The sequence below is a fragment of the Pinus tabuliformis genome, chromosome 2_1, assembly GCF_031772625.1.
Source record: "Pinus tabuliformis cultivar Carrire ecotype Pingquan chromosome 2_1, CPIR1, whole genome shotgun sequence".
NCBI lineage: Eukaryota > Viridiplantae > Streptophyta > Pinopsida > Pinales > Pinaceae > Pinus > Pinus tabuliformis.
Genome location: NC_142299.1, coordinates 15,717,314 through 15,789,402, shown reverse-complemented (window position 1 = coordinate 15,789,402; position 72,089 = coordinate 15,717,314). Strand labels below are relative to the sequence as shown.

At 36.0% G+C, this 72,089-nt stretch overlaps 2 protein-coding genes and 1 pseudogene across 4 annotated transcripts; all 3 read left to right on the top strand.

The window, feature by feature from the left end:
- The first annotated feature begins 23,923 nt into the window (after positions 1–23,923).
- Positions 23,924–27,750, top strand: LOC149198450 (putative polygalacturonase At1g80170). Its single transcript, XM_089402060.1, has 9 exons — positions 23,924–24,533; positions 24,910–25,038; positions 25,134–25,304; positions 25,482–25,502; positions 25,724–25,931; positions 26,198–26,279; positions 26,369–26,477; positions 26,877–26,993; positions 27,208–27,750. Exons 1-9 carry the CDS (start codon positions 24,216–24,218, stop codon positions 27,532–27,534), a joined length of 1,482 nt encoding a protein of 493 aa, XP_089258186.1. The 5' UTR covers positions 23,924–24,215; the 3' UTR covers positions 27,535–27,750.
- Positions 27,751–35,665: 7,915 nt separating this feature from the next.
- LOC149198449 (dolichyl-diphosphooligosaccharide--protein glycosyltransferase subunit STT3B pseudogene) lies at positions 35,666–37,109 on the top strand (annotated as a pseudogene).
- A 1,578-nt stretch (positions 37,110–38,687) lies between these two features.
- LOC149198448 (putative polygalacturonase At1g80170) lies at positions 38,688–71,494 on the top strand. Of its 3 annotated transcripts, XM_089402059.1 has the most exons (11): positions 38,688–38,944; positions 39,050–39,153; positions 39,690–40,006; positions 44,337–44,465; positions 44,560–44,730; positions 45,021–45,041; positions 48,930–49,137; positions 49,233–49,314; positions 49,412–49,520; positions 69,770–69,886; positions 70,814–71,494. In XM_089402059.1, exons 3-11 carry the CDS (start codon positions 39,725–39,727, stop codon positions 71,111–71,113), a joined length of 1,419 nt encoding a protein of 472 aa, XP_089258185.1. In that variant the 5' UTR covers positions 38,688–38,944; positions 39,050–39,153; positions 39,690–39,724; the 3' UTR covers positions 71,114–71,494. The 3 variants fall into 3 exon arrangements, with proteins under 3 accessions (XP_089258185.1, XP_089258184.1, XP_089258183.1); XM_089402058.1 differs by having other exon boundaries at positions 38,688–39,153; XM_089402057.1 differs by lacking the exons at positions 38,688–38,944; positions 39,050–39,153 and adding an exon at positions 39,356–39,508.
- The last annotated feature ends 595 nt before the right edge of the window (positions 71,495–72,089 follow it).

Here is a 72,089-nt window from a genome sequence, read left to right as displayed (position 1 = left end):
CTATCCACTTGCAATTTTTTATTTGCGATGTGTAGGTGCCAATGGCAGCCTGCCACTTGGCGCCTCTCAATTCGCTGAAGGACCTTGCCACATCATCCAATCCTGCCATGTGAGCAAGTCAAACCTAAATTTTGAATTGCTCTAACTTCTGCATACGAGCTCGGATTTGAGTGCCATTCGCACCGTTGGATTTAAAATGATGAGATATTCAATCTGAAGCTAAGCTTATCAATATTCTAACACTTTGATTTTTGAGCATAATTTGGAGCACCTGATCAAGTGGAGAGTTGAAGTCCTTCCTTCACTTGCTAGCTAATTTAACTCATTCAGATAAGTATAATTGTTTATACATGTTGTATTTCAGACTATTACATTCCTTTTTATGCTTATGATTAATGATTAATCATGTATATTCATGAGGGAATTCTTGAAACTCATTGTTATGCTAACAATGAATCAACTGTATTATGTGTTTATGAATATAAATTGTATGCTTGAACTAAGTAGTTCATTATCATATGCATGAAATAGGGCAACTTAAAGGTTTATAATTTATTTTCTATATATCACTGTTAAAACTTGGGATTGACAAGTTACCTTACAGGCCTATAATTGTGTTGAATGCTTGAATTATGAAGATTTCTTCCATACTGGTGAATACCAAATGCCTTGTCTATTTATTTTGGAAATAAAGCCATGGGATGCGATGGTTAATGATATGTTCATGATGGAAGTAGTAACCTATGTGTTCATGCTCTCTTTTTCTTTACTTGAAAATCTTGATTCATAAATAATATCTTAGCCCATTCAAGAGTGATATCAATGCACCCCACTTTCTTCGTGCATGGTGGCCCAAATCCCCACTATTTTCCTACGTTTAATATATCTTCTTGTTTCCTGGTGGGGGAATCCCACAATTCCTATATTAAATCAAGACCACGGATTGATGTTCAATTTTATACAGTGCCATTAGTGCTTCCCAAATATCTAATGCAACCATAATAAAAAATTCAAAATCTCCAACTTCATTTAACCCTTAGCAATAGGGACTTAACCCAACATCAAACCATATGATCCAGATCTAAAAACTCAACTTAATACAGCAGGCACTGAGGACTATTCGACCCTGCAATCGTTGATGATTATTTTTTTTTCCTGCAACCATCGATGTTATCTAGCCCTACAAATGTCAATTGTTGTGAAAGATCATGTATATTGGTCCATTAGTTGACAGGACCACTTCGCCACTTGTCGACACTTTACCACCCTTTTTACTTTCACAATACAACAGTGACAATAGATGGAACTATAGTTGTCATGAAAGTGTAGAATTTTACTCGTAGATTCAACAACTTATGTGATATGCTAAAACATAAGACAAGAATCTACTCTACTCTTTAGAGGAAACCAAAATTGATAGATGAAAACGATAAGCAGAAAAGGAAGAATATCAATCTTACTTAACACAATATTTCTCTGGGAAAGCAACTGCTAAAAACCCTGACTATCTATATTGTATTAAACAGACGATCTAAGAAGAAAAGACAATGCTTGTTCAACTCGAACAATTCTTGCACTAGTACAATCTATCTCTCTGCTTCACAAGCCAACTCAAGCCAGCGCTTCGCCAATTCTGCTACCTGCCAAGCCCCTACTTCCTTACACTCACAAGCTCCACGCACAAACTTGTGCTTCCTATTCTTGGTCTCAAAAACTCGTGCTCACCAAAATAATGGTTAAACTTGTGCTTTCATTCCTCCTTTTAAAGGAAATTCAAATGGTTAAAATTAGTGAGTTCTCTAATTAAGGAATGATTTATTTTATGCCTTCTTCCCACTGCATGCACCACCTCTACAATTCATAAAATTATACAACTAATAGTACATTGTCCTTGAACTCTACTCTCAATTAAGTCTTCCTTTGAACTGACATGCATGAGTTATTTATGAGTGAATCTTCAGTTAACTCGTGTGGCACTGAGGATGCATTGGTGCACTACCCCACTACGAGACTCATATTAGTTGTTCCGACAATTGGAACTAGCTTAACTAAATATAACTCAAAAGAACTCAACCCGGGCCCCTAAAATTTAGGGATCACTCTACATGACTCTAGATAGGCATCCAACTCGAATTTCCTAAGCCAACTAAGTCAAATTAACTTAGTTAACTATTACAAGTTGCTATGAGAATAGAATTTTGATTTAATTCCTAATTTAATTCAGGGACAAGTTAAATTAGAATTTATAGATGATATTTTTAACATTTCTTGTTGCTATTTTCAACAGAAAGAGTTATCTTTGTCGAGTCCATTAGCTGACAAGGCCACCCACTGCCGGGCTTGGTGACATGTTGTTAAAACTTGTGGGGGCGTTAAAAATAGATCAACTAGTCCGGTCATGGTTTCACTATGGAACCTTACCACCATTTACCGCTCAATGCCTACCAATAGGTTTTGTAACATGTTAAATTGCAGTGGGTGGGCACGTCAAGGAGTGGCCACTTTGGCGAGCCCCCCCCAACAATGACATAGTCATGCTACTAAGGCCAGGTGGAGACCACTGACACCCTTGTGGTTACATGTAATTGGGTGACATGGCTTGGGGGTGGACCCTACTGGGAATTCAATGGTTTCACCCCACACTTGAAGTAGGTTAGAGCTCTTCTTTGTAGGGGCGAAATTTCTCTTATTGGCCCACAAATATGGAGAGTAGTATCACGTTTTCCCCTTGGGGTGGATTTTAAATCCCGTGTAAGTTATTTGGGAAAAATACCTGCCCAACTAATATTGGTGGTCAAGATCAATTGAAGCAACCCCCTTATAGTTAATGTATAATGAGTGGGGTGGGGGGGTGATTAAGAATAATTCCTGATCATCGACGCCCATCACCGATATATAACTAAGATCAATTGCGCGAACCCCCTTCCCCCCCCCCCCCCCTTCTGACTGTTTGATTGGGGTGGTTTCATACCCCAATGCAAGACGCAATAGGATGATGATCTAGCGGATGGGTAAGTGGAAAAAATAGTACCACATGAGCTAGGGAAATGCCATGTGGGTCCATGTTGACATTTGTAGATCGACATGGATCCTTCTTATCAAAAAATTTCTAATAAACATAACTTATGATCCAAGAATCAAATCAAAATAAAATTTATAATGTTGGAAAGCTCTTGACGAGTTGAACTTGATGGCGGTATCGTAATTTAATTAGGTAGAATTTGAGAAAAGGAGTTCTTATGACCCCACCTTCATAACAAACCTTGAAGTTTGTGTTAAAACAAACAGGTATCATCTCCCACGGCCAAGACAAGCCAAGGGTGTGAGAGGGTGTTATAGAGTGGTATCAGAGCTAATTGTTAAGCTTGTGAAGAAGAAGAAAATTTAATATTGTGTATCCTTAGCCTAATACATCAACCATGTTACAGAGTGGTATCACAATTGATTATTAAGCTCATGAAGAATAAGAAATTTTGATACTCTATATCCTTAATCAAGCATTAAGACATCAAGGGTGTTACATTGGGAGGATTTTTTGACAACATTACACACACACATATTATCCCTTACCAATTGCACAATATCAATATCTAGTATACATGTGATGGTATGAATACCTAATTTACAATTCATAATTGTTCACATGAGCTTGCTCTTAGAAAATTTAAATCTCCTTTTGCTTAGAGGATAGATGGTTCAATCTTTCGTTGTAGGCTTTATGAGTAAATATTGATTTTATTGTTTTAGTTATCTTTTGACAAAAAATAATGGTTATTTGCCTGCTTATCAATTTTGACTATTCATTATGTATTTTCTAACTTACACGACAATGATTATGTTGATTTTGATCACTTGTTTGCTTTTTTGAATATAAAAAGTACCTAATCATAAATATTGATATTTTATTATAATTTTTTCCTATCACATTGGGGAACTTGTTTTTTAATATTTGTACTCTTAATGTGTGTGTGTGAGAGAGAGAAATTATTAGACTTCCTTTCTGTGGAAAGAAAAAACAAATGACAAAACAAACAAATTAAGGCTAAAAACATTTAAAGTTATTCAAATATTTAAATAAGAATAAGAATATTTAAAAATATAAAAATATTATAAATTACGTAAACTAGTATGATTTTAGATAAATACCTTTTAAAATATATAATAATATTTTTTTGGTAAGTTGAATTTTTCATTGATGTGTTGTTTCTGGCTTGCCATGAGGGAAACCAGACTAGAGATAAAATAACAAATTGTTAGAAGTTATCCAAAATTTGGCTTTTCGTACAAAGGTAAACCAATCAATAGTCTAACAAAATCAAGACTTAAAGTTATCACCATCCTACACGAGTTTGACATAAAAGGATTATAAAGAAAAGGGGTTGTTCCATAGGTAAGAAAACCAACCATACAAGCATGTACCATAATAGTTAGAGAATGCATTAGAGTGAGTTGACAAACAAAAGATAAAAACATGTCAATCATGAGGAAAGTGGGGTATCCTAATATATAGGTGGGCCTCCATCCTTGTAATGCGACACGGTTCTCGAGCTAGGAGGTGAGTCTATTTCCACTCGAACCAAGTGTCCTCCTACGACCATTGGCATCTCCTTCAACGCTCCAACTTATGTAGAAGACTATCTTTTTCATCTCATCTATCAACAAACATTTTACCAAACAACAATTTGACATGTTAATATAAATTTACATTATGCAAGTAGTGGTTTTGGTGCATGCGTCTATTCTTGGTATTAGGAACCCAAACAACTGCACCATCAAAGACCTCAACATCTAGAGTGCACTGATGCTCATGGTGGACTTCATCCTCTGTTGCCTGAATTTTGGACTAAATCTAAGGAGGGGCGTGGTTCAAGTATTGGTGCACACACGATTCTACTCAAACCAAGCTCACTAGCCTCTAAAGTTCTGAGAGTAATTATCACCATGTCGACATCGAGTGTGTTTGCAAGTTATCATTATGATCGAGAGGAAAACAAGAGTTGTATTAAGGTATTTTAGAGCAAACACGAGGAGGAAATGAAGCTTGAAGACAAGCTTGAGGTAACGTAGGAGCATACCTACAAAGTGAGGTACAACCACAACATGTTCCTCATCCATGGAAGAATTTGATGAAGGCAAGAGGAATACTAGTGGTGGTTGTCAGGTGGAGAGCCATAAAATGCTAACTACACAAAATTTATAGATGAGAATGCTCAAGTGATAAAGGAAAGCATGATCAGAGCGCAAGAGAAGGCACCCTCATCAAAATATCTATAGAAGGTACCGACATAGGGTGTGTTAATGCTCATCATCGAATGGAGTGATCTACTAATAAGTTAAGGAGGGGAATAAACCTCCAAAATAAATGTATATCAAGCTGAATGGATATATAACACAAAGATAGATTTATGATTTATGTCCCTTTCATACTCTCCATCCATTACCTCCATTCTAATTTTTTTATTTTTTTTGTAGGCTTGGTAAGACTACATCTTCATCATGTACTAAGCAAAAACCAGTGCTTTGATACCTACTTGATCTGAAATGGAGAATATTAGTAATGCTGTGTTAATTCCCCATTCAGAATAAAACCCAAGATTCTTATCATTTTCTTATCAAGTGCTTGAGGATTCACCCTTTTTGCTTAATTAACTGATTCCCATGAGAGTTTCTTATGTAAATGTTATAAAAAATTTAACATAAAACATATGCTAAACAATAGTAAAATAACAACAAATAACATCAAAATACAACACACAACAAAGAGTTTTGATGAGGAGTTCACCCCTCCTGGGCTACATCTCCTTGGTTCAACTTCCAATGCTTGGGCCTCACTATTATGCTCAGAATTACAACAAAAGGGTGTTTACAATGCTCAAATGCCTTTGAAACTCGTCTCAATGAGTTCATAATACTAAAAAATGGCCATCTAGCCTCTTTTTGCATCCAATTTGGTGAAAAAATGAAGAAGTTATGACTTCTACTAGTTTTCCCAATATTCGCTCCACAAATTGCCCCATTTCCGACACGATCCTAAAAAAATTGAACTCAACAACATTATAAAATTTGAACTGATAAATATATCGCATCCGGGACTTATCGCAAATCGCAATCGGTGGTAATAAATTGTGGGACTCTGCCTTCTGTGGGTTGCGATTGCGATCGTTGATCCATCGCATTGCTACCTAGTCGATCCATCACATCGCAACCCTCCCTGTTTGGGGATCGATTTCTAGCACGATCTTCGCCAATCTGCAATTGTGATCCATCGCAATCGCAACTCCGGCTGTTCTGGGGCTGATTTTTTTAACACGATCCGCTTGCAATTTTTGTTTGCGATCTGCAGGGGCCAATGGCAACCTGCCACTTGGTGCCTCTCGATTTGCTGAAGGACCTTGCCACATCATCCAATCCTGCCAAGAGAGCAAGTCAAACATGAATTTTGACTTGCTCTAACTTCTACTTACGAGCTCGGATTTGAGTGTCATTCGCACCGTTGGATTCAAAATGATGAGCTATTCGATTTGAATCTAAGATTATCAAGATTCCAAGACTTTGATTTTTGAGCATAATTTTGAGAACCTGATCAGGTGGAGAGTTTAAGTCCCTCCTTCACTTGCTAACTAATTTAACTCATTCAGATAAGTATAATTGTTTATACATGTTGGATTTCAGACTATGACATTCCTTTTTATGCTTATGATTAATGTTTAATCACGTATATTCATGAGGGAATGCTTGAAACTCATTGTTATGCTAACAATTAATTAACTGTATTATGTGTTTATGAATATAGATTGTATGCTTGAACTAAGTAATTCATTATCATATGCATGCTTTTAGGACACCTTAAAAGGTTTATAATTTATTTTCTATATATCACTGTTAAAACTTGGGATTGACAAGTTACCTTGCGAGAGTATAGTTGTGTTTAATGCTTGAATTATGAAGGTTTCTTCCATACTGGTGAATACCAAATGCCTTGTCTATTTATTTTGGAAATAAAGCCATGGGATGCAATGGTTAATGATATGTTCATGAGGGAAGTAGTAAGCTATGTGTTCATGCTCTCTTTTTCTTTACTTGACAATCTTGATTCATAAATAATATCTTAGCCTGTTCAAGGGTGATATCAATGCACCCCACTTTCTTCATGCATGGTGGCCCAAATCCCAACTATTTTCCAATATTCAATATATCTTCTTGTTTCCTGGTGGGGGAATCCCACAATTCCTATATTAAATCAAGACTATGGACTGATGTTCTGATCTGAAAATCACTCGTGAGTGACCTCAATTAGTTAATTAATGAATGAAGGTATTACAGACTCACGTCCTGGTGTGTGTCTATGTTATTTTAGGCAACGGATCGATCAGATTGCAAAATACACAGACACTGGAAGAATGGAAAACAGTAAGAGAAACACAATAAGCAAATGCAAGAGCATAACAGATTTAATAAGGAGTTCACCCTATTCTCCAGGGCTACGTCTCCGGTCCAGCTTTCAGGGGTGGCCTTCTTTTATTATGTCTTTAAAGCAAATATTTACAATGAGGAGCTCAACTTGAGTCTCCTGAAACAGAGGATGCTTAGTAGGGTGGTTCTTGGATTCCCCAAACCACTAGAGTGCACAGACTCTTTCCTTACCAAGTCTCGACCTTTCTGGTCTTTAATGGGATGAGACCAATGGTGCTTAATTCCTGACAGATATCCCCATAGGGATGGCTTGAACCTCTCAAGCCTGGTTTTGTCTGCTCGATGCTGCCTTAGGTCAGCTCGACTCTCTGTTTTCTGCTTCTTGCTTCACTTTCTTTTCTTCACTCTCGCTCTCTCTGTCTTCATTCTCTTCTTCTCTCTTCATGTTCTGTTCTCTGTCTGTTCATGGCTTAAAGCCAATTTGTCCTTGACTGTTCAATTCCTCTTCCGCTCCTTTGGTTCGCCTGCTGCTGTTCGTTTGGAGTTCACTGCCTCTGCGTCATCATCATCATCCACAGGGAAGTGGCCACTTGTCCTCTCACAAACAACGTGAGCTCTTCCTCGACGATTTAGTAATTCAGTTACACTGTGGAATGACTCATCCACCAACTCAGTGGTCAAATCAAACTTCATAATTTTACATGCCGCGGCTTAATTCCCCTGTCAAATCCGATTTCTCCATCGGGCACAATCTCCGTCGTAATATCTGGAGCCCCCAGATCCTACGGTGTTCGCTCATTTCGCGCGGTTGACTTGCTCGACTGTTAGCGTGCGATGAGAGGCAGTTTTCTCTCTCATCTGCCGGACACGCGTCGTGCGCTGAATGGAATCGCTCGTTTTCAGCCAAATCTGCTTACCGCCCAAGGATGCCCCCGATATACCGCCAGTTTTGGAGCGCGGGACCCGCCTTTCACCTTAGTGCTTTCCCCACGGTTTCCCAGCTTCCCATGCGACCGAGCACTCAGGGCCTTTCCTTCTCGAGGGGTTTTGCCCAGCGATGCGCATCAGAAATGGCCTCCGTTTCCCGATCCGAGCTTCCCAACTGCTAGTTTTGCCTCCTGCGCGGTCTCCATGGGCCTTGGTCAGCACGCTTTGACCGAGGTCCTCGTCGTTCCTTGCTGGCTGCAAACTACCACTGTCTAAAGGTCTTCCTAATCGCTCTTTGTTCATAAATTTCTGAGGTCTGTCTTGATTTGATATAGTCATGGTACTTTGATAATTTTTCATGGATCCAATTTGGATCATGACCTTCCCACTGAAAAGCTTTTGGACCACCAAAAGTTGGTTTTCAAGCATCGACTAAGTGAGGGTACAATTGTCTCACTTGTCCAATCTCTATCCACTTTGCACTGCTCGGATTTGAACCCTTCAACCCAATTCTGAGGTACTCAACATCTCCTCTGTGCGTCGTCCTCACCTTCCTGTCCAGAACTATGTCTTCCTGCAATTCATTGAGATATTCAAGTAGCAGGTCATCAATAGAAGGCAATTGACTCTTCTCTTCGGGATCCTCAATTAATGAAGGTTCAAACAATCTCAAGCAATCTGCATTTACGACTAAGTAGATGTGCATGTAAGCTAGTAGATCAAGGCGAAAAACATTCTCACCAATCTTCTCAAGTATCTTGAAGGGTCCATACTTGATAGGCTTTAGCTTTTTACCTTCACCTTGCATCCTGTCCTTGCTGATATACAGCTAGACTTGGTCACCAACTTGGAAACTATGCTCCATCTGATGCTTGTCATGCCTTGCCTTGTATTTGGCTTGGCTTTTCTCCAACTGTTCCTGTACTTCCTAGTGGATCTCTTGGATTTTTTCAATGAACCTAGTTGCCCTGTCCACATCACTATGTCCCTCAACTATGGTGTCTTTACCAAAGACAAAATCCAAAGTAGACCTTGATGTGAAACCAAAACAAGTCTAAAAAGGAGATCTATGTGTAGAAGAATGTTTTGCTCTGTTGTAAGCATGCTACATATAACATAAATGTTCATCCCAAAGCTTAGGATGCTTGCTGCAATATCCTCTGAGTAACTGGATCACTGTCCTATTAACTACTTCTGTCTGGCCATCAGTTTGTGGATGAAAAGTTGTGCTTTTCTTCAGTTTGGTGTCCATCAGTTCCCACAGACTTGACCAAAACTTCCCCACAAATCGGGTGTCTCGATTAGATACAATGGAAGTGGGTAATCCAAAATGAACTCATACATGTTCAAAGAACAATTTTGTAGTTTGTTCAGTTGTAATCTGTTTATTACTAGGTATCAAAATACACATTTTGTTGAACCTATCCACAACAACATATAGATAATCATGACCCTTTCTAGATTTAGGCAATCCTCCAACAAAATCCATGGAAACACTTTCCCAAGGGTGAAAAGGAACTAGTAATGGAGTGTACAAGCCTAGTTTTCTATTGCTGGGCTTGCTTTTAGCACACATAGTACACCCTCTTACATATCTAGAAACTGTCTCATTCATTTTTGGCCAGTAACAAAATCTTTGCAGCTGTGCAACTATTTTACTTACCCTAAAGTGACCTGATATTAGAGAAGTGTGCGCTTCTCGAATTATCTTTACTCTTTTAGTTTGTGGAATGCATAACTTCCCACAATGATATAAGATTCGGTCCTTTACATGATAATCCAATTCTTCTACTCGTTTTCCTTGACTTAAAGTTGCATATACATCTTTAAACTCTACATCTTGAGCATATTGTTCAATGTAACTCTCATGCAACACAGAATTATGCTTAAGTATAGTAGATGCATTTATAATGGGTCTAGATAACATGTTTGCAACTTTATTGTGTATACCCTTTTTATATCTGATGACTAAATGAAACTGTTGTAGAAAACCCATCCATCTATAGTGCCTTGATTGCTGCAACTTAGTTTGGGAGTGTAGATATTGGAGTGGTTGATGATCAGTATGTATTACTGTCTCTTTGCCCATTAAGTAATGTTTCCACTTTTTCACACTCTGAACTAATGCATACAATTCTTTATCATATGTAGGATAGTTAACTACTGCAAGATTAAGAGTCTCAGAATGATAACATATGGGTTTACCGTGCTGTATCAACACTGCTCCCATGGCATAGTCACTGGCATTCGTTTGGATCTCAAATGGTCTTTGAAGATCAGGCAGTGCTAGTACAGGTGCTGTACTAATCTTTTCTTTCAAGGTGTCGAAGGCTTTCTACTGTTTGCCTCCCCACTGAAACACCTTGTTCAACCCTGTTAAAGCATGTAAGGGAGCTGCAATTAAGGAAAAGTTATAAATGAACTTCCTCCAACATTGTGCTGCTCCTAAGAAGCTTCTAACTTCTGTAGCAGATTTGGGTTTAGGCTAGTTTACAATGATTGCCACCTTAGATGGATCTATCTTCAATTCACCACCCCCTACTATATGACCCAAATAATTCAGAGATGTTTTGCCAAATTCACATTTTGAGAGTTTAACATGAAGTTTTTCTCTCTTCAAAACATCTAGTGTCTGCTTAACATGCTTTAAGTGTTCTTCCCAAGTTTTTCTAAAAATCAGAATGTCATCCAGATACACAATAACAAAATCGTCAAGAGAAGGTCTGAGTACATCATTCATTAATCTCATGAAAGTAGCAGGAGCATTAGTTAAGCCAAAAGGCATAACCAACCACTCATACAATCCCTGCTTTGTTTTGAAAGCAGTCTTCCATGCATCTTGTTCTGCAACTCTGACTTGATGGTATCCACTGTGCAAGTCTAGCTTGGAGAAGTAAACAACTTCTTTTAATTGATCTAAAAGATCATCTATGCAAGGAAGGGGATAGCGATTTTTTATTGTTATCTTATTCAGTGCTCGGTAATCAATGCAAATTCTCCACGAGCCATCTTTCTTTCTCACCAAAACGATTCATGACCCATATGGTGATGTGTTAGGTCCGATGAACCCTTTCTTGAGCAACTCCTACACCTCCTTCTTGATTTCAGCATTCTCTAAAGCGGACAACCTGTACATTCCAATGTTAGGCAATGGAGCATCTTGCTACAAAATAATATCATGTACTATTTCCTTTTTGGGTGGCAGACCTTTAGGTTCTTGAAACAAGATATCATACTCTGAAACAACATTTTCTAAATCAGCTTGTTGTTTAGCATTACAACCTTCAAAAACATTGGTTTTATCAGGTTTCTTTTCCTTTACAACCATCAATAAGAATTGTTTGCATGAATTTATCATTCATTTCATCTGCCTTGAGCTTATGAGAGTATAATTATTCTTGAGCTTATGAGCTCTTACAAAGTATTCGATTCAATATTTAAGGGAAACCGGTCGATCTATATTAACAAGGATTCAAGAACATGCTGCGGATATTAACCATAACCGCTCCAAAACCTCAGCCTTAGCTGAGCACTCAAGCAAAACCAATCACCACATTTGCATCGAAAACTCCTGTGTCATGGCCAAAATTGAGCATTACCACCATAGGAAATTCAGAGAAGCTATTGAAATAAGAAAACACCCTGATAACCTAAATCGCGATGATGGTTGGAAGATAAGCGACAATTGGATTCCCACAATAATAAAGGATTCCGCCACTTCCTAGTCCCCCGTGTCCATTCCCCTTTCATCCCTGTATCTGATCAATTTCCCTTACCTTCATAATGCAATATACCCTTCACCCATCCAATTAATTTAATTTCCATAATAAAATTCTATATATATTAAATATTATTTATATCATAACAATATTAAATTAATATTAATATATATATATATATATATATATATATATATATATATATATATATCATAATATATTAACAATATTAAATTAATATATATATATATCATAATATATTAAATCAGCAATATTAAATATTATTTATATCATAACAATATTAAATTAATATATATATATATATCATAATATATTAAATCAACCAATATACATAAAAATAGTTATAAAAAGAAATATACTAAGCTTTCATATTCAAAACAATGTAGGTAATTATAACAAAATCATAATACACATTAAATCAATAAATATACATCACAATACAATAAAACAAAACATAATATATATTAAATCAAAATATACATATATATCATAACATAATAAATCAATATATACATATCTTAACACATTAATACCAATACCAATCAATATACATATATAGGTATAAAGAAATAAACATATTACACAATACATATTAAATCAATATATATACATATATATCACAAGATAACAAAACAAAGCATAATATATATGAAAATCAATATATATTAAATCAAAATATAGTAATATCTTAATACACTAAATCAATCAACATACATATCTTAATACATTAAATCAAGTACTTGTAATTAGTTTAATAAACAAAACAAATTAGGTCAAAGCATAATGAATATAAATAAACATTTATATACAAATGAACTAATAAGTCCATTCATAACGGAAAATCATGATTAAGTCAAAAAAGATTTAAAAACAATACAAATAAATAAAATGGATTAATGATAATAGTAATAAGATATTTATAAAAAAAAAAAAAAAAATCATCCTAAATCTAATTAATAAACCGCTCTTATTTAAATCTTGTCGGTCCTGCACTCTCCCTTATCCTAACCTATTTATTCACCATATCCCATCTCTGACTTCTTTAATAATTCTCATCCTGATGATGAACCACAGAGGCTGGTTCGAAACGTCGATGCACTAAAACAACAGATGCGATGAATCCGGAAGATACAACCACACAAAGTAAATACTTGTTCTCAGCTCTATGGAAAATAGCTTTTCTCTCATACAAGTAAGGACTTCCTAAAACAATTCCACATATATCCAAAGGAATTATGTCTAACTCAACCTCATCTACAAATGCTGACCCAAAAGAAAACTTGAGTTTGCATTAGCTAGTCACTTGTAGTTGTGCTTTATCATTCAACCATCCTAATGTGTATGGTTTCCTGTGAGGTGTAGTTACTAATCCCAACTTCTTTACAGTTGCTTCAGAAATCAAATTTACTTGTGAGCCACTATCAAACAAAGTATCAATCTTTTGATGTTTGGAAATAACTTGAATATGGAAAAGCTCATGTCTTTTTCTCTCATTTTCTTCATGAATAGTAGATTGTGCAGAATTACTAGTAGATGCTTCAGAATTCTTACCTCTTATACTTGTGGCTGCAATGGTTGTTTCATCTCCCGAGTCTGACCCCAAATCTTTATGAATAGCTGTAGCAGTCTTCTTCTTATTTCCCTCGAACTTCTTAGGTCTTAGCTTTGGATGCAGAATCCAACAATGCTCATCATCATACCCATCCTTTTTACAGTGAGTGCATGAAGTCTTGCTTTTCTGTGCAGTGTTAGCCTTCCTTGCTTTCCGTTTTTACTTTCTTTTCTCCTTATTCTTGCTTGCAGTGGGTTGGGATGATCCCCCAACTTCTGGATTTCCATTCTTTCCTCTAGCTTCTAGATACCTCATCTATACTAGTGGGATTAAACATGAGGATAGTGTGCCTCATGTAGCTGTGTAGACCACCAATGTACTTCAACAGAGTCTCAGGTGAGTCTAATGAGATTCCTAGAATCAATGCTCTCTTTCTAAATTCTTGAGTGTATCCTTGCACACTTTGCCCTTTCAACTGTCAAAGAGTTTGCCAACTCATCATGGCTTGCTACATGTAGGCCAATGGATAGAACTGCTTTTTGATTGCACAAACAAATTCACTCCAGAGAGAGATAGTCTTACCATGTCTTTTCATGTCAGCTTGGGTCCTACCTTCCCACCAAACCAAGGCAGTGCCTCTAAGGCGTAGGCTTGCCAGCTGAATCTTGCTCTTGTCTAAGTCGATATTCTGTATTCTATAATAAAAGTCAATTTTTCTAATCCAATTGTCCAACTTTTCTGCATTCAACTCTCCATCATATATAGGTAAATGGAATTTAACATCTAGTTTGATTAAAGATGTTTTCTTTTTAGGGCTATTAGGAGGTGTGAGAAAGTTTTCCTCTTTCCCTTTGCCTTTTGAGTGGTCATGGGAATGTGACTCATCTTCTCCTTTGCCTTGCTTAGAGCCTGATGAATCTTCATCCTTATGTTTTCTAAAGTCCCTATACATTTCTTCTACCATGGACTTTATGGCTGGGAAACTATCTATGAATTGAGGGTCTGGTCGCATAGAACCTTCCTCTGACATTGTCTTCCGAGGATAGACTTTCCCAATTTCAGGATTAGTTTCAACCAACTCTCCTTCTCCTAATTTGAGCTTTGATCTAGTTAGCATTCAACAACTAAATCAACACAAGCTTGTCTAACCTTAATAGCCTAAAGCTCTGATACCACTTGATCTAAAAATCACTCGTGAGTGACCTCAGTTAGTTAATTAATGGATGAAGGTATTAAAGACTCATGTGCTGATGTGTGTCTATGTTATTTTAGGCAACGGATAGATCAGATTGCAAAATACATAGACACTGGAAGAATAGAAAACAGTAAGAGAAACACAGTAAGCAAATGCAAGAACACAATAGATTTAATAAGGAGTTCACCCTATTCTCCAGGGCTACGTCTCCGATCCAGATTTTAGTGGTGGCCTTCTTTTATTGTGTCTTTAAAGCGGAGATTTACAATGAGGAGCTCAACTTGAGTCTCCTGAAACAGAGGATGCTTAGTAGGGTGGTTCTTGGATTCCCCAAGCCACTAGAGTGCACAGACTCTTTCCTTACCAAGTCTCAACCTCTCTAGTCTTTAATGGGATGAGACCAATGGTGCTCAATTCCCGACAGATATCCTCACAGGGATGGCTTGAACCTCTCAAGCTTGGTTTTGTCTGCTCGATGCTGCCTTAGGTCAGCTCGGCTCTCTGTTTTCTGCTTCTTGCTTCACTGTCTTTTCTTCGCTCTCGCTCTCTCTGTCTTCGTTCTCTTCTTCTGTCTTCGTGTTCTGTTCTCTGTCTGTTCATGGCTTAAAGCCAATATGTCCTTGATTGTTCGATTCCTCTTCCGCCCCTTCGGTTCGCTTGCTACTATTCGTTTGGAGTTCCCTGCCTCTGCATCATCGCCATCGTCCATAGGGAAGTGGCCACTTGTCCTCTCACGAACTGCGCCATCTCTTCCTCGACGGTTGGGTAATTCAGATACACTGTGGAATGACTCATCTTCTAACTTAGCGATCAAATCGGACTTAAGAATTTTACATGCCATGACTTAATTCCCCTGTCAAATCCAGTTTCTCCATCGGGCGCAATCTCCGCCGTCAGATCTAGAGCCCCCAGATCCTACAGTGTTTGCTCATTTCGCACGGTTGACTTGCTCGACTGTTAGCACATGATGAGAGGTGGTTTTCTCTCTCATCCGCTGGACGCGCATCATGCATGAATGGAATCACTCATTTTCAGCCCAATCCCCTTATCGCCCAAGGATGCCCCCGATAAACTGCCGGTTTTGGAGCACGGGACCCGCCTTTCACCTTAGCACTTTCCCCACGGTTTCTTGGATTCACTTTCCCCACGGTTTCTTGGATTCCCATGCGACTGAATGCTCGGGGTATTTCCTTCTCGAGGGGTTTTGCGTGCTAATTGCGCATCAGAAATGGCCTCCGTTTCCCGATCCGAGCTTCCCAACTGCCAATTTTGTCTCCTGTGCGGTCTCCACGGGCCTCAGTCAGCGTGCTTTGACCAAGGTCCTCATCGTTCCTTGCTAGATGCAAACTACCACTGTACAGAGGTCTTCCTGATCGCTCTTTGTTCATAAATTTCTAAGGTCTGTCCTGATTTGATACAATCATGGTACTTTGATAATTTTTCATGGATTCAATTCGGATCATGTTCAATTTTATACGGTGCCATTAGTGCTTCCCAAATATCTATTGCAACAACAATAAAAGATTCAAAATCTCCAAATTCATTTAACCCTTAGCAATAGGGGCTTAACCTAACATCAAACCAAATGATTCGGATCGAAAAACTCAACTTAATACAATAGGCGCTAATGCCTATTCGACCCTACAACCGTCGATGCTTTCTTTGTTTTTCCTGCAACCATCGATGCTATCCGGCCCTACAAATGTCATTTGTTGTGAAAGATCCAATATATTGGTCTGTTAGTTGACGGGACCACTTCACCACTTGTCGATGCTTTACCACCGTTATTACTTTCATAATACGTCAGTGGCAATAGATGGAACTATAATTGTCATGAAAGTGTAGAATTTTACTCGTAGATTCAACAACTTATGTGATATACTAAAACATAAGACAAGAATCTACTCTACTCTTATTGGAAACTAAAATTGATCGATGAAAAAAATAAGCAGAAAATGAAGAATAACAATCGCACTTAACACAATATTTATTTGGGGAAAGCAACTGCTAAAAACCCCGACTATCTATATTGCATTAACCAAAATATTTGAGAAGAAAATACAATGCTTGTTCAACCCAAACAATTCTTGCACTAGTACAATCTATCTCTCTGCTTCACAAGCCAGCTCAATCCAACACTTCGCCAATTCTGCTACTTGCCAAACCCCTATTTCCTTACACTCACAAGCTCCACGCACAAACTTGTGCTTCCTATGCTTGGTCTCACCAACTCGTGCTCACCAAAATAATGATTAAACTTGTGCCTTCATTCCTCCTTTTAAAGGAAATTCGAATGGTTAAAATTAGTGAGTTCTCTAATTAAGGAATGATTTATTTTAAGCATTCTTCCCACTGCATGCACCACATGTACAATTCATAAAATTATACAACTGATAGTACATTTTCATTGAACTCTACTCTCGACTGGGTCTTCCTCTGAATTGACACGCATGAGTTATTTATGAGTGAATCTTCAGTTAACTCATGTGGCACTGAGGATGCATTGGTGCACTACCCCACTACTAGATTCGTACTAGTTCCTCCAACAATTGGAACTAGTTTAACTATTATAACTTAGTTAGACTGAGCTATCTAATTACAACTCAAAAGAACTCAACCTAGGCCCCTAAAATTTAGGGATCACTCTACATGACTCTAGATAGACATCCAACTCGAATTTCCTAAGCCAACTAAGTTAGATTAACTTAGTTAACTATTACAAGTTGCTATGAGAATAAAATTTTGATTTAATTCCTAATTTAATTCAAGGACAAGTTAAATTAGAATTTATAGATGATAATTTTAACATTTCTTGTCGCTATTTTCAACAGAAAGAGATATCTTTGTTGAGTCTATTAGTTGACAAGGCCGTCCAAGACCGAGCTTGGTGACATGTTGTTAAAACTTATGGGGGCGTTAACAATAGATCAACTAGTCCGGTCGTGGTTTCACTATGGAACCTTACCACCATTTATCACTCAATGCATACCAAAAGGTTTTGTAACTTGTTAAATTGCAGTGGGTAGGCACGTCAAGGAGTGGCCACTTCGGTGAGGCCCCCACAACGATGACATAGTCATGCTGCTAAGGCCAGGTGGAGACCACTGACACCCTTGTGGTCACATGGAATTGGGTGACGTGGCTTGGGGGTGGACCCTACTGGGAATTTAGTGGTTTCATCCCACAGTTGAAGTAGGTTAGAGCCCTTCTTTGTAGGGGCAAAATTTCTCTTATTGGCCCACAAATATGGAGAGTAGTATCACGTTTTTTTCCCTTGGGGTGGATGTTAAACCCCATGTAAGTTATTTGGGCGAAATCCCTGCCTGATTGATATTGGCGGTCAAGATCAATTGAAGCACCCCCCTTATAGTTAATGTATAATGAGTGGGGGGTTGGACGATTAAGAATAATGCCTAATCATCGATCGCCCATCACTGATAAATAACTAAGATCAATTACACCCACCCCCCCCTTTTTCGATTGTTTGATAGGGATGGTTTCATACCCCAATGCAAGACATAATAGGATGATGATCTAGTGGATGGGTAAGTGGCAACAGTAGTGCCACATGAGCTATGGAAATGCCATGTGGGCCCACGTTGACATCCGTAGATCGACATGGATCCTTCTTATTGAAAAATTTCTAATGAATACAACTTACGATCCAAGAATCAATTCAAAATAAAATTTATAATGTTGGAAAGCTCTTGATGAGTTTAACTTGATGGTGGTATCGTAATTTAATTTGGTAGACTTTGAGAAAAGGAGTTCTTATGACCCCACCTTCATAACAAACCTTGAAGTTTGGGTTAAAACAAATAGGTAACACCTCCCATAGCCAAGGGTGAGAGGGTGTTATAGAGTGGTATCAGAGCTAATTGTTAAGCTTGTGAAGAAAAAGAAAATTTAATATTGTGTATCCTTAGTCTAATACATGACCATGTTACAGAGTGGTATCAGAGTTGATTATTAAGCTCATGAAGAATAAGAAATTTTGATACTCTATATCCTTAATCAAGCATTAAGACATCAAGGGTGTTACATTGTGAAGATTTTTTGACAACATTACACACACACATATTACCCCTTACCAATTGCATAATATCAATATCTAATATACATGTGATGGTATGAATACCTAATTTACAATTCATAATTGTTCACATGAGCTTGCTCTTAGAAAATTTAAATCTCCTTTTGTTTAGAGGATTGATGGTTCAATCTTTCTTTGTAGGCTTTATGAGTAAATATTGATTTTCTTGTTTTAGTCATCTTTTGACAAAAAATACTGGTTATTTGCCTACTTAATCATATCAATTTTGACTATTCATTATGTATTTTCTAACTTACACGACAGGGATTATGTTGATTTGCATCACTTATTTGCTTTTTTGAATATAAAAAGTACCTAATCATAAATATTGATATTTATTATAATTTTTTCCTATCACATTAGGGGAACTTGTTTCTTAATATTTGTACTCTTAATGAGTGTGTGTGTGAGAGAAATGATTAGACTTCCTTTATGTGGAAAGAAAAGACAAGTGAAAAAACAAACAAATTAAGGCTAAAAACATTTAACGTTATTCAAATATTTATATAAGAATAAGAATATTTAAAAATATAAAAATATTATAAATTACATAAAGTAGTACGCTTTTAGATAAATACCTTTTAAAATATATAATAATATTTTTTTGGTAAGTTGAATTTTTCATTGATGGGTTGTCTCTGGCCTGCCACAAGGGAAACCATACTAGAGATAAAAAAACAAATTGTTAGAAGTTATCCAAAATTTGGCTTTTCATACAAAGGTAAACCAATCAGTAGTCTAACAAAATCAAGACTTAGAGTTATCACCATCCTACACGAGTTTGACATAAAAGGATTATAAAGAAAAGGGGTTGTCCCATAGGTAAGAAAACCAACCATACACGCATATACCATAATAGTTAGAGAATGCATTAGAGTGAGTCGACCAACAAAAGATAAAAACATGTCAATCATGAGGAAAGGGGGTTATCCTAATATATAGGCGGGCCTCCATCCTTGTAATGCGACACAGTTCTCGAGCTAGGAGGTGAGTCTATTTCCACTCGAACCAAGTGTCCTCCTACGACCATTGGCATCTCCTTCAACGCTCCAACTTATGTAGAAGACTATCTTTGTCATCTCATCTATCAATAAACATTTTACCAAACAACAACTTGACATGTCAATATAAATTTACATTATGCAAGTAGTGATTTTGGTGCATGCATGTATTCTTGGTATTAGGAACCCACACAACTGTACCATCAAGGACCTCAACATCCAGAGTGCATTGATGCTCATGGTGGACTTCATCCTCTTTTGCCTGAATTTTGGATTGAATCTGAGGAGGGGTGTGGTTCAAGTATTAGCGCACAGACAATTCTGCTCAAACCAAGCTCACTAGCCTCTAAAGTTCCGAGAGTAACCACCACCATGTTGACATCGAGTGTGTTTGCAAGTTATCATTACGATCGAGAGGAAAACATGAGTTGTATTAAGGTATTTTAGAGCAAACAAGAGGAGGAAATGAAGCTTCAAGACAAGCTAGAGGTAACGTAGGAGCATACCAACAAAGTCAGGTACAACCACAATGTGTTCCTCATCCATGGAAGAATTTGATGAAGGCGAGAGAAATGCTAGTGGTGGTTGTCAAGTGGAGAGCCATAAAAACCTAACTATACAAAAGCTATAGATGAAAACAAAAACAACATAAGTGAAAATGCTCAAGTGATAAAGGAAAGCATGATGAGAGAGCAAGAAAAAGCACCCTCATCAAAATATCTAGAAAAAGCACCAACATAAGATACGTTAATTCTCATCCTCAAGTAGAAAAATCTACTAACAAATTAAAAAAAAAGCAATAAACCTTCAAAATAAATAAGTAGAAAAATCTACTAACAAATTAAAGAGGGCAATAAACCTTCAAAATAAATATATAGCAATATGTAACACAACGATATAATTTATGATTTCATTACCTCCCTTCTAAAATATTAAAAAAAAGAAATTCAATTTGGGTCATGTTATTAAACTTTAAAACAACTAACTTAAAAATACATTTATAAATAAATTGCAAAAAAGTATCTACACTTCCTTTAATTAAAGTAGACCGCATCCTTTCATTGCTAAATATTGCTTTATGACAATTTCAAAGTGTTTATTTAAAGAACACTATTGCTTTCATTTCAAGTATTGCTTTATGAAAGTTTTAAAGGGTTTGTTTCTAAATTTCTGAATGCGTTTATCTTTCTAACATTCTCTTGTAATGTGGACTTTTATTGATACTAAATTCTTAATTTTTTAATATTTTTATTAATAATAATTTTATATGCACTATTTTTAATTAGGTTTAAAATGAGTTAAAGTATTGTTATATTTAATTAAAATCAATAATATTATAGTTAAATTGAATGTTAATCCATTCTCTTTTTTTGGGATAAAATAGATTATTAGCTTTATAAAAATGACATATATTTTTTAAAAATTGTTTATTATTTATTTAAATTAAATATAAATTTTAAAATATTTGTCTTTCTATCAATTTATTTAACCTTTTAACGGAACAAAATTATGGTGTCTTTAGAACAATTATTTTAATGTTTTTTCGAGCATAGAAATAAACTTATAAAAAATCTAAATAATAAGTTACCTTCTTAAAATCTGATAAACCATTTTTCATCTCGAGTGAAAGCTTTTTTTGTAAGCAACATTTCTAATTATATTATATAAAAAAACAATACAACAATTTTTTGTGCTGACTAGTCTACGATTGGGGAACCCATACTAGTAGAACATATGCAAACCCTTAATTGTCATAAACTTATTTATACAATGTCACAAAACTAACTAGATAATGTAATTTGAAAATATTCGATAAATTATAAAGACACTGATGTCCTTTCTTCCCTGTGACAATAGTCAATGTACTGAACTAAACAAAACAAAATAGAATATAAATACCATTTACTTGGAGGGTGACTTGACTTGGGTGGTCTCAGGAGGGCCTATACAAGCTTATAGTGGAGTCAGTGAACGCCATTGATAGTTGTTTAGCAAGCACATTGACTTTTTCATCCAACTATTTCAAATGCAATAGGATTTCATTAATGTTCAATAGAGTTTCTTGTTGAGCCTCAAAACACTTAATCTATACCTTCCCCATGATGGTCTTTGACTGCAAGTATATATCAATTGTTTGCATATATCTAGTTTGCCTTGTCATTGTGTTTCTAATGTCTGGAATCCAACCTTAAACTCCTCATTTATCTCGGAATTAAATAGAAATCTTCTTTTAATATGAGCCTCTCTTTCAACATCGTGAATTTCCCTTCTGACCCTCGAAGGGTTGAACTAGACACAAATTGCAGTGGAATACTTTGCCCCCTGTTGGTCTCTAGAGGTTGAGGGGAGCCTAGAGCTTCTTCTCCCTCCTTTATCATTAGACCTCGAAGCACGAGGCATGACGTTGCAGGTGATCTAGTAAGGAACAAAAAGAGAGAGAGCAAATGGGAATGCCTAGCGCTGACCAACTCCTCTGACATAAGAGTATGACAAGGATAAGAAGGGAGGGATGTTGGAAGCCCTAGAGAAGAGGTTAGCCAAACAGAGGAAAGTTGGAAATGATAAAATATCATGAACCCATAGAACGCTTGGCCACAAGAAGCAAAGATAGTAGTGGCTGACTGCATTGCAAGGAAGAGTCAATCCAGTAAAGAGATCTACAAACACAAGAAATGAAAACCACCAAATTCGCCTATACTTAGGAACGCTCAAATGATAAAACCAAAATGTTAATAGAAGTAGAAAATCAAGACCAAAACTACAAAGACTTGAATACCATTTGCTTAAAATGAGAATAGGATAATAGAACAAAGACCAACCTTAACAAATTCAAACTTGTTGGTGAACACCCTTGTGAGTATACCCAATGGAGGATCCCAACTCTTATAGATTAGATAGAAGGTGGTATAACCTCTAAGAGTTTCACCCCATATCTTCTTGCTTTCACTAAAAGAGTTATCACCATCAAACTTAGAAAAATGAAAATCCTAGACCTTTAAAAATAACATGGTGCCAAAAGCCAGTCAAACCATGGCCAACAAGTGCAATAACGTTGAAACACTATGATCTTTTGCCATCCAACCTTGTTGGTGAACACCCTTGCGAGTATACCCAATGGAGGATCCCAACTCTTATAGATTAGATAAAAGGTGGCATAACCTCTAATAATTTCACCTCATATCTTCTTGCTTTCACCAACAGAGTTATCACCATCAAACTTAGAAAAATGAAAATCCTAGACCTTTAAAAATAACATGGTGCCGAAAAGCTAGTTAAACCATGGCCAACAAGTGCAATAACGTTGAAACACTGTGATCTTTGTGTGCTACTGACAAACCAAAAAGACATACTTATGCTCACTATCAATGCTTGGATTCCCCATCTTTGACATGTATCTTGATTAATTATAGTGGAATGGAGAAATAGTTCAATGATCTCGATCTTAAACACTCCCAAAACCATTAAACCAATACACTATTTGCATAATATCTCTTGTAAATTAGATGTTGAGTAAGTAGATCTCTCAATCCCCACAACTCTTTACTATCTAAAATAACCACTACCCTTTACTATCTAATTCCTTTATTATCCTAATTTTCATTGTGATTGCTCATCTATAATAGAATGGTCTCAACTGAGATTAATCATCATCATTAAATAATTATAATTTTTTTATATTATATTAAAGGATTATAAAACGAATTTCCATAAGACAATATTTGTGGAAACGCACTTCTGATAATTAAATGAAGTATCCCTAATTTATTTGCACGCAAGTGCCACGCAGACACAGTCACAAAAATCAAACGTGGGAATAGTCTCCGAGGAGGAAAAGATCTCCAGCTACCGGACATTTTAGTCGCGGCTATTCCATCAATTGCATTCATATTGCTTTCTGAAGTTGAAAAATATGGCGGGTAAGGGCAGCTAGAAATTGAATGCATGCTTTGTTCATGTCGTCTACTCGTCTTACTCATTGTTCCTATTCATAACTTTATGGCCGTCGAGATTTTACTCGTGCTACTCGTTGTTCCTTATCATAACTTTATGCCTGTCATTCTTCTTGATCGTAACTTTATGCCTGTCGAGATTTTGTAGGATCCGGTTCCATACATTCCATCCTTAAGAGTTATCGTGCCTTTACATGCCATTAAAAGACATAGAAGCCCTATAGCTCCACAGTTTCTTGCTCTCGATAATTATTTGATGCCATTAAAGGCATACAGAACCTGTAGCGCCACAGTTTCTCCTGCTTTTGATTCATCTGTCATGGTAATCTGTGTGTTATAAATGAATGGAAATGGAGAAGAGTAGTCAGTTAAGTACATTGCTGTTGTTGTTGACAATTGTATGTGGGCAATGCAAGAAAACCCACATTGAAGGCAACCCATTTTCAATATGTGAGCACAGTATTAATCAAGGACGACTGTGGCCAATATCAGGCGAAACAGAAAATTGTTCCCCATTAGCTTCAACCATTGATTTGGCACGCCAGTTCAGCATTGAAGACAGTTCTAATTCTGAAATGAGCGATTGGCTGCCCAGATCCAGTAATGTAGTGTGTGTAGATGAGTTTGGAGCTAAAGGAGATGGAGAGAATGATGACACCAAGGTGAATTTGCATTGCCCACTGATTCTAAAGCATTATTTGATGTTTGTTTGATGTGAGGGTTTACTAGTATCAGCTTTGACCGACTGGAATGTGCGGTAGGTATTTTGCTGTCTTTTGGTTAAGGATCCATGATTACATACATATGTATGTGTAACAGAGGATTTTGTTTTGGGTATGCGTATTGTACATTGTCACTCATATGTTTAGGAAACCCAAATAAGAGAAAGAAAGCCCACAAATTTTTCAGCATATATAGTTGATGGCCTCATAAACTTGATCTACTCTAAATTATTTGCCTTTGGGCATCATGGCTGGATTTGGTCTGGCGCACTTTGTTCCAGAATACTAGTGAATTATGATGAGTGATGTGTTTCAGGCATTTAAGAATGCATGGAGAAAGGCTTGTTCATCGGCTCGTGCAGTTTTCATTGTACCCCATGGAAAGAGGTATCTTGTGAAGCCCATCAAATTCTCTGGTCCCTGCAAATCTGCGTTGACTATGCAGGTACCGTCTTTTCTTGTATAGAGTACTTAGATGGAATTTCAATTTTGATATGGGTCCGATTCATATTGTTTTCCTATGCAATTTGTTTTTTCCAGGTGTCTGGAACAATCATTGCCCCTGCAGATCCCAGGGTTTGGGATGGATTAAACAGAAGGCAGTGGCTTCGTTTTAAGGAAGTAGATGACCTGACAGTAGAGGGGGGAGGGACATTTTATGGTAGTGGAGAGCAATGGTGGGCAGAATCTTGCAAAATCAAGAAAACAAATGTAAAGGAGGCAAACTCTCATCTTCATAAAATCTCTGCTGCATTAATCGCTAATTTTGGCCTTCCTTTTGCCCCTCTTATATCTAGGTTAATATGTGGCAGAAAGAGTAAGACAAAACTAAGCTGGTTTGCATTGAATATATAAGTTCATGACAAACTTTTTCCTTCTCTGTTGCAGCCATGTCGATCAGCTCCAACTGTACGTACCTCCTCGGCCCTTTTTTTTTCTTTCAAAGCTCAACCCATGAGAGAAAAATAAGTTTGATGCCTTTTAAATTTGCAATACAAGAAAACGAACTGCGATACGATGTGCTTCTGAACTTAGAACGTTAGATGCCGTTATGGCTTTGGAAAATTGGGTCATTGGGGTTGTTTGGCAGTCTGTATGGACTTAGACTATGGAAAATTTGATTCTTTCAGGCAATCACATTCGAATTATGCAACAATCTAAGAATGATGAACCTGACTGTAGAGAATAGTCAACAAATGCATATAAAACTCAGAAAATGTGTTGGGGTAGTAGCCGACCATCTCAAGGTTCTTGCACCTGGTCATAGTCCTAATACAGATGGCATTCATGTTAGCGCTTCCAAAGACGTGGTGATTAGGAATACCATTATTGGAACAGGTATCTCCACAAGACCATTTATTTCTCTTTCGTTAGCTCTGCATAAGCTTCAAAATGCATTCCCTGTGTTGATATTTAAATACTGGGGCCTTCCAACTCCATTAGAACAGGACCACTAACTCGACCTGTAGCTTTTGTTCTACAGTTGGACCTCGACAATTCAAGAGAACTTTGTCTCAGTGGTTGCATATAGGTCTCAATAGTTGCTTCCCATGACTCAATAATTTGTCTTTGGTGCTCTGAAGATTGTTTAAATTCTGATGCAGGGGATGATTGCATTTCCATTGTAAGCGATTCATTTAACATTTGTACTGAAAACATCACTTGCGGACCAGGTCACGGGATCAGGTAATCTGAACTAAGTGGATAAAATTATCAGAATCTAGAATTTCATTGAAAAATCTTGTAATTACATGGGCAATCCTTGATATCAGCAGTATTGGAAGCTTGGGTGAGGGAAGCGCAAAGGCCCAGGTCGCTGATGTGATGGTACATGGCGCCTTTCTCGAGAATACAACAAATGGTCTCAGAATCAAGACTTGGCAGGTATATTATGTCTGTTCATTCTTTCCTCTGGAGACCAGTAATTCATCACTCTGAACCCCCACAAAGTGCAGAGAGCCACAGGAGAGCTACAGGATAATCATAGTTTCTTAGAGAATAGAATCAATAGATGATGATAACCAGAGAACCTTACTGTGAAGTGTTTGAAAATAGCAAGTAGTCTTTTAAGGATTCATGACCATCTTTTAAGGATACATGACTAAGTGTTTAATGTCTCTCTGCATTTATTTGACCTCAAAAGTTTTTCACAATGACTTTAAATTTGGCATGCTGAAATCCAAGTAAGTTTAATTTGAATGACTCATATTTTTTTGATCACATAGATCTTGCATGCTTTTCCAGGACTGAGTGGACATTAACATTTCACTGATTTATTTGCAGGGCAGCTCTGGCTTTGCTAGGAGGATCACATTTCAAAATGTGCAAATGCAGAATGTCAAACATCCCATAATTATTGATCAGTACTACTGTGATTCTAAGAAACCATGCTTAAATAAGGTCTGTGAGTCTAATTAGCAAATTTTGATCATGTTGCTCTCATAACATGTGGAAACAGAGTGAAAGATATTTTGTTCCAACCAATGTATATGTATCGTGCTTGGGCTTATTGAATGATAGTAGAGTTGTTTTAAAATACAAGTGGGTAAAGAAGAGGATTGTACAAAAAGAGGGTTTGGAATTTCTAATATTACTTGTGTTGCATCAAGTGCAGACATCTGCTGTGAAAGTGAGTGACGTTGCATTCTTGAACATCAAAGGCACATCGGCAAGCAAAGAAGTAATGAGATTTGCTTGCAGTCAAACTGTTCCATGTGAGAACATTGTCTTAGCTGACATTGATCTTACTGCAACTTCGGGATGCACTCCAACGACATATTGTGAAAATGCCATGGGTTGCACCACGGGCTCAGTCAGCCCTCGTCCATGTATTCTGAATTACAACCAAACGGGTATCTACGAATTGAGCATGCTGGTATCAACTGACAGGAGGAAAGGGAAACAAGAAAAAAAGGACTATATTAGCCATTTTCAAAGATGATCTATTCTTTTATATTTATATATATATTATGATCTATTCTTTATATATATAGAGAGGGGAAGGTCTAGTTGACCAGACCTGATGGTTGACTAAGTTGAATATGTAAGTTGGTTGATTGCACACTTGGGTTGACCGACCAGAGTAGTTAGCCAATTGCAACTTACCTTGTAATTGATTCTTCAAGTATAAATATGTGATTTATAGCTGGTTTGCCCATTATTTTGTGTTTTTTGTTCTCTCCTCTGTGTGGGTTTGTCTAATATTTTGTGAATTGTTATATAGTGCTTTGTCCAAGGACATTATTGATAATTGTTTCCCGCAAGTCCCTAGATTACAACATTGGTTTTGTTGTCGGTAGTCCATGAACTCAAATCTGTATCATCGTGCACACATAAATTTTGAGTTTGGAAAAGATTTGTGAGTGGTGGGAGCTTAAGATTAATAACTATACCAAGAATTATGCAAGAACTCCACTGACTCTATCTGAAGCATGAACACAATTCTTCATGGAAACCCACAAATTATTTATAGAAACTATTCCTAAAGAATTATGCAAATATATTAATCGATCTATTTATGAATAAATATGTTCTAGATGATGAAATAATGATAAAAATCATTAATGGAGGTCATACAAACTTACATGAGTGGGTTGAGAAAATTGTTCAAAGACTACTATGAAGACTATTACCCACCATTTTGTGGGTGATATCCTTAGGGGTAATTTTGTTCTCCATGATGGTTCTCAATTGGCAACCACCAGTTCCTTGCAGCCACCAACTAGCTCGTTGTGCCATTTCTTTGCCACTTGAGCCAGCTATGTGGTCCCTCACCTATCTGTCATGATCGTATGTTTGAAAGTGGGCATTCCAAACCTAAAGGTATGCCTTGCCATTTCGTAATTGAGTATTTTAGTTTACTTATCATGGAAACTCTTGGGCATGGACTAATGGGGGGATTCAACGGAAAGAGTGGACTAGGTATGTGCTCTTGTCCCCTAGATCTCTTTTAGGATGTTAACCTTGAACCCTAGTACTGTGGGATCTCTTTTACTAGCCTTTGGGCTTCTGGGATTGTATTACATGGGAAACCCGGATTTTGGATGTGTGGTCTTGATCCCCGATTCACATATATCATTCCCCTTCCGCTCATTATAGCTCCTTTCATCACTTCTCCCACCTAGGTCCACATTCCTCCACTGGGTCCATATAGGGTCAACCACCCCCTCCCTTTTCCCACATCTTGAGTTGGGCCTGGAATGATGCCCCAGAGGTTGATGCAGCGAAAAAGAAAAGAAAAAGCATATTTGGCCACATTCAATAGGAAAGTGTACCACAAAATGCTAAAGATGGTTGGGACAAACACATTTAGCACGTGGGAAAAAGACATTACATGAGCTCTTCTCCTTCCATGGCCATCACCCTGGTTCCTAGAGGCCTTAGATGAGTCTCCTTCATCATTCAAGAACCCATGATTGTTCCAACCCCTGGTGGGCGATGAACTGTCTCACCTTAAAAGGGGGTATCCACTGCTATACTTTGCACATCATTCTCTCATTCCTTTGAGCCCCGAGTAGTTAACCAAAGAAAATCATAAAAGGTAAAAGACATTCGAAGAAGGGTGGAAAAACCAAGGTTGAGATAACTCACGTACCATTATTGTTCTCCTACACATTATTTACCCAAGTGTGGGTTTTTGTTTTATTAGCTACCCTTGTGCCATGGGATGTGACCCAGGTTGTTCCCATTTGTCCCCTACTCCATTCCATCATTGTATCACATGCCACCACCATTTGAAGGATGTACCATGAACATATCAGCCCCTTTAGAAGCAAAAACTACCTAATATGATGATTTGTTAATTTGTCTTGGAGATTGGAGACATTAGCACATGCCAAAGCTCACTATGGAAGGGCATGCCATTATGAAGTGCCCACTTGTTTTCCATGGTTTGTAAACTCTTTTACTTGATTGCTTTAATGACTTGATATGTTGGAAGGTATGGGGACGCATTGGATCTTTTGCAAGATTGTAGATGGTTTTGATTTTGGGTTTGGCCTTTCTATATGGGGTCTTAACCATCTAGAGGGCTACATTTGCACATGTAGGGTGTGTGTAGAGAGCCATGGGACTCCATAGCAGCAGGTACCATTCCATGGATCCCCAGAGTCATTCAGAGATCACTTATGGTTCACCTATTGGACGAGGAAGATGCACCTGGTTCACCATGCCTAGCCGGCCCCACAGTCACATTATGCACTTGGAAAATGACCCAAGACTTGTATGGTGATGTGACATCATTTATACCATCATCCGAGCCCTTGCAGATGGCCTACAAGCATCTTCGATTTGTTTGGAGACCCATAAGGGCACTTATATGCCCCCACACACACTTGGGAGCACCATAGGTTTATTACTTGGAGAACAAGGGGTCACCCCCTTGTCCACTGCTTTGGGAGCCTGATTTCATATTTTGGCACCTATGGACTTCATTAGGCCTCCTCTAAGGCCCATCGACATGTATTATTAAATATTCGACCTCTTGAAGGACATATTCTTTTATTTTGAGCTAGTTTGGTGGGCTTGTCACCAAAAGTTAGTTATCTTGTACATTATTTTATATTAGGGGTTCAATTAGGCTTTATTAGGCAAATCAAATTCATTTGGACATGTATAAATACAAGTGATGTCATTTCATTATAGGATCATCACTTGGATTGGATCATATCTTCTTGTGAGATTTTCGCTATCTTTTGAGGATGAGACTTTTTGGATGAATGGATGAATTTCGATGTTTGGTTATTATTCTTTGTCTTGGAGCTTCTACGATTGGAATATCGTGGTGATTGGATATATTCTTCTTACATGTAAGCACTATGTTAATACTATCTTGATTCTTTATTTTGCTGCATTCATGATATTGGCTTTTTCACTATTCTATGGTTAGTTTGCTGCTTTTCTTGGAATGAAATTGTGGAAATTAAATATCTAAATATGTTGTATCATGATTGGCCCATGTTTGAATGAATGAATGTTCCTAGAGACATCCTTGTCTTGACAAGTCACCAAATATTGTTGAACGAAGTATAAATGACCTTGAAGCTACTTCCATTAAGCCCTAATGCCCAACAAAGTTGTCTTTTAAGCCTCCTTGACAAGTGGTAATCAATCCAAACTCTAAATCTTCCATGACTCCATATCTCCCAAAGGATAAAGCATTGGTCCTCCTCTGGTGATCACTTTAAAGCTTATATCTTTCACCTTCCCTTCTTTTTCTACGCCTAACCTACATAGGTCACCTAGGGCATCAATTATCTCACAATCTAGCCATCCAAATGCTTCAATTTTTGGTCCATAACTGTGCTAGTGTGTCCTCAAGAAGCCCTCCAAATTTTATGAGATTCTGACAATGGGATCTTCAGATATCGCAACCCCTAGCTTGAAGACCAATTCTTGCCCTTGGTTTCCCTTAGGCTAGAAACCTCACTGAGATCCTTGCATTGCCTTTAATTGAAAATCCGTTCCTTAATCCCTTTTCCCTCCATAATCAGGTCAAGTATATAATTGGTTGCTAAATCCTATCTTCTTGACCAAACCTTGGGTCCACTTGGTCCGTGTGGTCCCATGCACTATCAACGTTAATTCTTCAAAGATCACATGAAACCCAAGTTTCCACAAGAATTCTAGGGCTTAGGGATCTCCTTTATAATACACATACTCAAAACCTAACCCTTGAAATTCTCCCCAAGCCCTCCCTAGAAAACCTTCCATCTTGTCTTTCAAGACAAGCAAGCCATAATCTTGAGCCTCTCTTGTGAATAGGCTTCTAGGATCACTCTTCATCCTATCTTTGATCTATTCATCTTTGCGATCCTTATCATATCGGGTCTCCCATCAATGAAAGTCAGTAAAGAGTAGGGAGTTTTAACTGATATGACAGTGGGCTATTGCTCCATTGTTGCCCTTGACCTAACAATTGTCCCTTTAGGATTCCCTCCTAGGACCCACGCTAGTTTGAGCAGTAACAAAGACCAAGTAGTCGAACACAGAACATCAGTTGACATAGTCAAAGAAAAGTTTTACAACGATCTTCAAGATAATTTCTTTGTACCATACACTCTCTACTACATAAATTTTTGTTAGATAAATGAGTTGGTCATATTGTTGAATACCATACTCCTCTACATCAACCAACAAATGCTAACGAGGAACAACAAAATGTTTGGGAAGAATCCCTAGAAGCCAATTGCAAGCATACATGTGAGGTGTGGGATTTCTTCTTAAGAAAATGAGCATGGCAAATTTGTCCAATGTTGTCGACTTAGAGAAAGTTTGGATCGATGATGGGGGTTGAAGCTTTGTGAGATGTCTTGGAGTAATTTCAAGCATGGCAAATTTGTCCAATGTCGTCGACTTAGAGAAAGTTTGGATCGATGATGGGGGTTGATGCTTTGCGAGATGTCTTGGAGTAATTTCAATTGACTACACTGAAGAGAATAATGTGAGAAACAAGGATGAATTCGACGGAAAGATGAGATACATTCAGGGAATGTACATTAGAAGAAGAATTGAAGAGAAAGACTACACATCAAATGCAAGATTATAAACCTTCGGTCGAAATTCAGAAGCTAGAGGGACAAAAGACTAAGGATACAAGAGGAAATACGCAATGCGAGGGATCCCTGGAGTTCAAACAAAAAAAATAATTTAAGAGTGGTTCATCGTTGGTGTGCTGGACCCATTTGAGATCAACAACGATCAACCAAATTTAAGAGTTGCCATAATGGGGGGCTTTTGCCCCACTTTGTGACCCCTTTGAATAAGGGAGTATACCTTCTTGATGCGCTTGACACAATGAATTGTGCGTGGGGCTAGTCATGCAAAGAATATAACACATACCCACCATTCTCCCACTCGTTTTCTTTGCATACAGGGGGTCATAGGAATACTTGATCAACAATCCAAGACGATAATGCCCATTGTTTCTTTACACCAAAAGAACTTCTTAGTGTTGTTAGATTTTGTTAATGAATTTGCAACATTCCTCTTGTACCCCTTCTTGTCTTCAATTATATCTCTCTCAAAGTGATACTAAATATCAATATGAACTTCCGTAGAATGATAAGTTGGGTTCTTCGCCATTAAGATTGCACTCTTATTGTCGCAATATATCTATCTTCTTGTACCAACCCAAAACCTGAACACAATCTCTCTAACCATATTGCTTCCTTCCTTGCATGAGTGGATGTCATGTATTTCGTTTCTATATTTGAGAGTGCCATTGTTAACTGTCTCTTGCTCATCCAATGATTGCTCCTCCAAACATGTGAAACACATACCCACTTGTAGATATTCTACGATCTAGATCTGTAGCTTTGTCCGCATCAACAAAGCCATGTATATTGAACGCTTTGCTTGATCTTGGTATCACAATCCATAACTAGTAGTGCCATGCAAATACTTGAAAACCATCTTTATTGCCGCTCAATGCACCTTCCCTGGTTTTGACATATACTTGCTCAATACTCCCACTGCATGTGTAATGTTCGGTCTAGTACATACCATTTGCATACCTCAAAGTGCCAACGACACTAGCATAAAAAACATGGGACATGTCCTCTTCCTCTTCTTGTATCTTAAGACACTGATTTGTAGATAACTTTACACCTACATGAATAGGGACTTTTACCGGTTTACAATTTTGCTTGTTAAACCTTAATGATGTTGTCTTGACATCCTCTAATTTAAATATTTTTCCTTGTTTGCTTGATCTCTTTTAATTTCCATGCCCAAATGAAATTTGCAACACCAAGATCCTTCATATGAAATTTGGAGGACCACAGAATTTTCACATGCTAGATGATTTCCTTGTTGTTTCCAATCAACAACATATCATCTACATATAAGATGATTGCCAAATAAATTGAAATAAACTTTGTGATCCTTTTTGCTTTTGTGAAGTCAAGTCCTAATATTATAAGTATGAAAATTTTGATACATCTTTGATGATTGCTTTAACCCATATTGGGACTTTTTAGCTTGGAAACAAGATCTTTCTTTCCCTTCACTGGAAAGCTTTTTCACAGGCTCATGTAGATTTCTTCTTCTAGATCCCCATATAGGAATGTTGTCTTCATGTTCGTTTGTCTTACTTCAAAATCAAAAGTAGCAACAATAGATAAAATAAATCTAATATAAGTTAACTTGGAAACAAGAGAGAAAGTCTCACCAAAGTCAATTACCTCTGCCTAAGAATAACCTTTTGCTACTAATTGATGCTATATTTCTCTACTTTGCCTTATGCATTCAACTTCTTCTTAACCACCCATTTTCTACTAACGAGATTTCTTCTAGCTAGCAACTTCGCTAGATCCCAAGCCTCATTCTTGTCCAAGGATACCATTTTTTTTGTAACACACCCAACCCCTTAAGTCACTTTAATGAGGCGGGGTTATAAAAAATTCCTCTTCCTCTGACCACTTTGAAACTTCTAATTGAGACCACTATCATCCTCTACTTTACGAGAGCTTTCCAAAAAATCTAAATTTCATCAAAATTCAAGCTCTATACACCAAGTTATGCCCTCCTAAAGATTTTTCCTTTCAAGATCCACATTAACATCCGTACCATTTCCATGTCGCAGACACATGGTAGTCTTGTTTCCTCATGTCTCCTCCATACAATTCCATGTCAACTAACATGTAGTTTGCATGCCCACATGTCACCACCACATAGGGCCATACCACAACCTAACACATCAACCACTCCTTACATCTATATTCAAGTTGATTCCTTAAGTCTTCATTCTGACAAGTTTCCGATCTCTTGACTTCTAAATACATCCAAATACTCTAGCCTCTGGATACTGCCCCTTGCACTTGGATCTTAAGACTTCCTAAAGTCACCACTTAATCCAAATGGAAAGTGGTATCCAACCATGGTATTGAATTATGTAACTCAAGAAGGCACTGAAAATACTATAAATAACCGGCCTTACCTTTCAAAAGGACAAATTCGTCCACCATGATGTAGTTGTAAGGTTTTCCTCATTTAATAAAGAGTTATCCTTATTTTCCTATGTTGTGATGTATTCAGTGTGTATTTTTTTATCAATATTTTTTTGAGAATAGTTTCAGGAAATATTTTGTGCGTCTGTTGTGAATCACAATTGCCATTAGACCAAACCCTGCAACGCCAAAGATAAGGATCCATAAGAGGCGGTTAGCCCATGTCACGAAACACATGGGGAGAGCTGGTTAATCCAATGTCCAACAATCTCCCCCCAGTGCGAGTTGTGTGTGTATCGAACTTGTGACCTACGCTTGATACCACTTGTTGGGAATCACGATTTCCATTAGACAACAAAAACCTATAGGTGCTAGTCAATGATTGCATCACCAAGGATAAGGATGCATAAGACTAGTTAGTCCATGTTGCGAAACACACGGGAGCGCTGATTTATCTAATGTCCAATACTTTCTCTTGTCTATTTCAACATTCAAGCCTCATGGATCTTAGCCCCAAAATCCGGATAATGGTTTGAGAATGGGTTATGACTCCATGGAAATATGGGTTTTCTTGGATAGATCCATTCGCTTTCTGTCATAAATTATTCCGATCTGCAGCTTTTTGGATACCCTTTGTTGAGAATACCCTCAATTTATGCTTCTAACCATCACACGGTCTGCTTCCACAGTTACAGAACCAGAGTTTCAACATAAGAAACTATGCACATGAGATCCGTTGAGTAGAAACCCTAGCATAACTGTGATTAATTTAGTAATGTAATGACTGGGAAATCGAAAATAGAATTGAACTCAGTAATGGCACCTCTAAGCCTAAAGCTTGAAACCCTACAGTTCTCCATCAGGAATTTTAGGCTCAAAACCAAACAATAGGAGCTATTGCTGCGGGTGGGTATTTTTTGTCTGGTATATGTCCTCGCATTTATAACAAGATTGTTCAGCGTGCTTCGCTACAAAAGCATGATCCACGAGTTCGATCTGTATTTCAACTACAGAACCACTTTGCACTTGATAGAATAAGGTTTCTACGAATTCAGGAACTGGTTCGATTTCGAGATCTGGTATCCCCTGGGTAGAATCATCGGAGGAACCCTTTACCCTGGTCTTATGGTCACTGCTGCTCTTCTGTATTGGATTCTCAGATTGGTTAGCTTTGTAGTGCACATAATAGAAGTATATGTGTTGATGGCACCGTTTTTGCGTCAATTACAACTCTGGTTGGTTATTTGTTCGGTATGGCTGCGAGGGGGTCTTTTTCTTGTTGCAGGTCTGTTACTGTTTAGACTGAATTAAACATCAGCTAGACGATCCAAAACTCTTTTAAAGTTTTTTTTTTTTGAAGATCACTGTGACTAATGCAGTAAGAGTAGGGGCACTAACACTTGGACTTGGCATGGCATCCGGTTATAAGCTCCTTTGGACTAGGCGTTTCTACTCCCTTCTTGATCCAACATACCCAAAAGATCATATACCAATCATTGCCTCTGTCTCATAGCATTAATCAACAACTTGGTCGTAATTTATGTTTGATTTTCACCTCCTGCTTTTCTTCTTTTCGGCTTGGTTTTACTTTTGTTTCAAAAGATTGACCGATGCCATTATTATGAATGTTGAGAGATCTTTCAATAAAAATCACATAAATAAATTTTAAGTCGACACGTTCTGAACCAGCTAGTGTGATTTATCTTAGGACAAAATGAAGAACGAGACCATGACATTATATTAAATAGATGAAAACGAGACCATGACATTATATTAAATAGATGAAAAGATATATTTTCTGGCCACTATTTTTGTTGTGTCATATGACCTTAATAACTTGTAGTTTGCTAAAGTGATGGTTTCTCTGATCCTTTTCGCAACTCCAGCTATGTGCCTTATTAGTGTTATAGCAATATTTTCAACTATGAAAAGCTTGGCCACTCTGGTTCACCCTGAGCCTAAATTTGCATTTACGGCTCCTAGCAAAGGCTCAAGTAATTTCGAGGCAGTTTCCAAGGTTTCTACAGATCAGGCATTGCCGTTACAGAGAAAGAGTGCATGCACCATACTCTTAGGTGTACTTTACTTACGAGATATGTCACCCATTGCACTTGGGTGACATCAAAGGCATTTTTGTCTCCCTCTATTGTTCTTGCTGTTAGGGGTGCCCATGGTGACAGGGTTATCTTTGATGACTATCGTGAAGCGTACTTCTGCTTGTGACAAAATATCCCTCTTGATGCCAAGGTAATATCGTGGTGGGACTATGGATATCAAATCACAACAATGGGAAACATAACTATTATGGTTGGCAACAATACATGGAACAATATACACATTGCCACTGTTGGGCAGGCAATGTCATCATATGAGCATGAAGCCTATGATATCATGCAATCACTCGATGTGGATTATCTGTTGGTTGTGTTTGGAGTTGTTATTGGTTATTCCTCTCATGATATTAACAATGTTTTATGTATAGGAGTGAATGATTCACATTGGAGGAGGAGCGTTTCCTCTTATCAAGGAGTCTAATTATCTTAAATCTGTAATTATCTTAAATCTGTAATTGACTATGCCTAGATTTCAGAGAAATGACAATTTTATTGATAAGACCTTCACAATTGTAGCAGATATATTATTGCGAATAATTCCGATGGTTAGGGGGAGAAAGAAGCATTTATCTATTACAGAGATGGTGTGATTTGATATTTTTTCCATTCTTCTTTTTTGGGGAAAGAAAAGGTAAGGTATTTGGGAATAAAAATTGGGTAAAATAAAACTTACGCTCAGTGAAGGTGAGTTCTGGAGATAGAACAATTCCTTCTGTCGTGTATCCCCGGTCAATGCACCTTTAGATGCTTTCATCTCCTGAGGATTTTAGTACCGAGCGAAAGGTTACACCTATGCAATAGGCCTTGCTTGTGTAGTTGAACCTATTTGATAGGCCCGCATGAGGGGAGAAAGCACTACCTATGGAAATCCACAACACAAAAGCTTCGTTATAGCCCATATGCATTACTCTTTTCTAACTTAATATTTAAAATTAAATTTTAAGAAAAGAATTAAATTAAAGTAATTTAACTAAAGAATAATCTGCTTACTGCTATGCCAAGCAAGTATAATGAACGTAGTTAAACACTTTCTATACATATAGAATAAACCATCTTTATCGATCAAGTCGAAATGATATTGTTCCATTCATCAAGAAAACTAATGAGGGAATTGATGCAGAGTGATGGCAATGAACAATGTTAGTAAGATATGATGTCAAATCAAAATGATATTATGATAAATAAATAATTTTTTTCTTCACTGACAGATTAGTTTATCAAATATTTTTTTGTTTTTTTGGTTGTAATAAGTTTTAAAATTTCATTTATTTGGCCAGAGCTAGTTTTTTTTTTGGAGATACGGAAACAAGTTTATTGTTTAAGAAAATAGGTGCCTAAGATTGAAAGCCTGTTCTTTACACTACCCGTGGTTAATTTCAAGTGACATGTTTTTTTTAATAACAGTGATAAATTAGTTTTTTTTTGGAGATAAGGAAATAAGTTTACCGTTTAAGAAAATAGGTGCCCAAGAGCTAAGAGTGAAAGCCTATTCTTTACACCACCGGTGGCTAATTTCAAGTGACATGTTTTTTTTTGAATAACAGTGATAAAGCAGTTTTTTTTGGAGATAAGGAAACAAGTTTACTGTTTAAGAAAATAAGTGCTCAAGATCTAAGAGTGAAAGTCTGTTCCTTACACCACCTATGGCTAATTTCAAGTGGCATGTTTTTTTTAAATAACAATGATAAATCAATTTACCTTAAGTTATCTCTATTATTTTTTAAATTATGATAAATTTTCCACTGCATGAAAAAATAAAACAATAAAAAATAATTTAATGTCTCACCCACCTATCGTTCCTTGGCATAAATTCACAGATCAGTTTCTTCTCTTACACCTTAGCAGTAAACAGAAAACCCAGAAATCAGTTACTTATGCTTAAACCCTCACAATTATTGAGTTCCTTAGCTTAAAACGTCACAATTATTGTGTTCAGTCATGATGAACGGACGCAAAAGCGTTTACAAAACATGGTCACTCTGTCTCTTTCAGCAATCTGTAGGATACTCAGTATCCAATTTCAAAAGAATCCTTGAAAAACGAGAATTATGTGCCTAAAGTTATGATTTAACGCACCGAATCCGGGCGAGGCCAACGCAGGAATAGCAGTAGAAATGAGAAACAGCGCAGGGAAAACAAAAGTGTTACACATGATTTACAAGGTCCACCGTAATATGCCTTGCAATAACATGGCATCACATTAAAAATACTAGATATTCAACACCTGGGTGAACCGTGAGGGAGATCTAAAACCCTAATGTCTGGGTGAAGGAGATCTAAAACGCTAATGGTTAGTCTAAGTAAAAGAAAAAGAATGAGAAACTTCAACTGTAATTTTTAAAATTTCACTATCCTTTGTTTTGCTTGTTTTAAAATTGCCACTGCTACAATACAGAGGAAAATGCTGCTGTGTAGGAGCCTAATAGGTTGATGTCTTAAAGCACCATTTGAATCTGTTCTGACTGAAGGGAAACTATCATTGAATCTGGGCTAACAGAGGTAAGATCTCATTGATTCACAGTTGCACCACAGTTCATTTGAAGTCAAGTGCATTTAAGAGACTGGGTGAAAGAAATCTGTCACTATCATGTCAATTTTTGTAGTTGAAAAGATTTAAAATGAAACATCAAATTCGCCAAGAAAAATCCCAAATTGAAATGGTACATCTTTAGAAATGAGGTGGAGGATTAGATGGGTCTCTACTAGTATAGCCCTAATTCTAATTAATCAAGAAGGTGGCACAGATGGAACTGCTGCAAGTGACAACTTCCTATATGTTTTTTCCTTGTTCTGTGAAGATTCCAAATTAGGATGTTGTACATTTGATGGACTCTGTAGTCATTTGTGGGCACAGGTCTGGCTTTGCCATTTTGTCCTTAGGATTCTTTGCACGCCATTGAACTCACACTTTATTCTGTTCTATGGTATTTTAATTTAGATTGCTTCTTTTGTGTCTGGCCCACTGCCCTTGCTGGCTGGGAGCTTTAACTGTCTAATTCCTTTCAATGCACTCTTTCTGTATTATTTATGCACAGGAGATTCTGTTCCATGATTGTTCTTGATAGAAAAGATGAGGAGAAACGGAAGAGAAATGGGCACAATTAGAGTCCTGCAAATGGCAATTTCTTTCTTCCTGATTGCTGCGCAGTACTTCACCCAGATGTGTTCATCATGGGAGATAGGTCAAGCCCTTGAATCTGTCAGAAGAAGGAGCAGTCACAGTGGCATTTATAGGTCTGGACTCAAGGAGCCAGGGATGGAAACTGGTTCAGACATATTCACTGCTAATCAGCTGCTAGTGAATGTGGATGAGTTTGGTGCTGTAGGAGATGGATACACAGATGATACCCAGGTTAGTTGTATCCATTAAAAATTTCTTCATTATTGATGTTCAAGTACAATCATTACTCTATTTGCTAGGCTGGAAAAAGAATATCAGCTGCATGTGCAATCAATATTCTTTGTACTTTGAAAAAAATATTAGTTGCATGATTCCAGCTGAGCTATATGCTACTGTGGTATACAAAGTGATGTGTTTACCTGGCAATTCTGTTTTTTATTTATTTTAAACTAGTTTGTTGATTTATTTTAAAGTAGTTTGTTGATTTATTTTAAGTACAATAGTTTTTTATTTTTATCTTTTAATCGTGTCAGAGTGACATATACACTAATGTGCTTACATAGGAAATCAAATCAAATCTGTCTGTCAGTCTGTTTTGTTTTTTTTTGATAATTCAATTATTTGAGCAGTTTGTTGTAAGCTGTTTTCTGGTTTTTATATCTATTTGTGTGTAGGTAGTAAAATAATTTTTAATTATTTTTTTCTGAATGGTGTTAGAGTGGCTTACTGCTCATAGTTTGTTTTATATATATATAATTTTATTTTTATTTAACAGAGTTAAAAGTGTTTTTAAATTTTTTGAAGTTAGAATGTATGATGTATTTACTTATATTATAAATATAAATGTAATATAAATAAAAATAGTATAAATAAGAGTGACATATACACTGATGTGATTACATAGCAAATCAAATCAAATCTGCCTGTTAGTCTGTTTTTGTCTTTTATTAATAATTCAATTATTTAAGCAGTTTGTTGTAAGCTGTTTTCTGGTTTCTATTTCTATTTGTGTGTAGGTAGTAAAATAGTTTTTAATTATTTTTCCTGAATGGTGTTAGAGTGGCATACTGCTGATAATAACATATCTGTTCTTTTTTCAAGGAGTTTGTTTTATATATATATATATATAATTTTTATTTAACAGAGTTAAAAGTGTTTTTTAATTTTTTGAAGTTAGTATGTATGATGTATTTACTTTTATTATAAATATAAATGTAATATAAATAAAAAATAGTATAAATATTAATATGAGAAATATTTGTTTTTAGGAAAACCAATCACTTCATAATTCTTAATTGTATTAATTTGATAATTATTTATAATCATTTTTTGAGATGTAAATTTTGTATAAAATTTGAAGCAAGACATGTATTTCAAAAGATTTGACATCTCTAGACATTGAATAAACTTTACGTGAAGGGATTTACACCAATTCATATATATATGATGATGATGATGGTGGTTAATGCCTAATGAGACCAAATTTTGGTCTACTGGACCTAAAGAAACGAATTATTTAGTTTGATTTAAGATTTTATTCCTATATTTAAAAAGCTTGGAGAGAAGCCTCCGGAGCTCACTATAATTTTGACATCCTAAAAGGCTAGAAATGTCAGTATTGCAACATTAATTTGAACAACACATCAATATATATGTATGTGTGTATATCTACCATGTATCAATTCCATGCTTAACATGGAAATATATGAATATATATGAAGTTGATTTTGAAATATAATAGGTAACATTATAGTTAAATATTTTATTTAAAACTTACAATAACATATTTTTATTTAAAATCTAAAATAACATATTTTTAAAAAGTAAAAGAATTACACATTTTTCTTATGTTAGAATTCTAATAAAGAAATTTGTACTAGAGTTTTGGTCTAGGTTATATTCCTCCCAGTTAGGTAGGAAGGGAGGTGTTGGACTAATACATAGGACTAACCACCCATTAATGCCCAGTTAGGTAGGAAGGGAGGTGTTGGACTAATACATAGGACTAACCACCCATTAATGCCCAGTTGGGTAGGAAGGGAGGTGTTGGACTAATAAATAGGACTAACCACCCATTAATGCTTGCTGGTTTTGGTGTAATAAGAAACCTCAAAACTTGATAAGATTTTTTTTTTTTTTTTTTTTTTCAATTACCTTAATTTCTCTACATAAAGTTAATATAAAATTATCTTATTTAATATGACTTAGATAATAGAGTTCGGGCTTCTGTGATCCATATCAAGTTAGGAGAGATTTTTCGGCGAAAGTCACAATGAATACCATTTGTCGATGCGTTTCGAACCAACTAGTGTGGTTCACTAACGATGAACCACACTAGTTGGTACGCGTTTCGAACCAACTAGTGTGGTTCACTAACGATGAACCACACTAGTTGGTTCGAAACACGTGGACAAATGGTATTCCTTGTGATGACTTAGATATTTTATTATGGTTAAAATAATTTTTAATTTAAACTATTATGTATGTGTCACATGTCAATTTTATATTAAATGCAAAAAGAATCCCACATCTCCCTCTCTTAGGCTGTCATATTAATAAAAAAAACAAACTAATCATATTGAAAATATGTATATGAGCTTTTATTTTTTATTATGGTCAATAACACTTATTTATTTAATTTAATTTATTTTTAAAATATGAAAATATGTATATGGATTTTTGTTTTTTATTATAGACAATAATATTTTAGTTTTTTATTATAGCCAATAATATTTTTGCTTTTGATTATGGTCCATAATATTTATTTATTTAATGAATATTTTATTTTATTAAAAAAAATACATGTAAACTTTAAATTGAATACTAAATAATCTAAAAATAAAAATCTCAAAATAAATCTATTAATGTTACTATCAACAAAAATCCCAATTCCAATAATAATAATAAGATTAAAAAACAATCACTATCGCTAATATCTTGCTATCAACTAACTAATATACCATAAATATCATAGATAAAAGAAAATTTACCCCAATTAAACTATAAAACCAACCTTGTTGTCCAAGCTATATTGGTAAGAAATAATAATTATTAAATTAAGTATTTGATTATTGTTATTATTATCCATTTTTAAGCCAGACACCAAATTAGTGTATGCGACCCTTTGTTTGTTTGTGGGACAAGGGACCCACTTCTACGCAACGATTTCACTGTTGAATCTAAAAAAACATACATACTCTACCCCTCTAGTTTTGAACCTATGAAGAAACACACACTCTTAACCATTAAACCAAATTAGTGTATGCGACCCTTTGTTTGTGGGACAAGGGACCCACCTCTACGCAACGATTTCACTGTTGAATCTAAAAAAACATACATACTCTATCCCTCTAGTTTTGAACCTATGAAGAAACACATACTCTTAACCATTAAACCAAATTAGTGTATGCGACCTGTTATCACAAAATCAAGCACTGGAAGGCTGCTGACCAGATAGACTCTGTGTAACTATTTCAAACCAGACTTTTGACTAAGGCTTAGCCTCCTTAGTCTGAGAGGGCTCTCTCACAGATTATGAATGTTGATCACTAACAAGGAAAGATGGCTAACTCTTTAACAAACACATGAAAATAAGCTGGCTGGACAGATATCAGATTGATTCCCATTGGGCTTATGGAGTCTCACACATCTCAGCAAACCAAAATACTATTTTTCATGGAAGTCAGGGCTCTTTACATCTATGCTCAAACATAACTAACATAAAACACAGTCTGCCATAACATACAGGAAGTCAGAGCATGTGGGCATGAGACTCTAACCCTATGACTTAGACTTTAAAACATAAAAATGACTTGACCATGACTGATACAAGGATTGAGAAACCATGTAAGTTGTCCAAATTTTTTAAGGAAGTTTTGCAGTGATAACACGACCCTTTGTTTATGGGACAAGGGACCCACCTCTACGCAACGATTTCACTGTTAAACCTAAAAAAACATACATACTCTTTTTTTTCAGAGGAAAAAAACATGATGATATTATATATAATGCGCAAAATACAAAATGTCATCAGGTGTCTGGCCATCAGACAGGCCAATAGAAAAAGAGCAGAAAATTATGTCATCAGGTGTCTGGCCATCAGACAGGCCAATAGAAAAAGAGCAGAAAATTATACATTCACATAATCCAAGGTTAAGTGGCCAACAGGCAGGCCCATAACCGCTTATGTAGATGACCGAGTAAGGCGTTACGCCCTGTTAACCCCTCTAGTTTTGAACCTATGAAGAAATACATACTCTTAACCATTAAACCGACTCAAAATTTAGAACTTTTACTAAATTAAAAATAATAAGTTTTTTTTGAATTAAAATTATACAGATTTTAAATTTTTTCATATTATTTTTAATTTACTAAAATTTTGAAAATTGCTATTTTTGAAATTTATTAGAAAAATAATCTCTATAAATATAGTTTTTCCTTAAGTTAAAATATGTTAACTCTTCTCACATATACATAAATATATTTATGTTAACTTAGAATCTATCAACCCTTCCAAACTCAAATTTTGATTTCATATTGATGTAGCTATGCCCTCTTTCAGGCTTTCATGACAGCGTGGAATGAAGCATGTTCATCAGGTCCTTCAACCTTGTTAGTTCCAAGAGGAAATGCTTACCTTGTCAAGCCCCTCAACTTCTCTGGTCCCTGTCAATATCCACTCACAGTGCAGGTAGTGATTAATTAATAACAATGCTCTGCATTCCATCCATCCAAATACAGTGAATTGCACAGATGCTTTATATCCAATTGAATTTCTGTGATAGATTTCTGGAACAATCATCGCCCCTGACGATCCAAGCGTTTGGGAAGACTTGAAATCTAATCACTGGCTACTCTTCCATGGAATAAACGATCTAACAATTGGGGGCGGAGGGTTGATTTATGGAAGCGGAGAGAAATGGTGGGCATCATCCTGCAAGATCAACAAAACAAATGTAAGTTCACTGAAATCTAGTTTAATTCTCTGTTTTCAAATCAAAACACATGTAAGTTCACTGAAATCTAGTTTAATTCTCTGTTTTCAAATCAAGAATGAAAATTAGTTGGTTTGAAACGTGAATCTAAAGAATGATATTAGTTGGTTTGAAACGTCAATCTAAATAACTAGTTACTAGCGAATTACTAGTTACTAAGTAATTAATGAAAATTGTTTTAAAAAATAATTTCATTAGCATCACAAGTGCTGACCAGCTTTTCTTTTTCTATTCTCTGTGTGTCTTTGCAGCCATGTCGATCGGCTCCAACGGTACTTTGTTCTTCCCATTCTTCAGTTTTCTATATTTCCTCTCTGCAAATTTTAGAAGCTAGACGTGATCTTAAAGTATGTAGCATTGGTTTTCACAGGAAATCTGTTAGCAAGCTTACATTGAGAGTAAAAAATAAGTCCAAGAGTCATTTATTAAATATTTATATAAGGAGATACAGTTTAGTTTATAGTTTTTATTTTATTTTTATAAAATTATTTTTCTGTTTAATTTATTAAAATATGATAAATTAGGTGTATTTTTTTAAAAAAAATTTATTTTACTTTCAGCTCTTAGCTAGATTAATGGGGATAAAAGAGGAGATTATCTTGAGGATAAAGATAATATTAAAAATATTATTACTTCCAAAATTAAAGATAAGTTGTACGACTATAAGGAGTTAGAGGGAAAAAAAAAAAACTAAAGTATTCTAAGGAGGTAATCATCCCCAATCTCTAAAATCATAATAATCATTCTGTCTTGATAAATAAGCTTTGTCAAGATAAAAACTAGTTCTCACTAGTTTCAAAGTCGAATCGAGGGTTAGTCAATTCACAAAACAACTTGGGATGAAAGAGGTTGTCACCTTTACTATACTAAAAAAGTTGAAGATGAAAAAACTTTCTCTTAAATTAATCTTAATGAACAAATATCATCATCATAGAGTAAATGTCATTTCATTAATTTCATTTACAACTTTAATTAAAATTATTATAATAAATTTTAAAATAAATTATTATTTTTAATTAAAAATTATAATTTTTGTATTATTCATTTTTTAATAATAAATACATTATTATCCGTAAATGATATTTTAAATTTATATTAATATTAATATTATTTATATTTATTATTTTAATATTAAAAAATGAAGATTTATATTTATATTTAATTTTTGCTATTTAATATAATTTTTAATTGAAAAAATAAAAATTCAAATAAATCAACCCTATAAAATATATATTTAAATTAATATTTGAACATATTTAATTGCCTCACTTCGCAAACACATATTCGATTATGAGAAAAATAAATTACTAAATTTAGAAGTAATAGTGTTTTTAATATTATTCTTATTCTCTAAGATGATCTCTTTCTTGAATATATAGAATTGGTATAATTCCATCTAAATTTCATATTTTTCTATTGATAACCGAGAAATCAAATTTTTATAAATGCAAACATTTCTTCAAATTTTATACTAATTTACACCACAAAATAAAATTTGATATCTATCAAAATTTTGATAAATCAAAGATTCAAATAAATCTATATTACTTAAAAACATATATTTTATAAATTAAAATATTCACACCTCCCCCTGTTCCACAAACAAAAATTTAATCAAAAATTTTAATTTCATATTTTTCTATTGATAACTGAGAAATCAAATTTTTATAGATGCAAACATTTCTTCAAATTTTATACTAATTTACACCACAAAATAAAATTTGATATCTATCGAAATTTTGATGGATCAAAGATTAAAATAAATCTATATTACTTCTTCTTCTTTTTTTATTTATTTATTTTTTTTTTTTTTTTTCTGAATTGGACTAATTCTATTAATAAAAAATATGGTACAAGAAGATACACTGGAAGTGAAACAAGCAAGAAGCTACAACATATAGTTAGAAGCAAAAACACTGACTTCTACCCAGAATGGGCAGAAGCCTCAACACGAAGCTTTTTCCCTTTCCTTTTTTTGACTTTGACCCAACCGTCCTGGGGTGAATGAGCAATAACAACTTGAAGATTGGGGATCCCCACAGGGGGGCCCTCCTTTTCTGAATCAAAGGAGGAGGTCAAATGGACGCGTTTCTGAGCGATGGCTGTATCGGAGGACTGCGCTGGCCCATCGGTGGAAGGGACCACGGAATGAGGGGCTTGATCCAATTCCGCATCGCTATCTTCATCTTCAGAGCTGGAGGAATCAGAATCCACAACTGGAGGTGGAGAGCAAGGAGCCCATCGTTTGGACTTGGGCTTGGAGAGGTTATCCTTATTCTTTTTTGCCGGGAGAGATGGGCAGGTGTTCTGCAAATGCCCTGATTGGTGGCAATGGCGGCAACGGAATGCAGTATTTTCGTAATCCAGTGTCTGGGTCTAGACAAAGTCGTTTATCTTGAGATTGATTTGGTCTGGAAGTCCTTTGCTCAAATCTAACTCCACACATATTCTGGCATATGTGTAGAGACCTTTGGTTTCCCGCCAGAAATCTCCCATAAGGAAACTGCCCAAGGTGTTGCCTATAGCTCTATAGACAACAGTATGCCATAAGTGGGCAGGTAAGTTTGGAAGCCTGATCCATACTGGTGTCCTGGTAATGACTGCAGTTGCTGGATCAAAATCTGGGAACCAAGGAGTTAAGAAGAGCCTTGCAGTTCCCATGAACCAAGGGCCTTCTTCTAAAGCCTTTTCATAATGCTTACTGTTATCAAATAGAACAATGAAGTAACCTTTTGAACAGAAACTGATCTTACAATGATGAGTCCAGTTTGCATGGATCCATGCATAAAGATCCTGAGATTGCGGCCACAGTCCGTTAAATCTGCAAATGATGGCTCTTTTTGCAAATTCTTGAAGTTGGGTTGCAAGATCTTCATGGGTGATTTCAACAGAGGGAACTTCTTCTATCTTATCAACCAAAAAGGGCTTAGGTTTAAGGGCCTCCGGGGGTTTGGGGTTCTCAGAGTGTACTGCATCTTTGTATGAGAAAGGAGGAGCAGAGGATGACTGTCCCGCTGCACCTCCTCTCAAACGAAGGGTTACCACCAAAGAGCTGTTTTTGGTAATGCTGTAAGAAGAGAGGGGAAGAGGGTCTTCAAGTTGTTTACCTTGAAAGAGAAGTCTCTGAAGGCTTGAAGGGATCCCAATCTGCCGCCCTAGATCAAGTTTGAGATCCAGCACCAGATCTGAAGAATTGACCCACTGCAAGATGGTTCTACTTGTAGGTTGAGAAATTTGGATCTAAAAGGAGTCAAAGAAGTGCCCAGACACAGTGCCAGGGCCTTTTGATGCGTCTGAGAGCAAATCTGCCATGGCGATGATAGGAGGGGATTTCTCCTCTGCAAGCATATCTGGCGAGTTTGAAAAGCAGATCCACTGCTTGCTTACGGCAGAGAGGACGGCGGCCCCATCTTTGCCAAAGAAAGCCCTGTGCAGAGGCTTGCTAGCCTGCCGTTTCAACTCTGCAACCCAGTCGTTTTGTATTGCCAGCATTGGTTCCTCTGCAGGCAGATCTGGCAGGTTCGAGAGACAGATCCGCTGCTGGCTGTAGCAATCCAACACTGATTGGATTGTGGCTGAAGCCTGTTTGGAATCGCCGTGAACAATGAGAATGGCCTTGTGGGTATCCTCCATGAATTCTCGCCGGCCCTTTTTGCACGAAACCGCATAGTGAAAACCCTCTTCATTGATCTCCATAGGCTGCTCCACGGCCACTGCATGTTGCGCCTCTACACCAGGCAGCTGGAGAGGAAAAACCAGCCTCGTCGGCCGTTTCCTCTTGAGCGGCGGCGAGGGACCCTTGCAGGGCTTTTGCCCCCATCGTTCCGCAGAAGATTCTCATCTCTGATTGCCCACACCGGCCGAAGCCGAGACCCCGCAAAAACTGGTCTGAATACCCCCACTCCTGGGCGTCCATTGTGGGAAGGGGTTTTTGGTTCGAGACTTCGCAGACCAGCCATGGCTTCTCCCTGGTATCTAAAATTCCAAAATAAATCTATATTACTTAAAAACATATATTTTATAGATTAAAATATTCACACCTCCCCTTGTTCCACAAACAAAAAAAAATGTCAAATACTTCAAACATTTAAGCTTACCCCCTGCAGATAGATAAAAGCTTATCTCGTTTAAATGAAAGTTTTTGAAACTCTGTTTTTCAGGCAGTTACATTCGATTCAAACAACTACCTGGTGGTGAGGAACTTGATCGTGAAGAACAGCCAACAAATACACATTACTTTCAAGAACTGTGTTGCGGTAGAAGCAAGCGATCTGCAGGTGACAGCACCTGAACATAGTCCTAACACTGATGGCATTCACATTTCAGCTTCCACATACGTTGTGGTTACCAACAGCATCATTGGAACCGGCATGTCTGAACCAACAATCATCCTGTACCTTTGAAATTTCTTTTTTTTTTCCTAAAAGAGTTGCAGGTAATGACTGTATGGTAACTCTATGCAGGGGATGATTGCGTCTCCATAATCAGTGATTCCTTTAACATAGTAATTCGGAATGTCAACTGTGGACCAGGCCATGGAATCAGGTACACAAACCCAGCAACCCAAAACAAGGAATGCCCCTGTATGTTTTATATGAACAAATTTTAAGTGACAGTTTTTTCTCTTACTGTGAACACACAGCATTGGAAGCTTGGGTAAGGGAAACTCTGAAGCTCACGTTGCTGATGTCATGGTAGATGGTGTTTTTATTCATGACACCACAAATGGGCTCCGGATCAAGACTTGGCAGGTACAGGCTCCCACCCAAATATAATACTGTACTGATTTTTGTTCTTATTTGTAGTGATTGAATCTCTGTGACAACCATGTTCCTCCAGCCTGTAACACATAACACATGATGCCACATATTTAGGAAGGGATATGTGGGATCCTTCCAAGGCAATAATTTTTTTTTTTCCATTCTCTTTTATGGTTGGTAATCATTATTGAAATTTGAAATTGTTGTTGTTTATTTCATTTTCTTATACACAAGGTTTTTTTTTTTAAACAAATTGTTTTTTAGGGTATTTGTTGAATTGTTTATATATGAGGAACACTAATGATAAGGCTTTGGTAAGCAGAAAAGAACTATCCCAATTTAGCTATCTATGTTAAATAAGTTTTTCTTAAGTTTAGTTGTTAAGCCTAAACTTCACAAGCTTTATCCTTAGATATTTTGGCTATCTTCTCTGGATTGTTCAACAACCCCCATGAAATAATTTTAGGCAAGCCCCATGTGAATGATAGGTATAAGGTTAACTATAAACTAACAATGTCATGTTTGAATTTAAGAAAATTGAGAGCCTTTAAAACTCACTAGGTTCATAAAAAAATTACTATGATTTTTTCCTCAACTTCTAAGAAAATTGTTTCACCTCTTAGAAAATTTTCAAAAAACTTGCTTTTCACATTTCAAAGAAAGTTGCTTACCTACACCATATCACACCAAAAATGACTTTACCTATGGTATATCACATCGCTAAAGAGTTTACTTTCATGTGCCATTTCACATCACCAAAGAGGATTTTTGTGCAACATTTCACATGAAACGAATAACATACTTTTGTGTGACATTTTGCGTCATTGCAAAGATTACATTTATGTGGTGTTTCACATTACTACAAATTTTAAAACTTAGTGAAATTTCACATTGCTCAAAAATTTTCATCTCGGTGATACATTTTATTGTGTCAAAATTTATTTTCATACGACATCTAACATTGTCCAATAATTCCTTTTTTCATTACATATCCCATGGTTGATAACTTTTCTTAATAATAATAAAAAGAAACTTCTCAATGAAATATTGTGTTGTCCAAATAAACTTTCTTTCATTGCATCTTTAAAATATTTCCTTCCTCATCCCATATTGCACTCAAATTTCTTTTAGTCATGAACTAGTGCATCACATTCAAAGTTCTTTTAGTTGTACCACATTGGATTGCACAAAAGTTAACTTTCATGGGATACATCACAACCCTTAAAAAATATTTTCATGTGATACACGTCTTACCAAATGTTTTATTTCATGTGATACATAGAGAAGTTTAATGAAAGCCATAAGATTTTTTTTTTAAATGATGCAAAACAACACACACAAAATTTAAAAGGTCATGACTTATGGCATGTCTCACTCAAAACATTTTTTTGGTGCCATACACAAAATTTTCCAAAATTTAAAGTTTGTTTCATGTTTGTTGAATATTTTCTCTAATTTAAATGGTTTTCTCAACAAAGTAAACTACCTTTCTTGCTATTGTTGCCTTTTTTTTTGAATCTCAACTAAAGACATAGACTTGTTGCCTTTGCAACTCCCTCTTGTTATGGTACATGTTGGGCCATATTTCACTATGTATACTTTTTTGGTGCATTTTCAAGGGTTGAGTATTTATTTATTTGGTGTTATAAAAAACACATCCAAAAACACAAAGTACAATAATATCCAGGAAAAAAATTATTGCACCTCTATTAATTTTCCATTTTTCGATCTTGGATGGGGAACTCCATTTATAATGCCATTTTATTCAAGTAGACCTTCTCCAGTGATAGGATTCTCCAAACATTAACAATGTTTATATTTTATGCTTGAAGTTATCCTAGGGAAGCTTCTTCGTATGTGCGAACTATCAAAACAATTACTCTTGAAATTAATGCCATATCTAATGTCATTGGAAGGCTTCTTGTGTCACGAAGGACATTGAAAATTTCCTTCCATTTATGTAGTAGTAAACATAGTTCTATTAAGAAGGTTGAAGTTGTTTAGGAAAAAATGTAAAATAGACGATGATGCAACATCATTTTGTTGGATTTTAAGCACAATCACATGATCTAAGTGTGAAATAAGTAATAGAGTAACTACTTGCAAAACAAGAAATAAGAGAGAATAAAACTCTTGAGAAATTGACTAATAAATTAAGCAGACAATTGAAATTACTCATGAATTCTGATGATATATTACTCTTGAACATGAACAATATATAGATTGTCAAAGAGGCCAACCAATTCAAATTAGATTGGCATTTCATGTGCATGCACTCAATATAACTAAATGACTTTCCTTAGTTGGAAAAAAAGTCAAATTTAGACTTGATTAGCAAAATATCCTAAATTTAGTGAAATGGAAGTAACAAGACTTATAGATTAGTTACAAGTAATTAATAACTCTCAAATTCAAACTACTAACTAGTTAAACTTAGTTAAACTCCAAAATTGAACTAAGAGTTAGCTAACAAGGGGGGGAGAGATAAAAATGGTGCCTAGTTAATATAAAGTAGGAAGGAAGTGGATACTCACTCTAGGAAGGTTTATGCATGAGGGATATATATTTCATCCCCCAACCAATTTCCAATTAGTGCTACATGTCATCCTAGGTGGCACCCCTTGCTAAAAATGGAAAACCCTAAAAATAGAAAGTGAGCCAAATGATATGGAATGTCTAGTGGTAGATGAAAAGTGGTCATATGTGCCACTAATAATGTATGGAATATGGTATAATGATGGAAAAATTATGGGACCTAATGAGTTCTTGATGAACTACTAAGTGCAATATACCCCAAGGTCCCCCTTGAAGCCCAACCGAGAAGTATGCTAGTGAATGAGTCCCAACAATTTTCTGCCATGTTAGGTACTCATGCACAAAAAAAAACAATCAATGAGTCCCAAAAATAAATAACCATGTTAGGTAATCCTGAAAAAACTTATGCAAAACACATTATGAGAAAAGCGAAGCGAAGAGGGAAAACCTTGTGGGAAGAAACCCCCACTTAAAATACAATGCATACTATGTCAACTATGCAGTTGCTATCAAGAAATATGGCGTTGTTGATGAAACCAATTATGAATATGTCCTCATATCTATCTTATACCACCATAGGATAATCCTTTTGCTTCCAGTTGAACCTTGTACTTGCTAACAATTGCAATGAGAGAATGTGGAGCACCAAAAACATGAAAACGAGTTCCTTGCGACTTGGGAATTTCACCCACTAGTTGACTATAGGGTATGATGTGCCATCCATAACATGTGATATTTATTTGTAATGAGATATTTATGGAAATCTAAATTATATCCTAAAATTTAATTAGAACTCTAAACCAAGGAGTATGCAAAATCATCTTGAAGATCTCTCTCAAAAAGAGTTGTTGGAGAAGCTATTGTAGTAGGACTAATGCAAGGTATTAAAGAATAATGCTTTGATGTGGTCATATGATTCGAGGACTTGAGTCAAAAATCAATTTATTATATGACAAAGCAATATAAGTCAAAGCATGAACCATACCTTAATCCTTTGGTGGATTGTCTTCATTATTCTTCTTGACATTGTTTGGAATGTAGTCATCTAGATTATATTGTTAAAGCACTTTGGTCATTTGATCAGCTGCCTTCATCATACAAGAATTATTTGGATGGAGCCGCTTCTTACAACATATACATTTTGTTCTTTCCTTCTTAGATTTTTCTCCCTTGAGTATCTTAGTCTCCTTACTAGATTGAGAGATCTCTCCATCAATATGATCAAGATTCCTTGTTTTACGCTTGCCTTTCTTATTATCATCCTTCACTATAAGTGCATGGGGTGTGGAGCAATTAAGAGCACCAATGTGTATGGGCACATTCTATTGATGTCTCAAGGACTCAATGAAGTCATCCAAAGACTGAATCTTCTAGTTCTTACCCATGGAGATTTTAGTAGTGTGGAAAGAAGAGACAAAGATAGAATATTAAGGACCTAGTTTAGAGAATAGAAATAATATGCTATTATTATTTCCTATCTATGCCAAATATTTTACCTGTTTCATTAAAGTCTTGAATATCGAGAAGAAGTCATATAGGGTCTTGAAATGGTTGGGATCTAGAGAAATCATCTCATTCTCTAGTTGATATCCTATCAACTCATCCTACATTCCAAGCAATCCCTCTAGTTTTGTCTAAAATTCCTTAGGTGTTGAGCATGACATCTACTCAGGCCTTGAAATAGTTGGGATCTAGAGAAATCATCTCATTCTCCAGTTTATTTCCTCTTAACTCATCCTAGTTTCCAAAAAATCCCTCTAGTTTTTTACAAACCTCCTTAGGTATTGAACATGACTCAACCTGAGAGTAGATAATGGGAGATAGATTAAAAAGTATCTCATATGAGTCATCTATCCCATCGAATTATTTTGATATCACAATGTCTATGTAGGCTCAATTTCAATACCTATTGTAATCTCATAGAGTCCCTTATTGTGCAACAATGTAAGGATCTTTAGATTCAAATCAAAATAATTGAAAGGAGTGAGGATCACTTTGATATGGTCCATTCTCTTTGGGATAGTATAATCTTGTCAAATATACAATAAAATATTACTATTTTTCACAAAATCATGCTATGATACCATTCTAGTGTTTAAGCACAATCATAGGATCAAAGTTTGAAAAAAAACTAGACTAGCTACTTGTAAACGAAGAAAAAAGTGAGAATAAAATTGTTGAGAAATTGACTAATAAACCAAGGGGACAATTCAAATTACTCATAATACTTGATGATATATTATTGTTGAACATGAATATAATAATATATACTCTCCAAGAGGCCAACCAATTTGAATTAAGTTGGGATTCCATATTCATGCACTCAATATAACTCAAAAGCGCTTTCCCTAGTTAAAAAATAAGTCAAAATTAGACTTAGAGACCAAAATTAGTAAAATATTCTAAAATGGATTTAACTGGAAGTATGAGGACTTAGAAATTAGCTAGAACTAATTAATAACTCTCACATGTAATATACAAACTTGTTAAACTCCAAAATAGGACTAAAAATCAAATAATAAAGGGAGGAGAGAGAAAAATGTCATTAAGTTGCTACAAAGTAGGTAGGAAGTGGATACTCATTCTACAAAGGCATATGCATGAGGTACTACAAATTTATGGAGTGAAACTAGCCATGTCATCCTCCAACCAGTGTCCAATTAGCACCACATGTCATCCTAGGTGGCACCCACTACTAAACATAAACCTGCTAAAAAAACCCTAAAAATGGAAATATGTCGAAGGATAGGGAATGCCTAGTAGTACGTGAAAAAAGGTCATATGCACCCATAATGAAATATAGAAGAGGGTTTAAAGGGACAAAGTGTAGTACATAATTAGGTCATGATGAACTATTGACTACAATGTACCCCAAAACCCTCCTAAAGCTAAACTAGGGAGTATGCTAGTGAATGAGTCTTGATACTCTTAGCCATGTTCGACACTCATGTACAAAATAAAAAAAAAATCAACAAGTCTTGATAATTTGCAGCCATGTTATATAGTCATGAAAAAACCAATGTAAGACACAATGTGAGAAGAGTGAGGTAAATAGGGAAACCTAATGGGAAGAAACCCCTCCCCCCAAAAAATGATACAATGCATACTATGTGAACTATGTAGTTGCTATGAAGAAGGATGGTGTTGCTGATAAACCCCCACATGAATATATCCTATAACATCATAGGAGAATCCTTTTTCTATTGATTCATCCTTGTACTTGCTAACAATAGCAACGAGATCTTGTGGAATACCAAAAAGATGAAAAGTAGCTCCTTATGACTTGGAAGTTTCACCCACTCATTGACTAGCTAACTATGAAGCATGACATTCCCTCCATAGCATATGATATGGATATGATATTGAATTTTGATGGAATTGTAAATATATCCTAAAATATGATTAGAAAAATGGTTTGAAGAGTATGCAAATTGATCTTGAAGTTCTCCCTCAAAAAGAGGTGTTGTAGTAGGATTAGCGCAAGATATTAAAGAATAATGCTTTGATGAAACTATACGATTAGAAAAACTTGAGTACAAAATCAATTCATCAGATGATGAAGCAATAGAAATCAAAGGATGAACCATACCTTGATCCTCTAGTGGTTTTTCTTCAATCTTCTTCTTAACGTTATCTGGAATGTACTCATCTAGATTATGTTTTTAAAGTTCTTTGGCCTTTTGATAAATTATCTTCACCATACAAGAATTCTCAGGATGGAACCCCTATTGTGGTATATGCACTTTGTTCTCTCCTTCTTATATTTTTCTTCCTTGAGAATTTTAGTCTTCTTACTAGATCAAGAACTCTCTCCATTTATATGATCAATATAACTTGTTTTATGCTTGGATTTCTTGTGATCATCCTTCATTATAAGCACATAGGGTGTGGAAGGTTTAAGAGCCCTAATGTGTATGACATAATTCTACTAATGTATGAAGGAATCATTGAAATAATCCAAATATGGCACCTTCCAATTCTATCCATGGAGAGTTTAACAATATGGAAATAAGAGACAAAGACATAATATTGAGTACCTAGTTTAGTAAGTATAGAAAGAATAAGTTGTTCCTCCTTCCTATCTATCACAAAAGCTTTTATTTGTGTCATCAGGGTCTTGAATATTGAGAATAAGTCCTATAGGGTCTTGAAATGGTTGGATATGGAGAAACAATCTCATTCTCTAGCTGATGTCCTCTTAACTCATCCTACTTTCAAAGAATCCCTCTAATTTTGTCCAAACTTCCTTAGGTATTGAGCATGACTCAACATGAAAGAGTAGATTAGGGAAGATAAACAAAGAATTATCCCATAGGCTTCATCCATCCAATTGAAGTGTTTTTATTTCTCAATAGCTAATATAGGCTCAGTTTCATTACCCATTGTAATCCTATAGAGTCCCTTGTTGTGCAACAATATGAGGATCTTTGGCTTCTAGTCAAAATAATTGAAAGGAGTGAGGATCACTGTGAGTTGGTCCATTCTCTTTGGTATGTTCTAATCTTGTCAACTATACAATAAAATATTAGTGCTTTTCACATAACCACTTATGTTTTGATACCATGTTGGATTTTAAGTACAATAATAGGATCTAAGTATGAAAAATACTAGACTAGCTACCTGCAAAACAAGAAAGAAGAGAGAATAAAGTTGTTGAGAAATAAACTAATAATCTAGCAAGACAATTACAATTACTCAGAAAATATGAGGTTATAATATTGGTAAAAATGAATATAATGTATAGACTCTCCACGAGGCCAACCAATTCCAATTAGGTTGGGGTTCCATGTGCATGCACTTAGTTTAACTCAAAATAACTTTCGTTAGTTGGCAAATAAGTCAAAATTAGAATGGGAGACCCAAAATTTTTAAAACATCCTAAAATGGAGTGAACATGAAATAAGTGGAGTTAGAAATTAGTAAAAATTAATTAATAACTCTCACGTGAAAAATATTAACTAGTTAAATTCCAAAATATGACTAGAAGTCAACTAATTGGGGTGGAGAGACAAAATGGTGCTTAGCTGCTACAAAGTTGGGAGGAAGTGCGTACTCACTCTAGGAAGGATTATGCATGATTTATTATCGTTTTATGGACTGAAAATAACCATGTCATCCTCCAACTATTGTCTAGTTAACGCACATATCATCCTAGGTGGCACCCCATGCTAAAAATAGACATTCTAAAAATAGAAAATTGTTGGATTTAGGGGGCCTGACCCAGGTTTGGAGTTATTTAGCCAAAAAAATCCCTACACTACTAGCCCTTTCGGCATCAGCCCGCGGAGTGGACTGAAGTCTCATCCGAAGCAGTATGGGGGGATGCTGGAACCAAGTTTCCGCACCCTTGAGATGTCTGAGGTGTTGATTTAGTCCAACTGCGCCTACCTGTGCGCAGGTCACTTCGCGCACTATTCTAACCTTCAATACCCTTGTGGTCTGTTATAATTGCCTTTTGTGTGGCCCTAACCAGGGGCTGAGATGCTTTCGTGCTGCTATAGCAACGAACTGCACTATTTCCTCAAACTACACCGCAAATCTTACTTATCTTCTTAAAGATCTTAGTTAACTTTGCGTAAATAGATATTCTACCTTGCATTCACTTAATCAACACATTCATACATATTCGCGCATCATATAAGCATTAAAAGTGTAATGTATATTCAATGTAATAGATGCATAAAATAGGAAATAAATATGCAGAATGGATATGAAACTTCTCTTTATTAATATGCTCCAGCTGTTATAGACTCGACTTGCCCTGCGCACTTAGCTACAGGAGTTCGCGCACTTAGCTGCAGACTACTAGGCCTCTGCGCACTCATTTGCAGAGCCTTCTCCTACTCTACGACCCAAAACTAGACTTTACACTTCAGATATGACTCAACTCTTCATCCTTATCATTATTATTGAGTGATCTCTTAACTACTTAGAGCCTCGCTCTATTTATACAATCCCATGGTTCGTGGACCATGGGTAGATCTCTACAGCTAAAATTACATTACAAAATTGGGGGCGGACAACCCTATGACTCTTTTACAAACTACGCGCTCCACGCCCACAAAATGTGGAGTATTTACATCGTAGTTACAACTTTTGACCAAAGTCTGGGCTCTAAGCCCCAAAAATTTCCTTGGGGGATCCCACGCCCAACAGGTCCCCAACACAAAGATCATGACTCGCCCTGGAGTCACTTTGTTGGTGCGGAGATCTTTGCGTGAAGACCTCCCAATTCTGCCTGGATATCTGAAAGATTGGCAACGCACTGAGCAGCTGCCTGCTGCACTTCCTGGACGCGCTATTCATAGACCGCTGTAGTTGAATTGCTTCCCTGAACCTATTCTTGTGTTCCTTGCATCTACGCAATCTTTTCTTCAATAGAGGCTGTAATGACATATGCCTCATCAATCCACAACTGTAAGCGCACCTTCAAAACTTTTTCCTTATGTTGAGCAACATCCACCTGCTCCTTGAGCGCTTTCGCCTGCTGCATCCACTTGAGCATTTGTGTAAGGGAAACCGTCTGCGTGGTCCCTTTTACTTTGTTTTACTTTTGCTGTAGCTCGCGCACCTATGTTTCTAGGTGCTGTATGTTCGGCTCCTCTTGCGGAGTGGTGAGAACCTCAAACGAATCCTTGAACAACTTTTTGCAGTCTTTCACTGCACTGTTGACCTCTGTTATTGATGTTGTATTCGCGCTGGCGCACTGTTCCTTAACCTTTGGCGAAGTTGAAGGTTGCGCCTTCAATTTCAGTTCATCTATCTAAAGGTTTAGCTCGAGCTGAACCTTGGCCATCTCTTCCTTTGCCTTGCACACTCCTGCTGCTAGTTTTCAGACGCGCGCCTCCACTGGTTCTTCTGCTTGGATGGCCAACTCTGGGACCATCTGGAAGGCTTCCTCGATCACCTGCACTAGCTATCAGTTTTGTGCCATTACCTCGTCGTGCTGTAGGCTTAACTGTTCAATGTTGATGCGCTACTCGCTCATGACCTGGAGCGCGCGACCCTCCCTAGCTCGTAGTTCTACAGTAACTCCGTCCTGCAAAACATAGAGCATCTCCCGAGGGAGCATAGCCATATTTATCCTGATTCCCTTCAACCCGCTAACCATAGGCCTGTCGACCTCATTTTCTATCACGAGTGCTCCATCTGGCAACACTATAGTGTTGGTCATCTAGGCGCGCAACATTTACTAAACCACGAATGTGCCTACTATGAGGTTAGTTGGCAGAGTGCCAGCCTGTGGAGTGCGCACCTGCAACTCCTGTATCTATGCCCAGAGGGCCCCGAACACCATCTGGTTGATCTGAAAATGGGGCACTTAGGCTTCTTAACACATATTTCATTAAACTTGGAATTAAATAGTGGATCTGGAATTTTAAAATAACAAAAAAAGCTCAATTTTAGTGATGCCCTTGTAATAAAATGTTTCCAATTTTAATGAAATATGTGTTTCTTGTCTAACTTACAAGAACCTCTTCCACTTCCAAAGCTTTAAACATTCCCAATTTTTATTGATTAACCAATGAGGAATTAAGAAATGCTTGAAAATAGAGGTGTATGCTTATATTTATTGTTCGTTGTTATGGTGTTTTAAAATCTATTGTGTATGCTGATATGTAAATACATACAATAAATACTAATGCAGCAACAAACAATCACACAGAAACAACAATTTAATTAGGAGTTCACCCACAACTCTTGGGCTACATCTCTGTGAACTCTAGTCAACTCAACTAGGCTCTCTGGGATTATGGTATAAGTCTTTTTTACAAGCTCTTGGCTCAACTCCTACTGCTTTACACAGAAACAGTGGGTTCAAACACCATGTTATTCCCTGACTCTTGAAGCTCTGGCTCTTGGCTATGGGTCTTGGCTCTTGGTTCTGGCTCTTTGGCTTTGACTCTGGCTCTTCGGCTCTGGCTCTAGCTCTGGCTCTTTGGCTCTGGCTTCTTTCTGCCCTCTATCAGTTTACAACTCTCTTGGCTTCCAAGTGACTCCCTTGGCTGCTCTTTTTGCTTCTGCGCTACCCCTTTGCCTTAGCTCCCTGCTTTGGCTTCACTTTCAACAACAAAACCCCAACAACAACCTCAACAACCAACTTCCTCTATCTCTATCATTCTGTGGCTTTTAAGCCAAATCGACATTGTTGGTTCATTTTCCCTCTCCGACTCTCTGTCTTCCTGTTTTGGTCTGCTCAAATCCCCTCTCTGAGCATTAGAAATCATTGCTAAACACCATCAGGGATGGATGCCACCTATTCTGTAACGGGAGAGTGCAACAACGCTTGAAATCCCCCAATATAGCCATTCTTGGCTTACGCAGGAAAATATACCAAACACAGGAAAAAAACACGGGAAAAATCCGTAGGATCACTCGTTTCTCAAACTGCACATGGGATGTATGATTATCCAGAGTCGACACTCTGCGAGATTGCATAACTCTATGTTGAGACTCATCGAATGAGATGTTGTGCATCTCTCCCTCTGAATTGTCTCCAATGATTTCTGTGTCTCCTTGGTCACTTGGGACTTGCTCCTCTTCTAGACATGGTGAAGCTGGTGGATCGACCTCTTGGTGATGAGGCATGAGGTCGATGTCTTGCTCTAACTCTTGTTGCTCCATATCCATACCCATCTGTTCAAGTGCTTGCTCTAATTCCTGAGCAAAGTCCTACTCCTGCGATGGTTCACCTTGTCTACTTGATGCCAGCTGTTCTGATGAGTCTACTACCTGTACGGGTGCAGTTTCCCCTGTCTGTACATGTTTCGTCCCCTGTTGTACCTGTTCCTGTTGTGCTTCCTTCTCCTGTCTACGTAGCTCCTATTCCTTCGGGAGTTGCTCCTTCAACTCATGTAAATCCTTCTCTATTTCCTCCATCCTTCGTCTCTCTCTTTGCTTTTGTGAATTTCGCTTGTTGCATTGTTGCCTCTTTGCCTCTATAGCCATAGCTTCATTCTCCACAAGTTGATCTTCTCAGAACTTGCAACTTTGCTCTTCCTCCATGCAGTCGACAATCTTCCTCTAGCCCTTGTCATGCACTAGTATGTTTACCTCTGCTTCTTTTGGTGCTCTCCGGGATGCTACTTCATGTTGCTTCACTAACCATTCCAAAGCGAAGCCGACCAGTTCATTGGGTCTGGAGAAACTGTAGAAATATCTCCATGGGTCCTCCTCCGCCCAATGAAATTCCCAATGGATCTAGTTGAACTATACTCTCGTGCAGTGATATTTCAAAAGACAATGCAGGTCATACAGATTGTAACTTCGGAGGTCGAATGGATATTTCTTCATCTTCTTTGCTTCGACATTTGCATGCTTGAAACTCCATATCTCGTATAACCTGATCCACAATGGAAGAGCAAGTCAAGGTGCCTTCTTCTTCTGGTGCAACCTAGATGTCAATCCTGTCGAGATGTGATAAGCTACTTCTTGCATGACGAGATTGTCCAATGCAGACTTTGGTAGAACATGCGGAGGCTTCTCTGTGCTGTACATCCATATGAAGGTGCCGAACGGTGAGGAATATCAATTAGTTATGTCTATCAGTGGCTCCATTGCTACCTTCGACATGTAGGGTGGATCCTGTTCAAATATCATCTTGTAAACTAGGGTGACAAAATGATCAGATAGCCATGTGATAACTATTGTGAAGCTGCATTTGGACAACATCTTACAATAAGTATTCATAGAGGTCTCCACCAATGTCCATGCCCACTCCAAGACCAAGAACTCCTAATGGGCACAGATTGCATCCAAGATGTAGGCGGACATGCAAATTTCTGCTTGCATACCTTTGGGTGGCTGTTGAGCCCTTGTTACCTGTTCCTTCAACTGATGAGCCAATATGCTAGACCAATTACATGCTTTGCCTTCTCTGGCCAGTTGGTCCAACGCGATCACCCAACTCTGTGGGAAGGTTTCCATGCTTTCTTGGCCATACAATCGACATGCAAATATGACCAAGTATTGATACGCCTTCCATAGTATCTTCGTCTTATAGACCTGGTTAGGTGTCATCCTGAATTTAGCCGGCTCCTTCACCCAGTTCTTCAATATTTCTCTGGAGTTGGCATTACCATTGGGTATGTTGAAGGGAGTCTCCATGATGATCACAGGCTTCGACATATGATACATCTCATCATAAACCTGTGCCCTGAAGGTTGTAATCTCCATCTTGCTGACACTGCTCAATGTCATCATCTCAGGTTCAGTGTGTAAGATGATCCAGTGTATCATGTCTGCGCATGGGAGCACGAGATACCTACATGCAATCCAATACAAGATGGACTTGTGAATTTTCACATATACCTGGCGGTCTTCGACGTCCCCCCCAAATGTGCCTGCAAATGCATCATTGACCTCTTGCCATTTCAGTTTGATGTCCTTGTCTACAATCAACTTGGTGTCTTCATAGATCGGCAGACTTGTAGACACTCGCTCAACTGCTGCTCCAGTTGCACTTCCATCAGTGTCTTTTGATCCCACTCTCTTAGAGGCCATTGATATGGTACTTCTAATAGGTGGATGAACACTTGCAAGATTTGGAGACACAGCGACATGCATGTCAAGAAATCTGTCAGCGAAAACCAAAGCAAACTTGAGGAACGACATACCACATACCTGGGGATTAGCTGGCAAGGATTGCACAATATTTCTTAGGAGGCTGGGAGATTGGCTACCATAACTGCACAAAAGGTAGTATGGGCTGTCTGGGAGGCATGACTGGTTGCTGGAATTGTGCAATGCGCAATCCAGGCTGGCTACGAATTGTTGGAATTGCGCAATGCACAATTTCAGCTGGCAATGGTTGCAGGCTCAGTGACTACATTGTGCAATTTTCTGGGTGAGCAATCATTGTCCCTTAGAATTGTGAAATGAAAGACTGGAAGACAGTCACTGGGCAGAAATGCACACTTCTTGAGAGGAGGACAGAACCTTCCCTCTTAGGATTTCACAATGTTGTCTTAGTGAGGCAGAGTTCGGGCCAAGGCTGCCGAGACCCGTCGATGGGAAACTAAAAGAAAATGTGAAAGTGAATGCGTTGAGATACTGAGTGTAATAAGAAGTGAATGATCGTGCATGCAAAGAGTGAATGAAATATTCAGAAAAAGGAACAACATGCATGTGGGTGAAGCGATTTGCCGAATCAACGACTGTTTGTGCAAAACAATTTCATGCATGCGACAACAGTGAGATGATGAAAAAAACTGAAATGGTGCTAGTACAAGCTAGTATGTATGTAAACGACAGCAAGCATTCACAAAAATCAAGCAAACAATACTCACACAAGCCAAAACAAAAAAAGTGACAAAAATACTGCAAAAGACAAGTTAAGACAAGTTACCTGTGAACAACTGAGCTGGATGTGTCAGAGAGTCCTGGATGTGCTGTGGGATGTCAAAGCTCCAAGATCAATGTGAATGTGTGAGCTCTGAAGCATCGAATAAATAAGTCTGAGGCTCATGACGCGCATGCCACAAATCTAGGAAAAGCGACACTTGGAGGAAAGATTCTAAAATGATCTATGCAAGTAACCTCTAACTACTAAAAGTAGCTCCCTAAAATGTAGAGATGCTTTTTGCATGTTGCTTTTTCTATTTTGGGAAAAATCAACCCATGCATGCAAGTCAAGTTTCCTTGGTCCAGGGTGGAACCGATCAACTCAATGGGACATGCAACAGCCTGCTTCAGCTGATGGGAAAAAATGCGCATTTCTGGGAGGGTGCTGGCCTGGCTGCCTAAAATATTTGTGTAATTTTTGGGCAGAGCAGTTGATAGATGCCTAGGATTGTGCAATTTTTGGGATGAGCAGTCCTACTGGGAGGAATTACACAATTTTCTCAATGAAGCTTGACTGGAAAATTTGTGCAATTCTAGAGCCCAGTAGGGTGCTAGTTAGGATTGTGCAATTTTTGGAGGGAAGGCTGGTTCCCCTCCAGATTTGTGCAATTTCTTGAGGGAGCTTCTCAGCCTGTAGCTAGACCAAGTCCAGAGAAACATCTTGTGAGGGGGATGCAACAAGCTTTGATGCACAGGCTGGAAATCTGGTAGAGAATCACTGAAGCTTGTGTACTTGACAAGGTAAGACATGCTACTGAGAAAGGTTGGTAGGGAGGCTCCAAAATGAAGCTAAGGAAAAATTTTGGAGGGTGGTTGTAGCTGCTACAACACCCCTCTACATCAATTGATCTATTGAGTATCTATCATTTTGCTAGGAAATCAAGTATGACTCTTAAGATTAAAGTTGGTGTATTTGAAAAAGTTATATAATGAATATGAAAATCAAATAAATTGATTAATCATGAATACAAACATTTATTTTCATAAGGCCCATGCCATTTCCTCCTTAAACATTTGATGTAGTGAATTGATAGAGAGCTAGGTGGGAAATCTTATGAAAATGGTAAAACTCTCCAAGAATAAAACCTCAAGCATCATTTCATTAGGGGTGCATGCTATCACTTTATATTACTAAATGTGGGATACTAGGAAAATTTGATGGGGAGCTACTATTAATAAGCTCACCAAGCATAGTACCAACGATATTTAGATGATATACATTTTGATGTTTTGTATGAGGTGTGGTGTTGTGCAATTTACTAATGTAATTATTTGGAGAGGGAAAAACTCGATGTCTACCATGACCAAACTAAGTAAATGCCCATATCATGTGTAGAGTGAATTATTGAGCCAAGTATAAATAAATAATATCCTAGTAGATCCTAGTAGAGTGACAAAGGAAAAATGATTTAGGATGTCTAAAAATGGACGTGTTCCCTTTATTTAATAAGTTTTGTTTGTATCCTCTTATATGTTGTCCAATAAGACATTATAGATTCAACATATTACAAATCCAAATAACACTCTTTCCTTTTCCTTCAATAAGTGGAGAGGGTGCATGAAGGAGAAGATAAAAGTAGGTTTCTATGCCTAGAGAATAAAAAACATGTGAATGCTGCTACATTGAGGATAAGAAGAATATGTATTCAAAACTCAATAATATTTTCATAATTATAAACATCCCGAGGGAAAATGTATCCACCATAAAATGAAATATCCATCTACTACCTACAAGTATGAACTTGTATTACATACACATTATAACCCTTTCTCGAACTTCTAACTCCTATACAATGAAACACTTCACTAATGCAACCAAATATATTTATTAATTCAATCATCCTTAACAAATCCCTTATTATTAATGCAACCAAAAAGATTTATTAATTCAATAATCCTTAACAAAGCCCTCATGTACTCCCCTAATGGGGTGAGAAGCGAAAATCCATGAGGAGGATGGATAAGGCCACCATTACTCCATGCGGTAAGTGGAGGAGATACCATGCCTCCCTGTCCCATTGGATTGGTGCAGGCGACAACATGGTGATTCAATTTCCATTAATGGTAATGGATACCCTTGGAAATCATAGCATCCTGTTTACAGATTGGTTTTGTAGCTATCCTGGGAACAATTATTCTAGAATGGTTGTAATTATAACTCAACTTGTTTCCATGATAAATTTCATCCTCCTCTTGTCGTTGCTTTTGGTAATATTCACATTCCCCCCACCTCTCTCACATTAACTAGTTCTCAAACTAATGATAATGACTATTTCCATATAGTGTTTATCTTGGTTTTATGGATTGCTTCATAGTTTAGGATGGTTGGGTTGGGAATCAACTTACTCTCTATCACCCACTCTCCTACACTGGCCTCATTTCTAGGCTCTGAATTCCCACAACCTTGTTTTCCCACTCATCTACAATGCTTTCATAGTCAATTATGGTTTGTGAAGGCACTCATGTTAAAAAAGAAAGTAATAGACGAGGTGTTAAGGGTAGTTTACGAGCCATATACCAGGTTGAATTCTTAGCTTGATGCTTTCAAAAGTATACTTCTTTTAAAATCCATCATGAGTTGTAGGAGGTCAAGGGTGAAATAATTTAGGAACATAACATTTAGTTTGAATTCAAGCATATTGCAAATAGTGTAGCCTAGGTACCTAACACTGACCATACTCATAATTGGCAAGAATCAATCTCTTTGCAACATAGAGTTATACTGGCATATCAAGCTTCTATTGGGAATTTTTTTTATCAATAAAAATGACACAAAATATTAAATTCTTTTGATACTAGATGAAATGAAATATAAAAGCCAACCTTGCACCACGAGCAAGCCCCAATGCAACTAATCAAGCTAGAAACACCTCTACTAAGGTCTTTAATGTTTAGAAGGTCTCTAATATTTACAAGCTTTTAGCTTCTCTATTTTCTAATAATAATTTACTTCACATCATAAGCAAGTTCAATGTGAACACTCACTTTACTTAATATATAGCTATATTTTGAAATTTTTTCTTTATAAAAATTTGAATCTTCACCTTTTAAAAATTAAAAACTTAATATACAATCTCTAACCTAATTTCTCATATAACATTTTAATAATTTATTTTAAAAATAAAAAAACCCTCTCATATCCATTTTAAAATATAATTTACACTCTCCTAGCTGCAAAATATAATTTACACTACCTTAGCCAAGTTAATTTATGCGAGGCCCTTTCACGTCGATGAAGCTCATCATTTAGATGCGTTTATATTATCTCCTTGTCTTTGTTGACTTTATTTTTTCATATTGTGATTATATTTATGGTAAATATTACATTATTATTATTATCTAATTTTAAGGTTATAGTTAAATTAGACATCATATTGTTATATGAGATTTTTTTTTTTTTTGGGATAAGGGACTCAGATAACATATTGTTGTAAGTTAGACATCATATTGTTGTATGAGATTTTTAGTTTGTGGGATAAGGGACTCAGAAAACACATTGTTGTAAGTTAGACATCATATTGTTGTATGAGACTTTTTTGTTTGTGGGATAAGGGACTCAGACAACACATTGTTGTAAGTTAGACATCATATTGTTGTATGAGACTTTTTTGTTTGTGCGATAAGGGACTCAGACAACACATTGTTGTAAGTTAGACATCATATTGTTGTATGAAACTTATTTGTTTATGGGATAAGGGGCTCATACAACACATTGTTGTATGAGACTTTTTTGTTTCTGAGACAAGAGACACACATTGTTGTATGAGACGTCTTTGTTTGTGAGACCAGAGACTCACGTGATTTGAATGCTAAAGTCTACAAAAGCATACATATTCTATTGTTGTAAGTTAGACATCATATTGTTGTATGAGACTTATTTGTTTGTGGGATAAGGGACTCAGACAACACATTGTTGTATAAGACTTTTTTGTTTCTGAGACAAGAGACACACATTGTTGTATAAGACCTCTTTGTTTGTGAGACAAGAGACTCACGAGATTTGAATGCTATAGTCTATAAAAACATACATATTCTACCTCTCTAGTTTTGAACCTATAACTTTGTAGAAAAAACACATACTTTTAAACATTAAACCCCAATCAAATTATACATAATTCAAATAATATAAATATTATACAACAACCCCTAAATAATTTCATTATATTTTTTATATTTTTAAAATACTTATCACATTGCTCTCTCCATTATATATGTGAAAAATATCAAGCTGCATGCATTTTCGTAATAAAGTACTTGCCTATCAAATGAAGATAATACAAAAATAACCTATTTTCTTTTAAAAGTATTTTTACCTAGCAAGAAAGCCTAACTAAAGAAATTAGAAACTTTATGCAACAACTAATTCAACCTAATTAGATATCGATCCTCCTAGAGGAAGAAAAAAAATGTTTCATGACATGACATTTGTTCATTATGACATAAGAGATATTTCACCTTATTTGTCTCTCGTCTTTAGTGGTTAACAAACACCACTCCTAAATGAAATTGTAAACTAAAAATGGGATTTAATATATTTGCATGATACACAACATTGAAAATTTTGTAGTTAATAAAATTATTTTTATAGGTAAACCGAATTTGCAAAATCAAATAGATAACAATGATTTATATAAAATAGAAATTTAAAAATGGTGTTTAAGTTATATAAAAAAATCAGAGTATATAATTTTAAAAATGGTGTTTCAGTTATACAAGAAAATCAGAGTATCTATATATATATATATATTTATTTATTAATTAATTAAGGTGAAAAAAATTAATTGTTTTTTAAAATTATTTAAAATATTTTTTTATTAACTATTATAGAAATTAGAATATTATTTCAATTAGAATACTTTAAAAAGAAAAAATACTATTTATAAAGATTGATTGATTTTATGAAGAAAAAGAAGAAAAAGAATATAATTCCAAATAAATGTAAATATATGTTTGACCAAATCTAATGTTAGCTGCCAAATCTAATAATCAAAAGTTCAATGTAAAAGACAACGTTTCTACACATTTATGGTTATATACGTGACCAATTTATTTAATTATTTTAATATTTTTAGAAGAATCTAAATTCTAGAACCTTCTAACTTTTTAGATAAATCTCATCTAAGAAATTATAGTAGTTAAGTCTTATATTGTTTAAAATTTCTCTTGGAATTTTATTAGATAAAATTTACAATGATATTATGGAAATCTAAGTTTTTAATCTATTCTAATTGAAACATATTTATTTTTTAATTATTGGTATTTTTAATTAAGATAAAGTAGATCTTGGATAGATGGTGATTTGGTGATTTGTTAAGGCACTTCTTGATGTGAAGTCACTTGTTCAATTCCTCTTCTCCATGATCGGGGTGATATATTGGATATAATAAAGATGTAGTTGTACCAAGCTTACAACACTATCTATAAAAATATAATTGAATTTATAATCACATTTTTCTAATGAATAATTTAAGCTTTTACATAATTGAAAGGGGTATTAGAAATAGTTTTAATTTTTATTTGATTTATAACATATTTTCTTTCATATTATTTAAAATTATTATAACCAGCATAGATCCATTTTAAATATGGATCTAACATAAGCCAAGAGAGACCCAACTTCTTCATGTGCAATTTTTTTATTTATGAAGATGTAGTTCTACCAAGGTTACAACACTATCTATAAAAATATAATTAAATTTATAATCACATTATAATTGAATTTATAATCCATTTTTCTAATGAATAGTTTAAACTTTTACATAATTGAGAGGGTATTAGAAATACTTTTAATTTTTATTTGATTTATAATATATTTTCTTTCATATTACTTAAAGTTATTATAATCAGCATAGATCCATCTTAAATATGGATTTAAGATGATCGGAGAGGGATCCAATTTAATCCAATTTCTTCACGTGCAATTTTTTTTTATGAATGGACATTATTTAAATATTTTGTATAATTTATTATTATTATTATTCTTTATTTGGGTTGAAATGAGTAAAATTTCAACTTTGATAATCGACTAATAAAATTGCACATCATACTAGGCTGTAGAATAAACTACTTCTGACTCAATGATATATTTAATATAAATTTACTATATTATTAAAAAATAAATGCAAAAAATAATAATCCTTACTCAACCCATAAAAATAAAATTAATGATTTATTATAATTAAACATTTTATAAAAATCATATATATTTTCTTTTCCGATTTCATTGGATGGCACATATTTAATTAATGTCTATAATCTTTAGAATAAATTTCTGCAACATTTCAAGCTGATAAATGCTGTGTTCCATCACCCATGGTCTTTGAACTATCTATTCATAAATTGACTTATTTTCTGTCTTGCAGGGTGGCTCTGGCTACTGTCAAGGGATCAGATACCAAAATGTGCGTATGAAAAATGTTTCATATCCTATAATTATAGACCAGTATTACTGTGATTCTCCAACGACATGTGAAAACCAGGTCAGAGTCAATTCCTGCAATGCATAAGTAGAGGAACAAAAATTCAATTTGCTGATTTCATTTGTATATAAGATAGAGAGGGAAGCATGAAAAAATTATACTGAAGGTGGTGTATAGGAGTCTAGCATATAGTGCAAATTCAATGTGTTAAAAGAAAAGTTTTAATGTATTTGAGTTTATAGATTCTAGATTTTGTTAGGTTTTGTTATATGCAAGTTGATGCATTAATTTTAAATATATATTTTAAGTAATATTTGTGTGTTTTATAATTTTGGGGTTTTGAAATTAATATGTTTTGTTTTTATATTTTTATTTATAAATTTTAGAATATTATAGAAATTTGATAAGAAGAGTAGATAAACACATTTAAATTTAGATTATAGATTTTGGAATATTATATAAATATGATGGACAAAAGTGGAATGAACTTTCTAGATAAGAGAGAAGTGAATTCTATTTAGTTTTTTTCAAATTTCTAAAATATTCCAAAATCTATAATCTTTCGCATTCAAATTTTTTACTAAAGGATATTGATCTCCCATCCAAACTGCAAAGCCCCTACAGTTACTAAATTGAAATTTTGGAATCTGAAATACAATACAGATATCAGTTCAAATTTCCAAAATATTCTGAAATCTACAATCTCTCATTTCAAATTTCCAAAATATTCTGAAATCTATAATCTCTCATATTCAAATTTTTGACTACACGACATTGAGATCTCCCATCCAAACTACAAAGCCCCTACAATTACTAAATTGGAATCTGAAATACAATATAGACATCAATTCAAATTTCCAAAATATTCCAAAATCTACAATCTCTCAAATTCAAATTTTTGACTACACGACATTAAGATCTCCCATCCAAACTGCAAAGCCCCTACAGTTACTAAATTGAAATTTTGTGGTCTGAAATGCAATGCAGACATCAGCAGTTGAAGTGAGTGAAGTTTGGTACGATAGCATTAGTGGAACCTCGGCCACAGAGGAAGCAATTAGATTTGCGTGCAGTGACAGCGTGCCATGCGAGAACATCTTGTTGAAAGATATCGACCTTACATTGAATTCAGGAGATGCTGCAGTTTCATTTTGTGAAAGCGCTATAGGTTTCAGCATTGGATCTGTGACTCCACCTCCCTGTTTTGAAGATTATGCACCTCAAACTTATCAGAGAGAGGGAATCATAGAGCAAGTAGTCAACCGTTTACGGAGAGAAGAATTCTGAGATGGTGGACACCTTACATTGTTTTTTAGAAAAAAAAGCGATATAGATTATATTAAGACAATATAAGAAGCCTGATAAGATACAAAAGAGAGCAGCCTGTAAAGCCTAAAAAACCAACAGACATAAATTTACAGATATGCAGGAGAACACCAGACATATGACAAAATGACTGAGAGGACACCTCACATTGTTATATTGTCCATTTTATCATATTTACTCTCTTCCCATATTTTATCAGTGGGACATCAGTTCCCACTAGCATAGGTCTAGATGATATTTAATAAAAATTCCCATAATATGTTGAATTCAGCAAGTCAAATAAGAATATGTAAAACAAATTTGTTGAATATAAATTAATCCACAGTTTGGTTATAGTATTGACCTAGAGATTGCATGACTGGTTATGGTATTGACCTATGGATTTCACCGTGCTACTTTTACTTTCACACAAATACTATTATTAATTTCCCTTTTCCTTCCCATCATTTTCGAATATAGCGAAAATATTTTATATTCAGTTATATCATCAAGAGCATCGGTTTAATTTATGAGCTCGTTTTCATGGAATAGGGAAAGAGATTGAAAGTGAACATTAATTCCAAAAAACACCATGGTTAATAATTATAAATGGAGTTTTATAAAAGTGATTTAAAAAAGTGATTAAGTTTAAATGAAGTTTTAAATAAAAATGGTTAAGTCACACAGTTAATTTCTATTATGTTTTAAATTTAAATGGTATGAATTTTTTTTATTATGTTTTAAATTTAAATGGTATGAAAATGAAGTGTGAGAGAAAAATTAATTATACACTTTATTTTATTTCAAATAATATTTAAACTCAACCAAATTTCATATAAAATCTTATAACAAAGTTTTAACCATTATCATATAAGCTAAGTCTATTATAAAATAAACATGAAAACCAATTTAAGAAATAAATTTATGAAATAATAGTGTACTTTGAAATGTATAAGGG

Excerpts from the sequence above, each read along its gene's own strand:
- LOC149198448 (XM_089402059.1), top strand. The coding sequence starts at position 39,725 with ATGAGGAGAAACGGAAGAGAAATGGGCACAATTAGAGTCCTGCAAATG. Across the intron at positions 44,731-45,020 it reads GCAAGATCAACAAAACAAAT|CCATGTCGATCGGCTCCAAC; the intron begins GTAAGTTCACTG and ends GTGTCTTTGCAG. Across the intron at positions 45,042-48,929 it reads CATGTCGATCGGCTCCAACG|GCAGTTACATTCGATTCAAA; the intron begins GTACTTTGTTCT and ends TCTGTTTTTCAG.
- LOC149198450 (XM_089402060.1), top strand. The coding sequence starts at position 24,216 with ATGGAAATGGAGAAGAGTAGTCAGTTAAGTACATTGCTGTTGTTGTTG. Across the intron at positions 25,932-26,197 it reads GAATACCATTATTGGAACAG|GGGATGATTGCATTTCCATT; the intron begins GTATCTCCACAA and ends ATTCTGATGCAG. Across the intron at positions 26,478-26,876 it reads TCAGAATCAAGACTTGGCAG|GGCAGCTCTGGCTTTGCTAG; the intron begins GTATATTATGTC and ends ATTTATTTGCAG.